The sequence below is a fragment of the Rana temporaria genome, chromosome 6, assembly GCF_905171775.1.
Source record: "Rana temporaria chromosome 6, aRanTem1.1, whole genome shotgun sequence".
Lineage (NCBI taxonomy): Eukaryota > Metazoa > Chordata > Amphibia > Anura > Ranidae > Rana > Rana temporaria.
Genome location: NC_053494.1, coordinates 223007729 through 223079817, shown reverse-complemented (window position 1 = coordinate 223079817; position 72089 = coordinate 223007729). Strand labels below are relative to the sequence as shown.

The 72089-nt window shown below is 47.7% G+C and overlaps 2 protein-coding genes across 2 annotated transcripts; one reads left to right on the top strand and one right to left on the bottom strand.

Moving 5' to 3' along the window:
• Positions 1-23340: 23340 nt before the first annotated feature.
• Positions 23341-38675, bottom strand: LOC120944314. The gene is made up of 3 exons (XM_040358349.1): positions 38180-38675; positions 28903-29087; positions 23341-24066 (listed from the first exon to the last, which is right to left on the bottom strand). The coding sequence occupies exons 1-3, from the start codon at positions 38427-38429 to the stop codon at positions 23491-23493; spliced, it is 1011 nt and encodes a 336-aa protein (XP_040214283.1). The 5' UTR covers positions 38430-38675; the 3' UTR covers positions 23341-23490.
• An 829-nt stretch (positions 38676-39504) lies between these two features.
• On the top strand, positions 39505-71221 carry LOC120944313 (protein mono-ADP-ribosyltransferase PARP9-like). Its single transcript, XM_040358348.1, has 7 exons — positions 39505-39555; positions 41807-42761; positions 51614-51680; positions 56545-57102; positions 60530-60666; positions 61705-61864; positions 70721-71221. The coding sequence occupies exons 2-7, from the start codon at positions 41808-41810 to the stop codon at positions 71047-71049; spliced, it is 2205 nt and encodes a 734-aa protein (XP_040214282.1). The 5' UTR covers positions 39505-39555; position 41807; the 3' UTR covers positions 71050-71221.
• The last annotated feature ends 868 nt before the right edge of the window (positions 71222-72089 follow it).

The window sequence follows — 72089 nt, the reverse complement described above, 5'->3', positions numbered from 1 at the left end:
CGCCTACTTTACACCTTCCCTCCTCGGAAGCTTCTTCCTCGCCTGCTGCGCAGAGTAGAAGCTGTAGGGATTCTATCGGTCCTGATTGCCCCAGATTGGCCGCGTCGCTTCTGGTACACGGACCAGGTGCGTCTGCTGGCAGACGCCCCCTAGCGTCTTCCCCTGGGAATTGATTTTCTGTTACAGGGTCCAATCTTCCACCCTGTTTCACAGCCACCGGCCTTAGCGGCGTGGCTGTTGAGAGCCAGGGGCTTAAGGACCGAGGCCTATTGGGCTCGGTGGTCTCTACCGTGCTGCCTGCACGGAGGTCTACCTCACGTAGGTTTTTTCCTCATACATGGAAGGCCTACTTCTCTGTGTGTGGGGAGATGAAATGGCACTCTCGTACATGCGTTGTGTACAGGATTCTGCTGTCTTTGCAGCAGGGAGTGGTTCAGGCTCTCGCCTTACGTACGGTTAGGAGCCAGATTTCTGCTCTGGCTGTTTTTTACTTGCAGCGACCCTTGGCATAGCACTCCTGGGTGCGTGCGTTGGGTCAGGGGGTCTGGCAGGTGGCCCCTCCGGTGCGCCCTCCATTACCCCCATGGGACTTGATTTTAGTCCTTTCAGTGCTTCGGGATGCTCCCTTTGAGGACATTCGGGAGGTTTTTTGTTTTATTGTCACAAAAGGTGATTTTATTTCTGGTAGCAATTACCTCGATCAGACGGGTGTCTGTCTGTTCTGGTGGCCTTGTCTTGCAAGGCTCCCTGCTTGGTCATCCGTAAGGATGAGGTGGTGCTGCGGCCGCAGCCGTTTTTCTCCCTAAGGTCGTTTCGGCTTTTCACTTGGATGTGGACATTGTTCTTCCATCCTTATGTCCTCAGCCGAAGAACCCGAAGGAGGCCACTTTACATTCTTTGGATGTGGTTCGGGCCCTTCGAGTTTACTTGTCGGCGACAGCTCCGTTCCGGATGTCGGACTCGCTGTTCGTGTCTGTGTCCGGTCCCAGTAAGGGCCTGGCAGTTTCGTCGGCCACCATTTCCAGGTGGATCCGATGGATTGTGCTTCAGGCCTATGCCCTGAAGGGCGGGCGCCCCCCTTTCGGGTCATGGCGCATTCGACCAGGGCGATCGGGGCCTCTTGGGCTTTCCGACACCAAGCCTCTGTGTTACTGGTGTGTAAGGCTGCGACCTGGTCGTCGGTCCACGCTTTTTCAAAGTTTTATAAGGTGGATGTGAGTGCATCTTCGGATGCCTCCATTGGCCGCAGGGTGTTACAGGCGGCAGTTTAAGGTTGGAGTTCCTCCGTTGAGTAACTCCGGTTTTTGTTTGGGGTGTAACCTGTTTTTGCTGTGTTATTTTTCCCACCCCTCGAATTTTTTTGACACTGCTTGGGGACGTCCCTAAGGTCAATGAAGGCTGTGTCCGTCTATGAACGAAAGAGAAAAAAGGATTTTTGTACTCACCGTAAAATCCATTTCTCTGAGTTCATAGACGGACACAGCACCCACCCCTCCTTTGTTTGTACTGCTTGTTACGAACTGAGGCTGCTAAAGCAGGGTGTGGGTTATGCCTGGGGGAGCCACGCCCCCTGGGAGGAGCAGCATGAAGGAAAGTTTTTAACACCTTAAGTGCTGTAGAATTCTGCCTAAATCTCCTGGTAGGAAGAAGCATAACCCTAAGGTCAATGAAGGCTGTGTCCGTCTATGAACTCAGAGAAATGGATTTTACGGTGAGTACAAAAATCCTTTTTTTTATGTACTCGCCGATACCGAATACCGATACTTTTTTTTAAATGTGTCCCCCCACATATGCAGCCATGTCCCCCCACATATGCAGCCATGTCCCCCACATATGCAGCCATGTCCCCAAACATATCCAGCCATGTCCCTAAACATATTGCAGCCATGTCCCCCGTATATCCAACCATGTCCCCCGTATATCCAGCCATGTCCCCCGTATATCCAGCCATGTCCCCGTATATCCAGCCATGTCCCCCGTATATCCAGCCATGTCCCCCGTATATCCAGCCATGTCCCCCGTATATCCAGCCATGTCCCCCGTATATCCAGCCATGTCCCCCGTATATCCAGCCATGTCCCCCGTACCTACTGTTATGATAATGCTGCCGCGTTAATCACAGCGCGGGGAACATTACAGCCAGCGTTCGTTTGAATAGCTGGTTTCCCCGCCGCGCTGTGTATAGAGACACTCCCCCTTGCTCGCGATTGGACAGATCCGTCCAAGGGGGAGTGTCTATGCGCGGCAGGGAAAACGGCTATTCAAACGACCGCTGGCTGTAATGTTCCCCGCGCCGCGGTGATTAATACTCGGTATCGGTCCCGATACTGGTATCGGTATCGGGACAACCCTAGTTTTTCCCTTATCGTCTTTCAGGACAGCACCTTGAGAGCGTGGCTCCACCCACTTGACAGGAAACACACCTCCACCAAACTTCTTAAAAGGGAGGCTCCTTCCACTTATCAGTTTTTGTGTTTCCTCCGGCGGGAACACGTGTGGGGTTTTTGTCTCCCTACTCCACCTGTTTTGTTTCTTACCTCAGAGAGTCTGGTCCTCCCATTCACTGGTTAGAGAGTGCCTCGCGCATGGGCTCCTTCTCCCTCATCGGTGCTCAGTGAGCCAGGACTGCTCAGGGATACTGCTCCTTGGCAAGCTACAGGCACGGACATCTTTTTTTCCTGTCCAAGCAGCCGAACTCCGCCGCCATCTTGGGAAGGTCAGCCAGGCTATTTCCCCCGGAAGTGAGGTAACCGGACGGGGCGGTATCCTACGAGCAGGCGCAGAGCATAGACGTCATTTCCACAGGAAGCGCTGAGGGAGGAGGGAACAGGTCTGGTGCCTTATTAGCTGGTTCTGGTCCGGTGCAGCGGCACTAGTGGAGTCGGGAACCGGCATTTTGCCACCAGCATCGCGCTGCTGCCTCAGCATGGACGCAGGATCCGCAGTGAGTGGAACAGGCACTGGCACCAGCAAGGCCCAGGTAAGGGGTAGACTGAAGTTCTACCCTTATTTACTTTGGGGTCTCTCTCTAGCTCTCTTCTCCCTTAGGGGGGTGTGAGTGTTTTTTTTCCCCCCTGGTGGCGGGGGGCCTGTTTGTGCACATGAGTGTTTAAGGATCTCTCACTGTGCACCTGTGGTGAGCATCTTGATGGGTTTCAGGTAGATATGTGCATTGCCGTTCGTAGGAATGTTATTTTCGTACGAAAATGTTCATTTTCGTACCCGCAGAATAATGTGTACATACGAAAAAATTAAAGCACCAAAATACAAAAACAACGGGATTACGAATGAGCCGCATAACGAACAACCGCAAATACGAACGAACGATCCGACGAAAATACGACAAAACGAAAACGGCAAAAGAACGAAAATGACATCTATAACAAAAGATTTGTATCCTGTTTGAATCCCCTCTCTGCTCGTATCCTCAGCCGTATGTTCACACGACATCCACAACAAAAGACCCGCACCCTGTATTTTGAATTCCTTTTTTCTGTTCGTATTTTGGATTCAACAGAATGCAAATCTTTTGCCACAGATGTCACACGAACACACGACCGAAAACACCAAAAGAAAAAGGACCCAAAACACAGAATGCAAATCCCTTGCCACAGATGTAATTTTCGTTTTTTTGAATGGGCAGTGAGTGTAGTTAGTGAAGCAGCTTCTCTTTTGTGCTGAGTAGTACAGTAAAGCCAAATAAACTTTTCTGTGGATTTTCATCTGAAGGGAGATCAGTTGGCCAGACTTTTGAACCCTAAAATGGTTTTCTGATGGAGTTTAAAAACTAACGAATTTCCTGAGAACGAACGGAAAACGATCGTTTTTATGTTTGTTGTTAAAAAAGTCTGACCAAGTGTATGGGGCTTAACAATCGTTAATATGGATGAGCCGCGTGTTGAAAGTGCCGCGAATCCCGCCATATATTTACGAATCCTTTTTTCTGTTCGTATCTTCAGTCGCATGCCCACATGACATCCACAACAAATTGTCATAGATGTCATATGAACACACGACCGAAAACACGAACAGAAAAAGGAATCCAAAACACAGAATGCAAATCATTGACGAAAATTCACGAAAATTATTGTCTAACAAGTAACGAGCATGAATTAAACAGAATAACGAACCATCCCGCATGTACGAAAATAAAACGGTAACGAAAATAAGAAACGATCGGAATACGAAAAAATCTCGTCGTACGAAAAACGAACGGGAACGAACAGGAAAACGGGCGTCTTACGAAAAACGAACGGAAACGAACCAACGGAACGATACGAAACGGAACAAAAAAAAACGAAAAAAAATTCTGTGCATATCTCTAGTTTCAGGCTGACTCATATGGATGGTTTGTTTTTTCTTCTTTTTTCTTTTCTTTCTTATCAGGCCTAAGGCCCCTTTCAGACTGGGGCGGGAGCTGCGGTGGCGGTATAACGCCGATAAAAATAGCGGCGCTATACCGCCGGAATTGCCGCGGGTATCAGCCGCTAGCGGTGCGGTATTAACCCCCGCTAGCGGCCGATAAAGAGTTAATACCGCCCGCAATGCGCCTCTATAGAGGCGCATTGCGGGCGGTATTGCCGCGGTTTCCCATTGTTTTCAATGGGAAGGAGCGGTATACATGCCGCTCCTCTCACCGCTCCAAAGATGCTGCTGACAGGAGATTTTTTTGTCTCCCGCCAGCGCATCGCCTCAGTGTGAAAGCCCTCGGGCTTTCACATTGAGTCTGCAGTGAAGGAGTTTTTCAGGCGCGATAGCAGCGCTGTACCGCCTGAAAAACTCCTCAATGTGAAAGGGGCCAAAGGCTCTGAACCTGGAAATAAAAAGAAATGCCCTTCATGCAAGTCCAAACTTTCTGAAGGCTGGAGAAAAACTTTGTCAGTCATGTATTGACCCATTAGTGAAAGAGGAAGCGTCTACCGCTTGCAGCGACATAATCGCATCTGTTAAAAAAAGAGTTGGATGCTACAATTAAGTCCTTTAAATCCTCACTCACGAAACCATCCGTGACACTAGCCTCTACCTCACAAGACTCACTGTTAGTTCCTGCAGTAGAGACAGAAGAGAGTCCTCTGAACCAGGAAGGTCCTTCCTCCTCACATTCCCAGGAATCGGGAGAGGAGGAAGACGAGCTGGAAAATGGGTCTTCAAAATATAAATTGTCTTTGGAACAAGTTGATGCCCTCCTAAAAGCTGTCCATGCAACTTTGGGATTAGAGGAGGAGCGTAAGGAATTATCTTTACATGACAGGATGTATGCAGGACTCGGTGAGCCCAAGTTGCGTACCTTCCCAGTCCATTCAGTTATTTCTGAGGCAATCAGGAAGGAATGGACTGATCCTGAAAAGAAACCTTACTTTGCTAAAGCACACAAAAGAAGAAGGTTTCCTTTTGATGAAGACCCAGCAGCTCCATGGAATAAAGTTCCAAAACTTGATGCAGCCTTTTCTCAGGTCTCAAGATCTTCTGATCTAGCATTTGAGGACATGGGGATTCTGAAAGACCCCATGGATAAGAAGATGGATCCGCAGTTAAAAAGGGCTTGGCAATCCATCATGGGCAACCTTAAGCCAGCAATGGCGACTACTTGCGTCTCCAGAAACATGGAGTATTGGCTGACCCAGCTTAAGGCTCATATAATAGCTGATTCGCCAAAGCGAGAAATCCTAGACTCCTTTTCAACCCTGTCAGCTGCTGTAGCCTATTGGCTGGATTCAGGTACGGCGACGCATCGTTGCGACGGCGTATCGTATTTACACTACGCCGCCGTAAGTTTGCAAGGCAAGTACTGTATTCACAAAGTTCTTGCCTGCTAAGTTACGGCGGCGTAGCGTAAATGGGGCCGGCGTAAGCGCGCCTAATTCAAATGAGGATGTGGGGGGCGTTTTTTATGTATATGAAGTGTGACCTGACGTGATTGACGTTTTTCAAGAACGGCGCATGCGCCGTCCGTGTACATATCCCAGTGTGCATTGCGGCTAAGTATGCCGCACGGACGTATTGGTTTCGACGTGGACGAAAATTACGTCCAGCCCTATTCACGGACGACTTACGCAAACGACGTAAAATTTTCAAATTTCGACGCGGGAACGACGGCCATAATTAACATTACTAGTCCAGCTATTTGATGGAATAACTATACGCCTGAAAATGCCTTACGTAAACGGCGTATCTGTACTGCGTAGGCCGGCCGTACGTTCGTGAATCGGCGTATCTAGTGATTTACATATTCTACGCCGACCGCAATGGAAGCGCCACCTAGCGGCCAGCCTTAAAATTACACTTTAAGATACGACAGTGTAAGACACTTACGCCGCTCGTATCTTAGCCTAATTTAAGCGTATCTGGTTACCAGAATATGCTTAAATTTGCGTCGGCACAGATTCAGACTTAGGCTGGCGTATCTACTGATACTTTACTGATAATCTACTGATATGCCAGCCTAAGTCTTTCTGAATCTGCCTATATGTCTCAGATGCATCTGCAGAATCTATCAGAATGACAGCAAGGTCCGCGGCCCTTACTAATTCGGTTAGGAGGGCGCTGTGGTTAACCACTTAACGCCCGCCGCACGACTATTTATGTCCGCAAAATGGCACATACAGGCAGATGGGCGTATATATACGTCCTTGCCTTTCCGCGGGTTGGGGACCCCCCCCCACCCCCGCTGCTTACGGCTTACCTCGGGGAGCGATCCGGGACGACGGCGCTGCTATTCGTTTAGCCGCTCTGTCGCGATCGCTCCCCGGAGCTGAACAACGGGGAGAGCCGTATCCCTTATATAGGGATACACAGTCAATGACATCAGACCTACAGCCACACCCCCCTACTGTTGTAAACACACACTAGGTGAAGCCTAACACGTTCAGCGCCCCCTGTGGTTAACTCCCAAACTGCAACTGTCATTTTCACAATAAAGAATGCAATTTAAAGCGGGGGTTCACCCTTATAGGGCACTTTTCCCCCTTAGATTCCTGCTCGTTTTTACTAGGGGAATCGGCTAGTTGTTTTAAAATATGAGCAGTACTTACCCGTTTACGAGATGCATCCTCTCCGTCGCTTCCGGGTATGGGCTTCGGGAATGGGCGTTCCTTCTTGATTGACAGTCTTCCGAGAGGCTTCTGACGGTCGCATCCATCGCGTCACGATTTTCCGAAAGAAGCCGAACGTCGGTGCGCAGGCGCAGTATAGAGCCGCACCGACGTTCGGCTTCTTTCGGCTACGAGTGACGCGATGGATGCGACCGTCGGAAGCCTCTCGGAAGGCTGTCACTCAAGAAGGAACGCCCACTCCCGAAGACCCATACCCGGAAGCGACGGAGAGGATGCAGCTCGAAAACGGGTAAGTACTGCTCATATTTTACTACAAATAGCCGATTCCCCTAGACCGAACGAGCAGGAACCTTATGGGAGGAAAAAAAAAATGTCATAAATGGGTGAACTCCCGCTTTAAATGCATTTTTTGCTGTGAAAATGACAATGGTCCCAAAAATGTGTCAAAATTGTCCAAAATGTCCGCCATAATGTCGCAGTCACGAAAAAAATCGCTGATCGCCGCCATTAGTAGTAAAAAAAAAATAATTAATAAAAATGCAATAAAAATATCCCCTATTTTGTAAACGCTATAAATTTTGCGCAAACCAACCGATAAACGCTTATTGCGATTTTTTTTTTTTACCAAAAATAGGTAGAAGAATACGTATCGGCCTAAACTGAGGAAAAAAATAATTTTATATATGTTTTTGGGGGATATTTATTATAGCAAAAAGGAAAACATATTGCATTTTTTTCAAAATTGTCGCTCTATTTTTGTTTATAGCGCAAAAAATAAAAACCGCAGAGGTGATCAAATACCACCAAAAGAAAGCTCTATTTGTGGGGAAAAAAGGACGCCAATTTTGTTTGGGAGCCACGTCGTACGACCGCGCAATTGTCTGTTAAATCGACGCAGTGCCGAATCGCAAAACCTGGCCTGGGCATTTAGCTGCCTAAAGGTCCGGGGCTTAAGTGGTTAAAGACCTGGCCAGGGGACACAGCATCTAAAAACAAACTGTGTAGAGTACCTTTTCAGGGGGATTTATTGTTTGGGTCAGATTTAGATGCAGTGCTTGACAGGACTGCAGACAAGAAAAAATCTTTCCCTGTCAAAAAGAAAAATCAGTCTGGCAGAACGTTTTTTCGTCCTCAAAAGGCTCAACAACAAAGTAAGCCTCAAGAGGAAGAAAGGTTGGTCAGGAAAGGGAAAAGGCAAAAGTAATGTCCTTTTCCATCCTCCTGCGGCAACCAGCAAAACGCAATGACAACCAGTTGCAGGTAGGGGGAAGACTTCAGCGTTTTCTCCCTTTTTGGGCAAGCATTACAGAGAATCACTATATTCTCTCTATGCTGGCTCAAGGTTACAGAATAGAGTTCTCGGACCCTCCCCCAGAGAGGTATCTATTGACAAATCTACATATAAGAAAAAAGGGGATTTGAGCATGTGCCCGTCCACTACCTATGATGATATCACATATGTACTCAATTGGTCACTTCCCCCATTGGAGGAGTCACTGCCGTAGCCAATACAATGCATACAAAACGAGAGGGTGTTGTCCAACAGAGGGATGAAGGAGGTACCGCTGAGGACAACAAAAGAGGGCTACTATGGCATGAACGGACGCAGATATTATATAAAAATATAATTTTATTGAATAATTACTGATTGTACAAAATAGACTGGGATATCAAAAAAACATAAATACCAATAAAGCTAATACGCTTAGTAAAGCAACCTACCAAGAAGGCCGGTCAATGCCACACTTGAGAACAAAGTTCGTAGAGGTGTGACACAGGTACCACATGTAAACACAAACAATAGACAAACATAAAAACAAAAATAAAGGCGATCCGGACGCCAAATGGAGCGTTTCTGCTGAGGATTCTGGCTAAAAGCAGCCAAGTGAATTACCAAGAGATTAGGTTGTAATGAATGATCAGCAGAAATGGCCCTGCAGGGGGGAACTAGATGAACCTAATAATGGCTGCACCATGTGTAAGTCCTATCACACAAATGAGGACCCAATAGGGGTCAAATTGAAGGGAACCGTCCAGTGAGGATGACAGTTCCTATGGGTTTGACAGACTATGAGGAAAAGATTGGAATAAACAAAAAAGGGGAAAAAAACGGTATAGTCCCTTTGTGTTTCCCTATAATTTCCTGTATGAGGGAATAGGAGGAGGGAGCTTTGATAGGGCACTGTAGATCGTTCCTACGATAATACTTAAATCATCAAGATATTTTCCTTGCTCGAGTACAGGGCATGAATGTGCCCCCTAGTTCCTATTGGATATGCAAGTATAAATAGAAAAGGAACGATCTTACCAGCTGCTTGATGAATGTATGTTCAGGGCTACCCTGTGTTGGAAGGTCCTCCCGTTACTGCATAGTATGGTTGTAACTGCTGCTGGCGGTATCGGCGATCCTCCAGATACGTCTGCCGACTTAGATGCAGGAAAGATCAGCTGTTTGGGAAACCGCCTGTTGTTTTGAGGTAAGTTGCGGTTTAACTTCTTCCACAAGGGGTAGCAGGTCTGGATACTTTGCAGGGAGTACAGGTGCCTCGTAGCTTTGTAGCAGTGATGGTTAGGCCGGTGGACACAACCATGTGTGTTGGTCCGTGCGTGCCAGTTCCTCCTCCTATGATTCCTCAAGATTCTAAGGCGCATCGGTTCCCGCGATGCTAGGGGCGTTGCTATGGTGGCGTCCGTCGCCCAATGACGTCAACGCGTTTCGCAACGTGGGTGCGTAGCTTCGTCTGGACAGGAAGGGGAAGGCGTGCGCCGCTCCTTTTATGCTATCAGCGCGCGCCTGTCCCCTATCGGTGATAAAAAGAAAACAGATCGGAGTGTTTGGGAAATAGACTCATGGTGCTTACTGATATAAAACCTGAATACATTTCCTCCTATACACAAAAAAAAAGGGAAAAGAAACCCTGACATAACATTACACAGAAGACAAACGTATATATGGCTTGTTATGCTTGAGACAGCATCACAGTCAAAGCAGTATTGCATATATACGTGGGATTAGAACAACAGAATATATGCAAAAATGCATATCACAAGGCGCTTATGGCGGTAGGTAAGCCCAGATCTGTCCACCTGGTAACATGGGGAGACGAAAATATACGTGCATCCTGTCCCCACCTAAGGCAGCGTTTGAAAGTGGGCAGTATCCTAAAAACCGGCAAGGGGTCACTATAAGAGCATCTACAGTTTAATTATAATTTAAAACTTATACTACTATTTGAGTTATGTATAACAAATACTGAGGCTCATATTGATCTACACCACCAACAAAATATGGATAGTATACCGTGTGAAGGTACGTGCCCCAAAGATAGAGAAATGGGGGAAGACAGAGAATAGAAGGAAATAAAGGGAAGAAAAAGGGGAAGGACATGCACATGTAAACGAGGGAGAGAGGGAGGAGAGAGAATAGTATACATACCGTATATAGATAAAAGGATAATAGGTGAATATATATGGATGGTGGTAGGGCCACCTGGAAATAAAACAGGGAGCCCAAAATGGAAATGGAGCCCAAAACAGTGGTGTATAGCATAATGGCAATGATACACCGACAGATAAAAATGTGAAAATAAAAAAGTTTTTTTTTATAAACAAAAAATTGTATTTATAAATTAATTTATTATGAAAAAAGCTGATGGTGTGCCAGCTATTTCTCCAAAAAAGGTTGCATAGTGAGCTCCGTGTTCATTCCAAGCGGCACCAAAGACTTGAGAGTATAGATCCACCATTTCTCCTTCTGGAGGAGTATTTTGTCAAAATCGCCTCTTCTGGCAGACAAATGAAGAGCATATATGCCCTTGACTTTCATACCATCAGGTTTCCCTTGGTGGTATTGCGAGAAATGTAGTGCCACTGGGCTTTCCTGTTTTGCCTCTTTATCTCTGTCTCTCTCCTTCCTAATCTCTCTCAAGTGTTCCCCTATCCTGACCCTCAACTGCCTTTTGGTTTTACCTATGTATATTAAACGGCAGGGACAGGTGATCATGTAGATGACCCGTTTGGACGAGCAGTTAATAAGATCTTTAATCACGTATTCTTTAGTACCTGTGGCATCCATAAAGGTGCATGTTCTGTCTACAAATGGACATATTTGGCACCTGGTGCAAGGGAACATGCCCTTGCTGCGGGGGTACTCGGACAGCCATGATTTATTTGGTTGGCTGACGTATTCAGACTGGACCAAGAGATCGCCCAGATTCTTGGATCTACGGGCCAGCATTTTGGGTCCGTCGCCTACGATTGAAGCCAGTTTTCTATTGCTAGTAAGTATGCCCCAATGGTTTTCCAAGATTTTTCTAACCTGATCCCATTGGGAACCGTAGGTGGTGATAACTCTTACTGCATTTGAATCGCCGTCCTTTCTCCTATTCTTTCCAGACGGTCGTCCGAGAAGTAGGCTTGCCCTACTACGTTTAGCTACTTTCTTTTTTGCGGTTCTAATCTGAGTGTGGGAATAGCCTCTTTCTCGGAATCTGGCATAGAGGTCCTCGCTTTCTTTATGGTACATGGAGGGATCAGAGCAGTTACGCTTAATCCTGACAAATTCTCCCGTTGGAATACCATTTTTTTGCCATTGGGGGTGATGGCTGTCAGCCTGAAGAAGAGTGTTGGCGGCCGTTTCCTTCCTGAAGGTGCATGTAGAGATCCTGCCATCTTCTATACCGATTTTGAGATCCAGGAAGGAGATCTGAGACCTGTCAAAAGTATACGTAAGTTTGATGTTACGTTCGTTAATGTTAAGCTGCTCAATGAACAGATGAAGTTTCTCCAGATCTCCCCTCCAGATAACAAACACGTCATCTATGTATCGTAGCCACGTCTGGACGTGGGCACGATACATAGAGGACTCAAATACGTCCTCCTCTTCCCACAGGCCTAAGTGTAAACATGCATATGCAGGGGCCCATGCTGCCCCCATTGGTAAAATGAAGATGCAAATTGAAAGAAATTATGCGAGAGAGCAAACTCCAAAAGATCAAGAAGAAATTTGTTCTGGGGTCCCATGAGTGTTTTTATGTTTGTCTATTGTTTGTGTTTACATGTGGTACCTGTGTCACACCTCTACGAACTTTGTTCTCAAGTGTGGCATTGACCGGCCTTCTTGGTAGGTTGCTTTACTAAGCGTATTAGCTTTATTGGTATTTATGTTTTTTTGATATCCCAGTCTATTTTGTACAATCAGTAATTATTCAATAAAATTATATTTTTATATAATATCTGCGTCCGTTCATGCCATAGTAGCCCTCTTTTGTTGTCCTCAGCGGTACCTCCTTCATCCCTCTGTTGGACAACACCCTCTCGTTTTGTATCTATTGACAAATCTACCAAGAGATATACCGTATTTATCGGGGTATTGCGCGCTCCGGCGTATAGCGCGCACCCCTAAAGTGGACCCGCATTCCTGTGGAAAAAAGTTTTTTTGTACTTACAGTTTTGGTGTCTTGCGCGGCGGCCTCGTCGGGTCCGGCGTCCTTCTGCGGCTTCGGGTGTCCTCTTCGGCGGGTCCGGCGTCCTTCTGCGGCTTCGGGTGTCCTTCTGCGGCGGGTCCGGCGTCCTTCTGCGGCTTCGGGTGTCCTTCTGCGGCTTCGGGTGTCCTTCTGCGGCGGGTCCGGCGTCCTCTTCGGCGGGTCCGGCGTCCTTCTGCGGCATCCTCGCGTCCTCCCCCGCGCCGAGTTTGAATACTGCGCCGACATATACAGAGCGCAGTACACTCGTGTATTGTCGGCAATGCTCGGCTACCCGCGCTGACGTCCTGTACGTCCAGGACGTGAGCGCGGAAGGAGCCGAGACTGCCCGACTATACCCGAGTGTACTGCGCTCGGTATATGTCGGCGCAGTATTCAAAACTCGGCGAGGGAAAGCGGGTATCGGCGTATACCGCGCACCCACGATTTTGCCCTGATTTTCAGGGCAAAAAAGTGCGCGGTATACGCCGATAAATACGGTATCTATTGACAAATCTACCAAGAGATATAGTCAAATCCCTAGCAATGAAGAACCTTTTGAAGGATCTGATGAACCAGGGGGTTGTAACTCTAGTACCAGAGGGGGAGCTTTATCAAGGGTTTTATTCCCATGTATTCATGGTAAAAAAAACGTCCGGCAGTTTCAGATTCATTCTCAACCTGAAGCCATTGAACAGATCGGTCCGATACAAAAAATTCTGTATGGACTCAATCTTCACGGTGAAAAATCTTTTGACAAAGGATTGCTTTATGGCATCAATCGACCTGCGAGATGATTATCTGCATATCCCCATAGCCCCCAATCCCAAAAATGTCTAAGGTTGGCGGTAAACATGGGAAAAGAGGTCGTGCATCTCCAATTCAAAGCCCTCCCCTTTGGCCTTTCCTCGGCTCCGAGAATATTTACAAAGGTCATGGCAGAAGCCCTAGCTCCCCTTTGCTTATAGGGGGTAGCGGTAATTCCATACCTGGACGACCTGCTCTTCTTTGCCCCCTCCAGGGAGAAATTGTTGGAGGATCTCAAGAGACCTCGCAGTCATCTAGAAGCATTGGGCTTGGTCATAAATATGGAGAAATCAAATTTCAATCCAACCCAAGAAGCGCAATTTCTGGGGTATCGTATAAGCTCAGTGGAGCAAAAAGTTTTTCTCCCAGAAGACAAAAAACTAAAGATGCTAAGGGTTGTAGCCTCCTTACAGACAAACCAAGAGCTATCAATCAGACAAGTAATGTCGGCTCTGGGAACCCTTACCTCATCTATGCCAGCGGTGCAGTGGGCAAGGCTTCACTTCAGACCACTTCAGAGTTTCCTTCTGAAAATTTGGGATCACAGGACAGAATCTCTGGAGGAAAATGTGAAAATCCCCACCAGGGTAAAACGGTCGCTGTGGTGGTGGAGGATTCTGGCAAACCTTTCAGCAGACCTGTTATGGTCATTCCCAATAGAAAGAGTGGTAACAACAGACGCCAGCCTATGGGGATGGAGGGCACACCTGGGTCAAAACTATGCTCAGGGGGTATGGTCCCGGTCAGAAGCGGAAAAGTCCTCCAATTGGAGAGAACTAAGGGCAGTAGCCTTAGCTTTGGATGCCTTCTCCACAGACCTTCAAGGTGCCCATGTTCAAGTCTTCTCGGACAATGCCACTACCATAGCCTACTTAAACAGGCAAGGAGGCACAAGAAGCAGGTCACTTCAGCTTCTCGCCTTAACCATCCTAAAATGGGCAGAAAATCATTTGCTGTCCTTATCAGCGGTCCACCTCAAAGGCACTTTGAACATAGTGGCAGATTTTCTAAGCAGAAAACGGATTCAGGAAGCAGAATGCACGCTAAATCTGGAAGTCTTCACGTTGATCAACCATGCCTGGGGCCAACCACAAATAGACCTATTTGCGTCAGAAGAAAATATGCAACTTTCCATTTTTTTCTCCATTCACAGAGAAGACGGTTCCCAGGGAACAGATGCGTTGATACAGCCTTGGAACTTCCAGCTGGCTTACGCCTTCCCTCCGTTTCAAGAAATTCCGTTGGTACTGAGGAAGATTCAGAAGGAGAAGGTGGAAGTAATCCTAATTACTCCATTCTGGCCAAAAAGGGCCTGGTTTACCACCATTCTTCAAATGGTAGTCGGGCCGCCTTGGCGGCTGCCACTCCGGCAGGACTTCCATCCGGAGGTGGCCTCACGGCGTGGTATCTGAGAGGCAGTTATTGAGACAAAAAGGTCTGTCTCGACCACTTGTGACTACCTTACTTTCCAGTAGAAAACTGGTTACCAGAAAGATCTATGGTTAATACTGGAAGGTCTACAACTCCTGGTGTCACTTGCCAAATAGAGTGGTAAAAAATCTAATGTCAGTGTTGGAATTTCTTTAGAATGGAGCAGAAAAAGGTCTGTCAATCAGTACACTAAAAGTGCAGATAGCTGCATTAGGAGTCTTTCTGGAAAAGCCTATATCTTCAGAGCCTTTAGTGGCAAGATTTTTCAGGGCACTTTCTAGGTCTAGACCAGCTCCTGTGCGACACTTCCCCAGTTGGGATTTGTCAGTATTTCTTCAGTCATTATCGAAAGAACCCTTCGAATCATCCTACCCCTGGAGCTTGAGCCAGACCACCTCATTGATGATGGTTCATTATGGTAGTCGCTAATTTCTATCGTGTCCTGATTCTGTACTGCTACCTTGCGACCCCTGCGCGGGTCCTGACTGTGTTGTAAGCCAGATGTTGGCTGTGCTATTGTACGTTGTATTGTCTGTGTTTTAACAAATAAAATAAAGATTTTCAAAAAAAAAAAAGAACCCTTCGAACCGTTACAAGACGTTTCTCTGAAGTACCTTACTTTCAAGACGGTGTTCTTAGTGGCAATTACGACAGCCAGAAGAATCGGCGAACTACACGCCCTGTCCAATAAAGAAACCCTTCCTATCTGTCTATACGGACAGGGTGGTACTAAAGACTGACCCAGCTTTTCTACCAAAAGTGGCGTCAGCCCTCAATCGGGCGCAGGAAATTGTCATTCCAACCTTCTGCTCTAATCCATCAGGGGAGAAGGAACGCCAATGTTGGATGTAAGAAGAACCTTACTACATTACCTTGAAGTGACCAAGGATTTTCGATCTTCAGACTCCTTGTTCATACTGTTTTCAGGGAAAGGGGGCCACCAAGCGTCTAAGGGGGTCAATCGCTAGATGGCTAAAAACCGCTATTCTGGAAGCCTACTCCCAAGCAGGGCTATCTCCCCCATTGGGAATTAAAGCACACTCTACCAGAGCTCAGGCCACTACATGGGCAGAAATAGCTGGTGCCACCCCAGATCAGATCTGCAAGGCGGCTACGTGGTCAAGTTACCTTACGTTTGTCCGTCATTATAGACTGGATCGTCTGTCAGCAAGCGATCAGGCTTTTGGCAGAAAGGTCTTGCAGGCTGTGGTCCCTCCCTAAGTGGGTAAGTCTCTGTTATCCTCTCAAGGTGCTGTCCTGAAAGACGATAAGGGAAAAGTCAAGTCAGGCTTACCGGTAACTTGTTTTCCATGAGTCTTTCAGGACAGCAGCAACCCGCCCTTAATGTTTTGAATAATTATGCTGTGACTAACCATACTCTGATTATGTGTTCCAGCTTGGGCCGGAGGTTTCTCTACTACTACTGATGATAAGTGGAAGGAGCCTCCCAGGGGCGTTGCTAGGTGCCAAAAAGACCAGGGGCTTCAGCCCGAAGCCAGGCCGGCACCGGGGGGGTGCGGTCGGTGGAGTGGCGCAGGTGGACCTACCTGATACACATACCCTGACCTACGTGAGTGTGTGTGTGTGTGTTAGTACAGAGACACACACACTGACATAACCTACATACACTAACACTCACCTGCATACACTCACCTGCATACACTCACCTGTCCTGACTACAATGACCTGACCTGCATACACTGACCTGACCACCACATAATAAATACACTGTAAAAAATTACAACGTTGTATTCTAAAAGTGGGGGTATGATGAAATCCCACTTGACCAAAGTATAATAATTAACCCCTAGATATCTGGACATATAACATCAAAAGTAACAGTGATGACAATGACCCTGAGGGTGAGCACTGGAAATGCAGATCTTATACTGGGACTATGTATTAAATGCTTCCACTAGGGAGTATAAATAACCTGCAAACAATGTTCCAATGGGCCAATATAGCACCAGGCAGAATGAGAGCTCAGAGATCACTGTAAAGGTTAATCAATAGATCAGTCCATCAATTCCAGTGATAGTGGTAACGCTCTTATTCAAAAGATAAACCGCATAATTGCAAAGTCAATCCAGTGTATAGAACTCAAAGTAGGAATGAATGAAGGGTCTGGATTATCTTGTAGAAATGTAAATGGCTGTAGAACATTGCCATGTATATTAACTAGCTGAGAAGTATGGAAGCTGTCACTTGAACACTTAGGATTGTTGTGTCAAGCTTGCAGGGAAGGAGTGGAAGGATTTTATAGAATGAAGTAATACGTGAGGGGCGCTTAAATAGTGAAAATTAAATATACAATATAAATTCCAGTGTATTACAGTTATACTGCATACACAGAACTCAGTCTTACTGAGAAACGAGCGGCTAGCGATGGAACGCACGCTGGATTTCCAGGATATGACTGCATCTCTCTCCACACTTCCTTATCCCTCACAAGCATACAGCCTCAGTGCCGGGACACGGGCACCAGCAATAGTAAGCAGCCACTTGGCACTGTGCTTATTTTAATGATTTAATAAACGTTTTACACTATGGAGGCATTTCCTCTCTTTTTTTGGGATCTGGTCTGCTGCTGACATCGGAACCTGTATGAGATTTTGCTGACCCATATTTAACCACAAGCTAGCATTGACCATATTTTAAATAATTTGGTCAACAACGTTTGGTAAGGAGCCATCTATCTTTATACTTGGTGAACTTTGGTGAAGGTGGACCACTTTTTTCTGGCATATCATATTTGGAAGACACCAGAGCACTCTGCACTTTGATCATCTCCAATTTGTTTTGGGACTGTATCACTTGCATCCATTTGCACATGGATTATTCCAGTCACCAGATTGTGTATTAACACCTGTTAATAATTTATTTGTCACTCACATTGTATGGTATATATTTTACACATGGACACCATTTAAACATCCGTTGGTCATAATAGTTTATTATCACCCAGTTCTGTGTATGCAGTATAACTAATACACTGGAATTTATATTGTATATTTAATTTTCACTATTTAAGCGCCCCTCACGTATTACTTCATTCTATGAAATTCAGTACCCTGACATTTTTAGGGAGCAGCTTCACTTAAAAATTCACGCATATTTTTTAAGTGTTTATATAGTTTAATTGATTTGGCGCGAGACTTTCTTTTTCAGTGGAAGGATTTTGTTGGCTTTTTTTGTAATCCTTTATAGTATGTTGGTTATGTACACTGCTTAGTATTGTCCTCCCTGCAGTTTTTATATACCTATTAAAGTAAGTTACCTTGATTTTAGTTTTTGTTACCTGAGCACACTGGTTCTGTACTTCTGCATTAAAACATGTAACACTATTCATTTCCAAACAACTTTAAGTGTGTACTAACTCAGGGTATATCAAATGATCTTTTTGCTGGAGCAACAACGGAGAACCCTTCGTTCCAGGTGAACAATGTGTTAGTAAGGTGCTGGCTGCAGGGTAGTACTTGCTGTCAATCAAAAAGTAAATAGTACCTGTCCGGGTGTCCTCGCGGCTCCCCCCCTGGAGTCACTCACACTGGCTGTCTGCTCCAGCCGTCCTCCACCCGTCTCCAGCCGTCCTCCACCCGTCTCCAGCCGTCCTCCACCCGTCTCCAGCCGTCCTCCACGCCGGTGCCACTGTCCGCCGCCTCCTCACACAGACTCCAGTCTGTTTGCGCGCCTGACGTGAAGTCAAGCTTCGCGCGCTTTCTCACCCCTTTTGGCCGTGAATCGCGATAGGATTGGTCCACTGTGATGTCCATCATAACAGCACGCCTATGATGGACATCTCACTGGCCAATCCTGGGATCGCGGGCGGGGCTGTGTCTGTGATGTCGTTGGATGGACGCTCGCACGGCACAGACAGTGACACTGACATGACACAGCACCGCGGTCCGCACTCACACATTTTTTTCAGGGGATTCGGGGCTAATAATGTTAGGTTAAACAGCCGAGACTCGGGGCTTTTCGGGGTACCATTCGGGGCTCCAGCCCACCAAGCCCCGCCCTAACGACGCCCCTGGAGCCTCCCTTTTAAGAAGTTTGGTGGAGGTGTGTTTCCTGTCAAGTGGGTGGAGCCACGCTCTCAAGGTGCTGTCCTGAAAGACTCATGGAAAACAAGTTACCGGTAAGCCTAACTTGACTTTTTTTTGGGTGGGGGGGGGGGGAGTGGGGGCTTCAGGAGAAGGGGATTTCCTGTCCCACTTCCTCCTTCCGCAGAGGGGCTGCTAAGGCGATACGTCATAATGCCTTTTGGCAGCCCCTCCCTGTAGGCGATCGCCTGGGACACGTGACAGGTCCCAGGCGATGGCCTGTCCAATCAGGTAGCGCAGCGCCACTCGTGCATGCGCAGTGAGTGCCCGGCCGTGAAGCTGAAAGCTGTCTCATGGCTGGGTGTCCATAGTTAGGATGGAGGCGCCAGAAGAGAAGGGGGGGGGAGCGGAGCTCTGTGCGGCACATCGCTGGACAGTGGAGCAGGTAAGTGTCTGTTTATTAAAAGCCGGCAGATACACTTTTTGTAGCTGTTGACTTTTAATAAACATCAAAAAAGCCTGGAACTCCCCTTTAATGTGAGTTGTTATAACATTTATAACAAACTACTCACTAGATGGCGCTTCCTTTTCTATACACACACACAGGAGCCGTGGAGGAAATCGCATGAGATTCTTCTTCGCAGTGCGATTTGCGCCCATTTATTTTGTATTGACACAAAGTATCGGTATCGGCGAGTATTTGACTGAAAGTATCGGTACTTGTACTCACCGATAAAAAAAAATGGTATCGGTGTAACTCTAGTATTTCTACGCTTAAAGCGTCACCCTCCAGGGCCTGTCTCCTCCCCTCCTCCCCACAAACTGATTTTTTTTTTTTTTTTTGGCCATAATTTAGGTGTTTTTTTTTTTATTTATTCTTTTTTTTTTTACAGAAAAAAGTCATAATACCATCACATCATACATAACCCTAGACAATAAGTGTACGTAATAATAGGTGCAAAATTTACAGACGTACTTGTACTTCATAGGCTAACTCAGAGAGTACCTATTATTACTATTAGGGTTGTCCAGATACCGATACCAGTATCGGTATCAGGACCGATACCGAGTATTTGCGGGAGTACTCGTACTCGCGCAAATACCCCCGATACCTAAATAGAATACTTTTCCCCCCTTCCCCCCCCCCGCTGCCGCCGCATTGCGCCGCCGCATCAAGGGACATGGCTAGAGGGACATTGCTGCATATGTGAGGGACATGGCTAGAGGGACATGGCTGCATATGTGAGGGACATGGCTAGAGGGACATTGCTGCATATGTGAGGGACATGGCTGCATATGTGAGGGACATGGCTAGAGGGACATTGCTGCATATGTGAGGGACATGGCTAGAGGGACATTGCTGCATATGTGAGGGACATGGCTGCATATGTGAGGGACATGGCTAGAGGGACATGGCTGCATATGTGAGGGACATGGCTAGAGGGACATGGCTGCATATGTGGGGGACATGGCTGCATATGGGGGGGACATGGCTGCATTTGGGGACACATTTAAAAAAAGTATCGGTATTCGGTATCGGCGACTACTTGAAAAAAAGTATCGGTACTTGTACTCAGTCCTAAAAAAGTGGTATCGGGACAACCCTAATTACTATATAGATGTACCTCAAAAATTTCAGCTCTCCTGTTATTTTTATCATAAAAAAAGAAAAACACCAACCTTACAACAACAAAAAAACCCAACCCCCCCCCCCCCCCCAGGGCCAAAGAGGACGGACCGTCCGCCCACACTCCTCCAATGTATACCGGAAAGGATCTCACTCCCCCTCTCCACACCCCAGCAACCTCTTCCCATCTTCTGACTGTACAAATATCTCCCATGGGGCCCATATTTCATTATTTTTTTTTTATATAAAAAAAGCACTGGCCTGCCCCCCCCCCCCCCCCAAACACATTATTCACCTTAGCCGAGCAACGTGCACATTGCCTGCTCCGCAAAAGGACTGAAAAGCCCCGAGGACACTTCAGCTCGTTTCCTGCGCCCCCGTACCTCAGGTCAAATGAGGTACTGCAGGCCAATGTTCGGCTTTTCTCAGGTGGAATAGGTACATCTCCTATCCCAGGAGGCATAGTCCTTCTTTGAGAAAGGGGGGTGGTGCGGCCAGGTGGTGCACCAGCGGGAGACCGCCGGCTTAACCTGGGAGAGTTGGCAGCTTACAGATGACATCACAGAAGAAGATGGCGGTGCGGGACCAAGGGGGTGGGGGGCATTAAAGAAGTGGGTCTCAGCAGGACAATGCTGGATCCACTTGACAGGTAAGTACCTTAAATGTGTAGGACCTGCAACCAGGTAACTGGGGGTAAAAAAAAAAGAGAAGGGGGGGGGAGCTTAAAGATCTGCTTTAAAACAACTTTATTGCAAAGCATTCTTGGTACGCGGTGAGCTTATTCTATATATTTCAAATGATTGTACCAGCAGATTGACTATGGAGGGGTTTGGGCACCCTAAGAAAATAATCTGTTGTTGCTTAACAGTGTAGATCAGGGGTGTCCAAACTTCAGACCTTCCTGGGCCACAGTGAAAGAAGAGGACCTGTCTTGGGCAGCACATAAAGTACACCGGGGTGGATTCAGGTACGAATTGCGCCCTCTTACGGAGGCGCAGCGTACCGTTTTAACACTGCGCCTCCGTAAATTACCTGCGCTACGCTTCATTCATGAAGCAGTAGCTACGTAATTTGCGCGGGCGCTCCTTAAAACTGCCCGGCGTAAGGGCGCGTAATTTAAATGATCCCGTAGGGGGCGTGGATCATTTAAATTAGGCGCGTTCCCGCGCCGAACGTAGTGCGCATGCTCTGTCGGGAAACTTTCCCGACGTGCATTGCGGCAAATGACGTGGCAAGGACGTCATTTGCTTTAACGTGAACGTAAATGGCGTCCAGCGCCATTCACGATTCACTTACGCAAACGACGTAATTTTTTTAAATCGCGACGCGGGAACGACGGGTATACTTAGCATTGGCTGCCCCTGCTAATAGCAGGAGCAGCCTTACGCGGAACCCGACAAACGCAAACGACGTAAAATGCGTACCCAGGGCGCGCGTAGGGTTGTGAATCGGCGTTAGTATGCAATTTGCATACTCTACGCTGACCACTACGGGAACGCCACCTAGCGGCCATCGTAAGAATGCAGCCTACGATACGACGGCATAAGAGCCTTATGCCAGTCATATCTTAGGCTGCAGTCCGCGTATCGAGCTTCCTAAATCAGGAGCAGTCGATACGCCGGCGCAACTAAGCAATTGCGCTGCGTAACTATGGTTACGCAGACGCAATTGCTTACTGAATCTACCCCACCAACAATAAGGAGAACTGATGAGCAGAAAAAGTCAGGCAGATGACCAGTTCCTGATCACTAATATTGATAAGTGACCAATCAGAAGAACAAAACTTCATTTTTTTGTAATACAGTGTAGCCTCGGATTACGAGAATAATCCGTTCCAGGAGAATGCTTGTAATCCAAAGTACTTGCATATCAAAGCGAGTTTCCCCATTGAAGTCAATGGAAACGAAAATAATTTGTTCCGCATTGACTTCAATGGGATGCAGTACCGAATGCGGCCAGAGGTGGGGGGGGGGGGCGCCAAAGATCGCCGAAAAGGCCCGAGGACAGTTTGGCTTGTTTCCTGCACCCCCGTACCTCAGGCCAAATGAGGTACTGCAGGCCTATTTAGCTTGAATTCTCCTCGTCTCGCAAACCGAGTCAGAATTTAAAAAGAACAGTTGCTCGCAAATCAAAACGCTCTCAAACCAAGTTACTCTTAAACCGAGGTTCCACTGTATTTTTTATTGAGGGAACATAGAACAAGTGCGATATCTGACATTGTTGGTGATGAGCTAACGCATCAATATCTGGTTGGTTGGATGGAGGAGCGATTTTCGATGAACTCTCAGGGTGCTCATCAGATATTTGGGTTCTAATTTTCCCCTTCGCGTGCTTCATCCTTGAAAATAGTCGCTCATAAATCTCGGTGCTGCCGAAAACTGATGACATGACTAATGCCGCGTACACACAACCATTTTTCGGGTTGTAAAAAATGACGAATTTTTCACGTTGTTTTTAACGTCGTAAAAAATGGTCGTGTGTGGGCTTTAACGACGTGAAAAAAACCGCGAATGCTCAGAAGCAAGTTATGAGACGGGAGCGCTCGTTCTGGTAAAACTAGCGCTCGTAATGGAGATCGCACATTCATCACGCTGTAACAGACAGAAAACCGCGAATCGTCTTTTACTAACATGGAATCAGCTAAAGCAGCCTCAAGGGTGGCGCCATCCGCATGGAACTTCCCCTTTATAGTGCCGCCGTACGTGTTGTACGTCACCGCGCTTTGCTAGAGCATTTTTTTTTTCACGATCGTGTGTAGGCAACGTCGTTTTAATGATAGGGTTGAAAAAAACGTCATTTTCTAGACCGTTAAAAACGTCATTTTTTCCCAACAAAAAAAAAACGGTCGTGTGTACGCGGCATTAGGCGTGATTGTGAGAGTAGAAGAAGATAAAATGTAGAAAAGTCCAGAAAAGAGACCCTGTCACATTTTTCTTTGGCCACGTGTGTTCACTAAGTGTAAACGCATTTTTACAAACATTTAAAAAAAATAATCAATCAATAATCAATGGCCGCAGGTTGGACACCCCTGGTGTAGATTGTAGTAGTGTGAAGACATTTATTGCTGGTTACATGCCATTGAGTTTCTCCTCAGCAAAAGCGACATGGACGGGATCACCGATGAGGAGCAAAGTGCCTTTGGAATATTCCATCACAATGTCTATTCCCGCCATCATCAGCTGTTTCTGCACCAGACTCACTCTCTCCTCCGTGAATTCCGGCTTCACGCTGATTTCTTTTCTTTCGATATTAAAGAAAGTTTTCTGCAGAAGGGTGATGAAGCTGTGAGAGGCGTGGGGTGAAAGGTCAGGGGGGGCATTCAGGGATCTGAAGGTGACAAGGGAGCTGACATTTTTCTTGTTTTCTTCTATCATCACATTGTACTTCTTCTCAATGTCAGAGATCTCCCGGTGCTTTAATTTCTTCAGGATATCCATGTGTCTGGTGTCTACCTCGATCTCCGTCTTCATATTGCTGGTGGAGATAGTCACAGGCCTGGGAGGGCGAGCGGGTTTGTGGTCTGAAGGTTTATAGTCTGAAGGTTTATGGTCTGCGGGTTTGTGGTCTGAAGGTTTATGGTCTGCGGGTTTGTGGTCTGCGGGTTTATGGTCGGCCTTCTCTAAGAACGTCTTCACCTGGGACAACTTGAAAAAAAAACACTTTCATGAATAAAAAAAAAAAATGTAAAGTTAGCCTAATTTGTTTGTATAATATAAAAAATTGGGGTAACTTTACGCTCACCCTCTGACTCGATTCTACACTCTCTAACTCACATTTTCAACCTCTCCCTCTCTTGTGGCATTTTCCCAAACTCTCTAAAACATGCGCTAGTCACCCCCATACTTAAAAAGCCCTCACTGGACCCCCACCAATCTTAACAACCTATGCCCCATCTCCAGGGCCGATCCTGGGCGGGTGCACTGCGCCCAAGCGCCATGCGAGGTGGGCACACGTACATTCAGCAACACGCAGCCTCCCCGTCCCTGTGGCAGGTGCATTGCCACGAAATGAGATTTGCCATCGGATGAGATGGTCCGCCTCCATCACATCCTATTGGCTCACTCCTGTCACGTGACATATTTAAACGTCAAGTATCGACGCGAACATCAGTCTCAGCTAGGCTATCATAGCGAGAGGATCTCCTCTCCCTGTGATAGCTGAAGCTGCACGGAGCTGGTGCACGGAGCTCACATGGCCTCTGTGGCCCGATTCCGAGAGCGGAATCGGGCCACAGAAGCTCATACATTTACTAGGCTAATAAATGTTCTCCTTTATTACAATGTCACTTCGGGATCTACAGCGATATCGGGATCCCTCTGCCCGATAGCGCTGTCATGCCTCCCCGCGAGCGCGATAGATCCACAGCGCTATCAGGATCCCAATGCCCGATAGCGCTGTCAGCGTGCCTCCCGCCAGTGCTAACTACACCCCGCGCCTGCAGCTCTACTCCCCGTCCCCCGTTAAGGCTCAGGGAACGGGGAACAGAAAGTAGAGCATCGGGTGCAGGTAAAGTAGTAGTGCGCAGGCGCAGCACTACGCAAATAGCTCCGTGCACCAGCTCCGTGCAGCTTCAGCTATCACAGGGAGAGGAGATCCTCTCCCTATGATAGCCTAGCTGAGACTGATGTTTGCGTCGATACTTGACGTTTAAATATGTCACGTGACAGGAGTGAGCCAATAGGATGTGATGGAGGCGGACCATCTCATCCGATGGCAAATCTCATTTCGTGGCAATGCACCGGGAACATGAGATTTTGCTGGCGCGCGTGCGCTCTCCGCTCCTGAGCTCGGTAAGGCTTCAGGCGTATGACTGCAGCGAGTGGCGCCTGCGCACAATGGTCATATGGTCAGGTCGGCAGGAGCGGCTGGGGTTTTCCGGTGCGTGCGTAGTGAGCTATAGAGGCTAGGGCAAGTCTCGCAATACTTGTGCTGTAGCCAGCCGAGTATGCCATGTGTGAGCCCGCTGAGGGAAGCAGTGCTTGCTCCATTTTGTGTTGTCCTCACTTGTTTCATGTAAGTTACACATAAATGTTTAGTGCTGGTTTTGAGGAGGGGAGCTGTGCTGCGCATGAGTTTTTCGGGATGTTTGGACTGCTACATGAAGTTGTAACAGCAAAAAGCCTATCAATAATTCTATGATATTCTATGATTTCCTGATACAGAGAGGGAAGGGAGATGTGAATGATAACAGCTGGCATTGGCTTGAATTTGGCACCTTCGGCAAAATGTACATTTTTTAAATCCTAACACATATTGACAGAGCTTTTTTTCTCAGAAAATAGGTGCAGGAACTCAACCACGACCCCGTTCAGATTTCACAAACAGTAGGAGGGTCTTAAAGGGGCATTAAATACCAGGATTGCATTACATACAGAGTGCAGAGTTCAGGGGGGTCACACACAGAGTGCAGAGTTCAGGGGGGTTACATACAGAGTGCAGAGTTCAGGGGGGGTTGCACACAGAGTGCAGAGTTCAGGGGGGGTCGCACACAGAGTGCAGAGTTCAGGGGGGGTTGCACACAGAGTGCAGAGTTCAGGGGGGTCGCACACAGAGTGCAGAGTTCGGGGGGTCGCACACAGAGTGCAGAGTTCAGGGGGGGTCGCACACAGAGTGCAGAGTTCAGGGGGGGGGTCGCACACAGAGTGCAGAGTTCAGGGGGGTCGCACACAGAGTGCAGAGTTCAGGGGGGTCGCACACAGAGTGCAGAGTACAGGGGGGTCGCACACAGAGTGCAGAGCTCAGGGGGGGTCGCACACAGAGTGCAGAGTTCATGGGGTCGCGTGCAGAGTTCAGGGGGGTCGCACACAGAGTGCAGAGTTCAGGGGGGGTCGCACACAGAGTGCAGAGTTCATGGGGTCGCGTGCAGAGTTCAGGGGGCTCGCACACAGAGTGCAGAGTTCAGGGGGGTCACACACAGAGTGCAGAGTTCAGGGGGGTCGCACACAGAGTGCAGAGCTCAGGGGGGGTCGCACACAGAGTGCAGAGTTCATGGGGTCGCGTGCAGAGTTCAGGGGGGTCGCACACAGAGTGCAGAGTTCAGGGGGGTCACACACAGAGTGCAGAGTTCAGGGGGGGTCGCACACAGAGTGCAGAGTTCAGGGGGGGTCGCACACAGAGTGCAGAGTTCAGGGGGGGTCGCACACAGAGTGCAGAGCTCAGGGGGGGTCGCACACAGAGTGTAGAGTTCAGGGGGGTCGCACAAAGAGTGCAGAGCTGTCACTTGTAAACACAGAAACCGGACTTCTGTGTTTACAAGTGATTGTGGTGATCAGGCACCAAAGGGTCTGAGCCAGAGGTGGTGGAACTGAGTTTACCCAAGTTCCCCCTGAAAAAAAGCCCTGTATATTGATAAGATTATTTACATTATGCCGATCTGTCCTACTTGATTAAAGCGGTTGTACAGTATGTCCTAAATGAAAAAAAAAAACAACAACCCTGTAAGGCAAAGGCATAATGAGCTAGTATGCACGGCATACTAGCTCATTATGAAATACTCACCTTAGAACGAAGCTCCCACACCGCCTCCTGGTCACCGCTGAGGGGGCTGACATGTTCCCCTGGCGTTTGTTCCGGGTCTGGCGCTGTGAGTGGCCGGAACCGCAATGACGTCACTCCCGCGCACGTGCGTGGGAGTCTTTGTTCCAGCAAGAAGCTCTGAATTTCCGGCAGCATCCGCCAGACCTTCAGAGAGAATGCTCCGCTGATGTCAGGTGACTATCTCCTAAAACGTACAGGTAATCCCAATTATAGGACTTGTAGACTTACCTGTAGGTAAAAATGTGCAAGTGAGGTATACAACCGCTTTAAGTAAACATCGAGTATCATCTACATCCCTCTTACCCACTTGAGACCCGCGCTGTAGACGAAAGACGTCCACAGCGCAGCGCTCAACTGCCGGGTGAACGTCCTTTTATGTGCATTCCCCACGTGCGCCGCTGGGGGCGTGCAGCGATCGGCAGTGACAGCAGGAAAGTGGAGCTCTGAGTGTAATGATGGGTGTAAACACAGAGCTCCACGTCCTGTCAGGGAGAGAGGAGACCGATCTGTGTCCCTTGTACATAGGAACACAGATCTCTCACCTCCCCCAGTCAGTCCCCTCCCCCCACAGTAAGAATCACTCCCAGGGAACACATTTAACCCCTTCCTCACCCCCCTAGTGTTATCCCCTTCCCTGCCAGTCACATTTATACAGTAATCAGTGCAGTTTTATAGCACTAATCGCTGTATAAATGTGAATGGTCCCAAAATAGTGTCCAAAGTGTCCGATACGTCCGCCGCAATATCACCGGCCTGACAAAAAAAAAAAAACGCAGATCGCCGCCATTACTAGTAAAAATAAAACATTAAAAAAAAAATCACAAATCTATCCCCTATTTTGTAGGCGCTATAACTTTTGCGCAAACCAATCAATAAAAGCTTATTGTGATTTTTTTTTAACAAAAATATGTAGAAGAATACGTATTGGCCTAAACTGAGGAAAAAAAAAATTGGAATATTATTATAACAAAAAGTAAAAAATATTGGGCCAGATTCACAGAGGAGATACGCCGTCGTATCTCTGAGTCTGAGCCGGTCGTATCTATGCGCCTGATTCATAAAATCAGTTACGCATAGATTTATATTAGATCCGAACGGCGTAAGTCTCTTACGCCGTCGGATCTTAACTGCATATTTACGCTGGCCGCTAGGGGCGTGTACGCTGATTTACGCCTAGACTATGTAAATCAGCTAGATACGCGAATTCACGAACGTACGCCCGGCCGACGCAGTACATTTACGCTGTTTACGTTAGGCTTTTCCCGGCGTAAAGTTACCCCTGCTATATGGTTGCATACATGCGGCGCACCAATGTTAAGTATGGCCGTCGTTCCCGCAACGAAATTTGAAAAATTTACGTCGTTTGCGTAAGTCGTCCGTGAATGCGGCGTACTTTGGAGCAATGCACACTGGGTAATTCCATGAACGGCGCATGCGCCGTTCGGGAAAAACGTCAATCACGTCGGGTCAGGGTTAATTTACATAACACACGCCCACCTCTTCACAATTTCAATTAGGCGGGCTTACGCCGGCCTATTTACGCTACGCCGCCGCAACTTTCTTTTAAGAATACGGCACGTAACGTTCCCTCAGTTGCGGAATGAGGATTCCTCAGTCCCCCCCACAGTCTAAGGCACTACAAGTCCCAGCATAGGAGGCTGTCATATCTCAGCCCCCCAGAGGGCACTACAAGTCCCAGCATAGGAGGCTGTCATATCTCAGTCCCCTCAGTGCACTACAAGTCCCAGCATAGGAGGCTGTCATATCTCAGCCCCCCAGAGTGCACTACAAGTCCCAGCATAGGAGGCTGCCATATCTCAGCCCCCCAGAGGGCACTACAAGTCCCAGCATAGGAGGCTGCCATATCTCAGCCCCCACAGTGCACTACATGTCATATTATTCCTCTTTATATTTGATATTGGTAGTGAATCTTTGATGCTCACCTGATCTGGCAGACGAGAGGCCGAATTTTCAGCACTGACAGCCAATCGCTGCAACGCCTTCAGTCTCTCTTCATCGCCGGACAACTGCCGGATCCTGGCAAGATCTCCTCTTCCGATATCATGAACCGTCACCGGCACAGTGACCTCTATGACATGGTTCCCTCTTCCCAGAACTCTTCTCTGATCTGTGAGAAGGAAAGATAAATCGGTAAAACGCTAAACGTGTCCCACTGACAGGAGGCGGTCCAATCATTTCACAGCATCTTGGGGGTCATACTGACTCCTGCTGGCCGACATCTTTCAATCGCTGTGATTTCCCCAGATAAGCAAACTCCACCGCAACATTGTCTGATCCGAGTTCAAAAGAAAAATATTACAGAAGAACATTATTGTTACATTGTATTTACTCTGCCAGTCCTCTCATCTGCAAGAGATGCCAGTCAAAGCAACTCTACTGCCGCGTACAGACGATCGGAAATTCCCACAACAAATTCCGATGGAATGTCGGCTCAAACTTGTCTCGCATACAAACGGCCACACAAATGTTGTCGGAAATTCCGAACGCCAAGAACGCCGGTGACGTACGACGGCACTATTAACCACTTGCTTACTGGGCACATAAACCCCCTTCGTGCCCAGGTGAAATTTCAGCTTCCGGCACTGCGTCGCTTTAACTGACATTTGCGCGGTCGTGCGACGTGGCTCTCAAACAAAATTGACGTCCTTTTTTCCCCACAAATAGAGATTTCTTTTGGTGGTATTTGATCACCTCTGCGGTTTTTCTTTTTTGCGCTATAAACAAAAAAAGAGCGACAATTTTAAAAAAAATATTGTTTTTTTTACTTGTTGCTATAATAAATATCCCAATTTTTTTTAAAAAAAAATATTTTTTTTCTCAGTTAAGGCCGATACGTATTTTTCAACGTATTTTTGTAAAAAAAAAAAAAAATCGTAATAAGCAACTGGTTTGCGCAAAAGTTATAGCGCCTACAAAATGGGGAACAGAATTATGATTTTTTTATATTATTTTTTTTTAATTATTAATGGCAGCGATCTGCGATTTTTATTGGGACTGCGATATTGCGGCCGACGTATCGGACACTTTCGACACAAATTTGGGACCATTCACATTTATACAGCGATCAGTGCTATAAATATGCACTAATTACTGTATAAATGTGACTGGCAGTGAAGGGGTTAACACTAGGGGGGGTGAGGAAGGGGTTAAATGTGTAGACTGGGTGTGTTCTAACTGTGTGGGGGGGAGGGGGGTGACTGGGGGAGGTGACCGATGCTGTGTCTCTATGTACAAGGGACACAGATCGGTCTCCTCTCCTCTCACAGGATGTGGAGCTCTGTGTTTACACACCATCATTACACACAGAGCTCCACGTCCCTGCTGTGTAACCGCCGATCGCGTGTACCCGGCGGACATCGGGGCCGCCAGGCACGGGCATCGGCTCCCCAGCGATGCACCGGGACAGTGTTTACCCGCTGCGCGCCCCCCAGAGGCGCACGCAGGGTAATGCTTTTAAAAAGACGTCCAAAGACGTCCAGTTGGCACTTGAGAGCCGCGCTGTTGACGTCTTTTGTCAATAGCGCGGGTCTCAAGTGGTTAAAGGGAAGTTCAATACCAGTCAGTAAAAGTTTGGTGAGAGACGATTCGCGCTTTTCAGTCCGTTACAGCGTGATGAACGTGCGATCTCCATTACCAACGCTAGTTTTACCAGGCCGAGCTCTTCCGTCTCGTGCTTGATTCAGAGCATGCGTGGAATTTTGTACGTCGGAATTGTCCACGCAAGATCGGAATTTACGAGAACGTATTTTGTTGTCGGAAAATTTCAGAACCAGCTCTCCAATTTTTGTTGTCGGAAATTCCGACAGAAAATGTCCGATGGAGCCGACACACAGCCAAAATTTCCGACAACACGCTCCCATCGAACATTTGTTGTCGGAAATTCCGACCCGTGTGCACGCGGCATACCAGTCATTTTTGTTTTATAGACTTTGTTCCCAGTTACTAATACTTACCTTCCCCCAATCAGCCGTAATTATTGGCTTCCTCTCCTTCTTCTTTTAGCTATTATTTTTCTTTCTTATTTTTTTTAACTATTAGTGTAACAGAATGACCTGTGACACCCAGAGACCTTTGAAGGATGTGGGGTACTCCTGTGCCAGCGTCACTAATGACTCTTGGGTCTAGGGTCACCCTGTGCCCTTTTTGGGCATAGGGTGACTGAGAAATGATAATTATAAATGACATGAGATGGGACATTACTGATAATTCATGTATTGAAGGAGATCTGGACATATTACAGGTGATTTCATGCTGACCCACAACAGGTCAATAGACTGTTGAGATGTTAATTGATGTTACATCACCTCCAGCTACCTTACCTGGCTATAGTGATGGGGCTTGCGGTGATTACATTCTATTGTCCATTGTGTGATGCTAATACTGTTTGTGTCTATTGTACTAATTAAGTCTGTAAAGGTCAGATGTCTAGCTTTTAGGTGTTAATTCAGCCTAGCTTCTAAGACCTTTCATTATGAATGCTAATAACACTGTTTTGTGTGAAAAGTATAAGATGTGGAATGTGACTTGTCAAGCTGTATGCAGAGACAGGCTGTCTGGATACTGATTAGTAATTAATGTTAATTATGTTAGACCGGTGCCAAAACGTCAGACATAGGAATGTGTATTATGCAGGTGAATCACTTATTGTCGGAGACAGGACGTCTGGGGGATAATTAACTCCTCTGAATGTCATTATCTAAAAGAATGTGATTGAAGCCCCATTGTGTGATGTGTGGGTGGAGTGTGTCTTTGTTCTTTTGATTACTGTAAAATGTCTGTACTGTATATAAGAGAGCTAAGATACCATTATAGCATTCATTCGTTTGACTCAAAAAGAACAGAGCTTGTCTTGTCTTAATTCTGGGGGAATGGATCATGTCTGTTGGATGGTTGGAGTGTCGGATAAGCTGTCGTGGGGCGATGGAATGGATTATCGTAAACGGTGGTGACCGTTACAATTAATATTTAAAAAGGAACTGCAGTCCGCTCACATAATTTGTAATAAAAACATATTTTGCCATTCTGAAGCTTCCGTCCGACCACTTTGCATATTATTTCAGGTACTTCCAAAACACACCCACCACTGTAATTCAGATGGACGGCACTTTGACAAGGGGTCGGGCAACTGAATAGGGGGCGGCAGCGGCGTCAAAACATAGATTCATGCGAAGCATAAATCTATCGATTGTTGAGTGACGGGTGCATGAGAGAGGGGGCGGCGCTCCTGTGCCCACTATGGAAGCACCGCCACTGATGTAAACTCATCTGAACCTGGGGGTTCGCCCGGAAGATACCAGCCCTGGAGTATGCCTCTGAAGAACTATAGTTGCTTGTACTTCACCTTTATCTTCATATATTTCTTGAGGGATATTGTTCAGAAATATTACTGTTCAAAGTGAAAGAACCTCTTCATTCTTTCAACACAAACCACACATATAGGACCCTGGATAACAGGGGTAACACGAAATGCAGAGTTCCGCGTGGTTGTACGTTGAGGTGGGTTAGTGCTAGACCCGACTGGGATTCTTGGTCACCCTGTGCCCCTAATAGGCACAGGGTGACTTTTACATAGAAGGGACGGGGGAGCTGGACAAGGAGTTTCCAGAGCTCTCTAAGGTAAGCTGGATTCCACAAGCCCCCCACCCAAACTTACCCCCTGTCACACATCTCCCCTTTTGGCAGAAGACTAACACAGAAGGAGACCCCAAACTGGTTGACTTCGAAGTTAGTCCGTAGTTCCAGCCCCCCAATGCCCGTAAACACACAGTACCCCAAAAACATTGTCCCAAACAGAGTGTTACTCACCCAGCCAGCCTCTGCCTCTCTCGTAGGACATACCCACTGCTGGGAAGAAGTGCAGACTGATTTTTCCCACTGGAGTCCTTTCAGCTGCCGGAGAGAAGATAGGGTGGCTGGGCTCACTCCATCATATTTTGGGGATCTGGGCCAACTGCCCAGCATCCCTGGGGTATACAGGTGGAGACTGAAGTCCCATCCACTTTTGCTAGATGAAAATCCCCCAATGTTTGCAGTGCAAGGCTGACGTCCTCCTGTCCCAATGCCTGGCCTTTTTTCTGAGGTTGTGTCAGAGGAGACCGAAGCCCCATCCACTACCACAGGAACTCCCATCTTCTCTTAGTTGAGGGCAGAGGCCGACCTCTGCCCTGTTGCATGCCCTTTTGCTGGGTTGCTGTCAGTGGAGACCACAGTCCCATCCCCCGATATCAGCTCAAGCTGCAGTTGTGAGGTGCTGATTGCATTCTTTCCCTGGAGCTCCTGCAGAGTTGATTGTTGTGTGCAGAGGTCAACAGCGCCATGCTCTGATACCAGCTCTTCTGCTGAAGGCTCACAGGCTTGTTCCTCCTCAGCAGAAAACTCTATTAAATCCCCAGTCTCTGGAACTGGTGTCTGTGGATAGAGGTTCACTATCTCCTGTCCGTAGAACGAAGAAGATGTTACTGGTGCTGGGCAGAGCTCAGTGATGTTTGGCCCTGATGCCAGCTCTTCTGCTGGAGGCTCACTAAGTTGTTCCTCCTCAGCAGGAAAGTCCATTAAATCTCCAGTCTCTGGAACTGGTGTCTGGGGATAGAGGTTCATCATCTCCATGGAACCCAGAAGATGCTATCGGTGCTGGGCAGAGGTTAGCAGAGCTCTGCCCTGTTATCAGCACTTCATCTATGGAGTTTCCGCTGCTAATCCTCTGGCAAGCTGTGAGTTCTAGCAGTTCCTTGTATGCCCTTTTCAGTTTATACTCTGAGACCCCTGCAAGACCAAGTATAGCCTCTGTATTCTCGCAGGTCCTCAAGGGTAGGTTCCCCTTCATCGCCAAATACAAAACCATCTGTAAGGATCTCCCACAGCAATCCAGGGCCACCAAAGTCATATTCCTCCGAAGAACATTCTGTTGTCTCCCCTAAATATTCCCGCTCTGCGTGTCATTGCAGAGCCCGATATCGATTGTTCAGCTCTATCTTCTGCTGGATCAGCCTGTCCAACTCAGACACGCATTGCTCCTGGGGCCGCTCTCCCAGGAATGGCATCCGCAACTCCCCTTGGTCACTGGCCCATTGCCCTGGGGTTGCAAAGCACTTGCCCTGGTGTGTACCAGCGACCTGGAGGGCTCCAAGCCCGACCTGCACCCAAATCTGCTGCCTGATCTCCAGGTACTGATCCGCAGACACAGTCCTAGAGATTGCTGAAAGGGCTCTCCGCAGCAGCCCTTGCAACTCTGATGCCATATCTGCTCTGAGACGACCAAAGTCTACTATACCGACCTTGGATCCTGGTGGTGGTTTGGACGTGTTCATAGCCAGGAAGCACAATCCCACCGCTGCCACTAATGTCACGGACCCCAGTACTCAAGAAGAGTATATCTGCCGTAAAAGCTTCCTTTGTCCGGTACAGCACAAGCCAAGGTCCCTTAGCCCACCCAGTCACTTGTCGAGACATCAGTGTAGGGTGGAAACATAAGACTCTTTATTCAAACACAGGCATAAAGAGATATACACTCAGGGGACAATCCCCCCTTCTTTGCAGTAGACCATCTCATCAGCAGGGACTGCTGTTAGAGAAATCCCCCCCCCCTCCCTCGACCCTGCCCCCAGTCTACATGCTAGAAACACAAATTTCATCCCATAATAGGTTGCTCCCAAGGCAGATAGAAACAATAGAACAATGGGATACAGCCACACCTCAAACAATCTAGTAAAAAGTCTACAATAGTTTATGAGACCTCATACAATATTCCAGCAGTCAGAAAGGTGGAATTTATTTATCTTCATATATTTCTTGAGGGATATTGTTCAGGAAAATTACTGTCCCAAGTGAAAGAGCCCCTTCATTCTTTTATCACAAACCACACATATAAGACCCAGGATAACATGGGTCACATGAAATGCTGAGCCCGGTGTGGTTGTACAATAGGGTGACCAGACATCCCCAGTTTCAGGAGACAGTCCCCTGATTGAGGACACTGTCCCCGGACCAAGTCTGTCCCTGGTTTTGTCCCCAGATTGGATTTAATAGGGGGCAGGGGCAATTTCAAAGAAAATCAGTGCAGAATTAAAATATATATTTTTTTTAATTACAAAGCCCCCCCCCCCCGCTCCGCCGTGCCTACTAGCATAGGGGGGTTGTATTTTTCCCATTATCTGTGCCCCTTTCTGATGATCGTGTGCTGGTCGGAGTGGAGGGAATATTTCTTCAGTTTCAGGGCGCATGCCCATTCAGCTCCGCACGCATTGTGTTCTGCCTTGGCTCAAATCCCGGCCAGCCACCTGCCGATCTCCTCGCCTTCCCTGGTGGAGTGATCTTCCTCCGCTCCCCATCCAGTAGTAGCTGGGGCCCAAAGAGTAAGACTTGAGAGGCTGTGAGGGCAGAGAGTCGCTGATTGCCTCCATTACTAGTAAAGAAAAAATATGTCCCCGGATTTCATATTAAAAATCTGGTCACCTTATTGTACAGCGAGTCTGCTTAGTGTAGATCAGACTGGGGCTCTCGGTCACCCTGTGCCCCTAATAGACACAGGCTGACTTGCACATAGGAGGGGCCGGGGGAGCTAAACAAGGAGATTTCATAACTCTCCAAGGTAAGTTGGGTTCCACAAGCCCCCCACCCAAAGTGACTCCCGTCACAATAATATCGAACCATTGTCACTTCCTGGTCTGAAGTTACTAATGAGGTGTGTCACAAGTAACGCTATAGTTCACCGAGTGGGTCTTAAAGTGGAGGTCCGCAGCTGCTGACTTTTAATATTAGGAGACTTACCTGTCCAGCGCGCCAGCGATGTCCTCACCCAAAGCTGATATGTCCCTCGGCTCCAGGTGCAGGCGCTGGCATCTTCAGTAAGGGAATCAGAAAGTGAGGCCTTGCGGCTTCACAGCCTGGTCCCCTACTGCGTATGCGCAAGTTGTGTCCTCATTGGTCCCTGCCGTCTTCTGGGACCTGTGTGTCTCCCAGAAGACATGGGGGGGAGGAGCCAGACATGGCATAGATCGTCGCGGAATCTGCACCGATCTATCACCAGAAGTGGGACCAAATACCTGAATTAGACAGGTATTTGGTCCCCCCTTCCCCCTGAAAGGTGCCAAATGTAACACCGGAAGGGGGGGCAACCGGAAAAGCAGAAGTTTCATTTTTGGGGGTATGAAGGCAGCAATGTGGAATGGAGTAATGTGGAGCCATAAGTAGTTGCCAAGTGTAATGGAAGCGTAACAAGCAGCCTGACGGTAGTGTGAACCTCTAATGCCTCGTACACACGACCGGACTTTCAGAGAAAAAAAGTCAGACAGGCTTTTTTTCCTTGGAGAGTCCGGCCGTGTGCAGCCTCCATCGGACTTTTTTTCTCGGAAGTTCGACGGACCTTAGATTGAGAACCTGTTCTCTGTCTTTCCGTCGGACTTCCAACAAACTTTTGCACGGTCAAAAGTCCAGCCGTGTGTACGAGGCATTATAGGTGTAATGGCCTCTAGCAGCGAGGGAGATGTTGTCGGCCCTCCTTCTGCCATCAGAGGTTCCCATCCTGTACAGAGGGATGAAGGTTCAAGAGTTCGGAGTCCGAGCAGGGCACACAGCAGGACGCACTCCGCTGCTGGGGCATAGTAGTGCAAAACGCCAGACAGGGGGATGTAGACACGTCCCTCCTAAATGCAGATCACAGAGAAGGTCTACATTGTCACGAGGACCTGAGTGTTAACAGGAGAACAGTGTCAATGTTCTCTCTAAATTCAGAGGCCCACCTTAAGGTCGAGTATGCCACCACAGCAGCCTCAGCCTTGGGCATTGATGAAGATGGCACAAAGCAAAGATACCCCATGGGTAGTAAAGTGACCCTGTACAAGATTCCTAAGGTAGCCCAGAAGAACCCACCCCGGGGTCGGCCTCTCATGTGACCCTTTCTAGGCACCCAACAAGGAGGGAAACATGGAGGATGTGACAAACACCCACCCACCTACCTTTAGATATAGAGGGCTAGATTCAGATGGCCCGGCATAAAATTCTGCAGGCGTAACGTATCTCAGATACGTTACGCCGCCGTAACTTTTGGCGCAAGTTCCGTATTCATAATGAACTTGCGCCCTAAGTTACGGCGGCGTAGCGTATGTGGTCCGGCGTAAGCCCGCCTAATGCAAATGTGGATGATGTGGGCGTGTTTTATTGAAATTTAGTGTGACCCCACGTATTTGAAGTTTTTTACGAACGGCGCATGCGCCGTTCGTGAAAGAATCCCAGTGCGTCGGATAGAATGCCTAAGATACGTCGGCTCAATGCCTGTGACGTGAACGTAACTTATGCACAGCCCTATTCGCGTACGACTTGCGCAAACGACGTAAAAAGATAGGCTTGTTCCGACGTCCATACCTTGCATGTGCTGCGCCACCTAGGGAGCAGTTTTATCTTTACGCCGGCGTATCTCTTCCGTAAACGGCGTAACTAATTGCGACGGGCGTACGTACGTTCGTGAATCGGCGGATCTTGCTCATTTGCATATTCTACGCCGAACTCAACGGAAGCGCCACCTAGCGGCCAGCGTAAATATTGCACCCTAAGATACGACGGCGTAGGAGACTTACGCCGCTCGTATCTTAGCCTAATTTAAGCGTATCTGGTTTCCAGAATACGCTTAAATTTACGACGGCGTAGATTCAGAGTTACGACGGCGTATCTACTGATACGCCGGCGTAACTGTCTCTGAATCCAGCTAATAGAGTAGATTTCTTTACCCCCAGAGGGTGAGAGGGAGATGGGAACTGTAGAAAACTAGAGCCAGTATTGTTGGTGTAGCAACCATTAAAATATACCTGATGCTGTGCCCTGCATGATTGTTTTAATTAGTACATGCTCAGACAAGATTAGCCTTAAAGTGGTCTGTGTACACAGAATCTTGGGAGATGGCTCAATGCTTCCGAGCATGCGTTGAATTGTTTCCGAGCATGCGTGTTTTTTTCTCCGTCTGAATTCCATACAGACGAACAGAATTTCCGACAGAATTTTTTTCCGTCGGAAAAAAAGAGAACGTGTTCTCTTTCTAAGTCTGTTGGAATTTCCGAATGAAAAAGTCCGATGGGGCGTACACACGTTCGGAATATACCGATGAAAAAATTCCGTCTGACTTTTTTCCATCGAAAATTCCGATCCTTGATATGTGATGTCAGGAAGTTCATTTTGGTAACATCTATGGTGGCAGATAACGGGACTCACCATCCTGATTCTGGAAGACGGCGCAGTATGTCTGTCCATCCACTCGGGTCACTTCGCACTCTCCTCCGCCAGACTTCGAATTGGATCCAAAATATCTCATCAGTTTTAGTGATAAATTTTTCTCTGAAGGTAAAGTTCTCACCAGGATGGGGTGCCCCCTGTCCATGAATTTCTCCTCTTCCTCCTGATCAGGAAATCCCTCCTCCCCAATATCATATCCCGGTTTTCCCAGAACTCCTTTACTAGACATTAGATCTGCTTTAGAAGTTCCTCTCACTCTGTCTAAGACTGTCTCTGCTGCTCCACCTAATATCTGTGCCAGGCTATCCTCCTCTCTGTGCCAGGCTGCCCACTTCTCTCTCCTCTCTGTGCCAGGCTATCCTCTCTGTGCCAGGCTGTCCTTCTCCCTGTACCAGGCTATACTCCTCTCTCTCCTCCCTGTGCCAGGCTGTCCTCCTCTCTGTGCCAGGCTGTCCTCCTCCCTGTACCAGGCTATACTCCTCTCTCTCCTCCCTGTGCCAGGCTGTCCTCCTCTCTGTGCCAGGCTGTCCTCCTCTCTGTGCCAGGCTATCCTCCTCTCTATCCTCTCTGTGCCAGGCTGTCCTCCTCTCTATCCTCTCTGTGCCAGGCTGCCCTCCTCTCTATCCTCCCTGTGCCAGGCTGTCCTCCTCTCTATCCTCTCTGTGCCAGGCTGCCCTCCTCTCTATCCTCCCTGTGCCAGGCTGCCCTCCTCTCTCTCCTCTCTGTGCCAGGCTGTCCTCCTCTCTATCCTCTCTGTGCCAGGCTTCCCCCCTCTCTATCCTCTCTGTGCCAGGCTGCCCTACTCTCTATCCTCTTTGTACCAGGCTGCCCTCCTCTCTATCCCCTCTGTGCCAGGCTGCCCTCCTCTCTATCCCCTCTGTGCCAGGCTGTCCTCCTCTCTATCCCCTCTGTGCCAGGCTGTCCTCCTCTCTATCCTCTCTGTGCCAGGCTGTCCTCCTCTCTGTCCTCTCTGTGCCAGGCTGTCCTCCTCTCTCTCCTCTCTGTGCCAGGCTGCCCTCCTCTCTATCCTCTCTGTGCCAGGCTGCCCTCCTCTCTATCCTCTCTGTGCCAGGCTGTCCTCCTCTCTGTCCTCTCTGTGCCAGGCTGCCCTCCTCTCTATCCTCTCTGTGCCAGGCTGTCCTCCTCTCTGTGCCAGGCTGCCCTCCTCTCTATCCTCTCTGTGCCAGGCTGTCCTCCTCTCTATCCTCTGTGCCAGGCTGCCCTCCTCTCTATCGCGTGACTTTACTTTCTATTTCCAGTAAAGGGCGGGGTCGGGTTGGAGGAGGAGAACAGAAACAGAAAGTAAATTCCTCCTTTAAATCACCTGAACTTCCTGCACACCCGGCCTGAGCACGGTGAGTGACCCTTTACCCCCTCCCCCACCCTAAAATCTCCCTGACCCCCCCCCCCCCCTCAGAGTACAGACCCCCCTGAGCCCCTCCCCCTCCCCCGGGATCTCTGGGTGTCTCTCCGATACATTCTATTACTTTGTATATAATACAGGAAATGTGGGGATGTTTTTGTTTCTAAAGTTTTATAATATTTTTATATAAACATCCCAGAGAGGAACTTCTATTATTATTATTATTATTATTATTATTATTATTATTATTATTATTATAATGAAAGTGGAGTTCCACCCCAAAAAAAACAAAAAAAAAAAACACCAACATCCTGCAAAAAACATGAAAAAAAAAAATGGAAAAAAAAAAAAGGTTTTACTCACCAGAAAGGGCGGTTGCTATGCGGAGGTTCCTAATCTGCCTCTTCCCATACCGCGGCAGGTCTTCTTCCTTGTCCTCCTCGGATGAATACGGACAGGCGGTCCATTTTATCTGATCTCCCCATAGAGGCTCTGACAGGTCCGTCTCTGCACAGTGAGCGGAGACAGACACTCATCTTCCTGCTCAGCGGGGGATCAGTCGATCCATCCCATGCTAAGTTTTTACCCTGTTGGGTAATAAAAGCGCAGAAAAGACGCCAGTTGTGTGGACATTGACTTTATTACAACTCTCATCCAGTACCCTAGACGGCGAGAAGACAGAGGTAACGTGCCACCCAAATCAAACCAGCAGTTCCTTTGGGGGTAGTGCTTCATGTGGCCCTCGCACCTCTCCTGCAGCTCCAGCCCTCCCCTGGTCTTCCTCCAGACCCTAAGGGCTCTTTCACACGTCCGTTCCGTTCGTCCGTTTTTTGGACGGCAATGCTTCCCTACGGAACGGACGAAAAACGGACGTTAGCGAATGATCCGTTTACCATCCGATCCGCTAACATCCGTTTTTCATCAAAATATGTAAAAAGCCCCAAAAAAAAAAAAAAAAAAAAGGATGGAAAAACGGATGGAAAAACTGATGAAAAAACGGACGAAAAACGGACGAAAAACGGACGAAAAACGGACGAAAAACTGATGGAAAAACAGATCAACTGATGAAAAAAAAACTGATCTAAAAAACTGAGCTGACGTGTGAAAGAGCCCTTAGGGCTCTTTCACACGGAGCGGACCGTTTATGGGTCCGCTCCGTGTGTCTCCGTCAGCTCAGCGGGGGTCCCCGCTCAGCTGTCGGCGGATAGGGCGGTCCCCGCACACAGTGCAGGGACCGCCCTGTCTCTGCTCCGCTGTCCCCTATGGGGAACCTGATGCAGACGGACCATGTGTCCGTCTGCATCAGTTCCGCTCCGCCGAACGGAAGAAAAATAGGGTTTCTTCCGTTCGGAAAAGCGGATCCCGACTGACGCGGACGCTAGCGGATGCTCCATCCGCTAACGGACGCGTTCCCATAGGGATTCATTACAAGTCCGTTAACGGACTTGTAATGAGCGGACGAATGGTCCGCTAGTGTGAAAGGACCCTTACTTTCTGCTTTCAAGCAATGCATCCAGCTTCTTCCCAGCAGCAGCATAAGGAAAGGGGGGGTGCACTGTGATGTAAGGGAGAGTGGAGGGGACTCAACTTCTGATGGTGGGGGGCTCTTGACATCTAATGTAGGGGGAGGGGATGCTCTGAACATCTAATCTTACAGATACAAGCGGCCCTTTTGAGGGCAATCATAATGCTGATGCGGCCCACCATGAAATTGAGTTTGACCCCCCTGGTGTAGAGGTTAGGTTAGAACTATATGGAGCTCTATAACATTACGACCAGTATGTAAGGTCCGAGCGTCTAGTGGCTTCTCTCTTTGATCATGTGTCTCGGCTCAAATTATCTTACTAACACTCTCGGAATCTATCCGAACCACCTGAGGGGCCTATTCGTAGAAGCCCTGTATTGCCCAATTCTGACTTCTTGGGACGGCAACCTGGAGGTCAGGACCGACCCAAATAGTCGGCACCAAAATCCAGATCCCCGACCCTAAAGGGCTCAGACAAGAGAAGAGGTAAGAGGGGAAAGAAGGAGGAGTGGGGATCACCGATTCTTTATGTGTTTCACCCTTCAGTATTGTAAGGTCATCAAATGCAAACTCTTCCACCATCACTCCGTGTTATATATAAAACTCTCCGGACCGTTCTCGGGGGTTCTCAGGGTTCTCGGGGGTTCTCTGGGTTCTCGGGGGTTCTCGGCCCCCAGAGGTGGGAGACTCTAATGACTCTCTGTGTTTTTTCTTTCAGAATGATGGATTGTTCCCGGAGGATCAATCTTCCAGAATCCACTTACTTCCATCTTCTCGGGTGTAAGGAGGAGATCACTGACCTCTTCCTCAGGAAATTCCGTTGTGTGGTGGAGTTGAGCGGTCCTGAACCCAACAGATCTCACCCGGCATCAGTCAAGGCTGAAAAGGTTTATGAGAAGAGAACCTCGTTGGGCCCGGTGGTCAGTGTATGGAGGGGCGACCTCACCAAGCTGGACGCCGATGTTGTGGTGAATAGCGCTAATGAAGACCTGGATCATGCCGGGGGGTTGGCCCGTGCTTTGGTGGAAGCCGGAGGACCAATCATTGAAAAGGACAGCAAAGATTACATTAAGGCGAATGGAAGGATAAAAACCGGAGAGTACGCAGTCACACGTCCCGGAAATCTCCCCTGTAAGTGTCTCCTTCATGTTGTGGGTCCGGTGTGGTTCAAAGAAGCTGCCAAGAGATGTGATGATGAGCTTAGCGAAAGCATCAAGAATGTGCTGAGATATGTGAATCAGCACAAGGACATCAAATCTGTGGCCATCCCAGCCGTGAGCTCCGGGATCTTCGGGTTTCCTGTCCAACGCTGTGCAGATATTATCGTGAATATGATTCACTCATTCTGCTTCACTGTGAAAGAGACCCATGTAAAGGAAATCCGACTGGTGAACAACAATGACCCGGCTATCCAAGCCATGAAGTCGGCCTGTGAAAGCTCTTTTGGTCCAAGTGAGGACCTCAGTGGAGCCACATCAGGTCCACCTGACCAACAACGGCCAACGACCCGCAGCATGACCGCCAACTTACAACCCTCACCAACAACGTCCAGCTATAAGCAAGCTCTTATGCAACCCTCAGCACACAGACCCTCTACAGAGAAGTCACAGCCAATCACCATTGATAGTTTAACCCTTCACCTGAAACATGGGCGGCTGATACAGGACCAGAAGGTAAGTCCATCGTATGTCTCTTTCCATTCATCTCCGTAGATAAGGAATTCCGGCATACATACTACTACGTAGAAGAAACATTTCCGTGTTGTCTCAATTTTATTTAACTCAGAACATTTTTTCATCTGCAATTCTTTTCTGGAGTGCGATGATTGGCTCTGAGGTTTTCATCCTATGCATTAAGGTGAAAAAACACCTTGCACTCTCTGGCCCCCCCGAGCCCCCGGTTTCCTTACCTGAGCCCCGAATCTCCTTGGGCGCGATCCCGCGTCATTTCCCCCCCAGCTCTTGTGGGCTCTTCATTGGATGATTGATAGCAGCGCATCCATTGGCTCCCGCTGCTGTCAATCAAATCAATGACACGGCGCGCCGGGGGGCGGGGCCAAGTGATACAGTCGGCGGCTATGGCCCACAACCTAACCCCCTTGGGAGAGTGTTTCCCAGAGGGGGGTTAGCTCTTGCGGGAGGAGCCGAGACAGCCGCTGTTGGACCCCAGAAGAGGAGGATCGGGGCCACTCTGTGCAAAACGAACTGCACAGTGGAGGTAAGTATCACATGTTTGTTATTTAAAAAAATAAAAATAATCCTTTACAGCCACTTTAAGTTTAAATCTGCTAAATACATTGCAGGTGCTTCCAAACCAAGGTGTGCAAAGTCTTCAGTTTATTTCCTTTAGAAAGCAGCTGGGACTCTTGTTTTCTGTGTGGAAGCAGTGGTCTCTCTGCAAAGGTCTCATGCATCCCTTGCTGTGTCATACCTACAGCCCTTTAACCCCTTCCCGACCGCCGCATGTATATATACGTCGGCAGAATGGCACGTACAGGCACATGGGCGTACCTGTACGTCCCTGCCTTCTAGCGGGTGGGGGGTCCGATCGGGAAGCCCCCCCCCCCCGCTACATGCGGCGGTCGGATACCCGTGGGGAGCGATCCGGGACGACGGCGCGGCTATTCGTTTATAGCCGATCCGTCGCGATCGCTCCCCGGAGCTGAAGAACGGGGAGAGTCGTATGTAAACACGGCTTCCCCGTGCTTCACTATGGCGGCACATCGATCGAGTCATCCCTTTTATAGGGAGACTCGATCGATGATGTCACACCTACAGCCACACCCCCCCTACAGTTGTAAACACACACACATTGATCCCTAAATGTTACAGCGCCCCCTGTGGTTAACTCCCAAACTGCAACTGTCATTTTCACAGTAAACAGTGCAATTTAAATGCATTTTTTGCTGTGAAAATGACAATGGTCCCAAAAATGTGTCAAAATTGTCCGAAGTGTCCGCCATAATGTCGCAGTCACGAAAAAAATCGCTGATCGCCGCCATTAGTAGTAAAAAAAAAAAAATTTATAAAAATGCAATAAAACTATCCCCTATTTTGTAAACGCTATAAATTTTGCGCAAACCAATCGATAAACGCTTATTGCGATTTTTTTTTTACCAAAAATATGTAGAAGAATACGTATCGGCCTAAACTGAGAAAAAAAAACGTTTTTTTATATATTTTTGGGGAATATTTATTATAGCAAAAAGTAAAAAATATTGCATTTTTTTCAAAATTGTCGCTCTATTTTTGTTTATAGCGCAACAACTAAAAACCGCAGAGGTGATCAAATACCACCAAAAGAAAGCTCTATTTGTGGGGAAAAAAAGGACGTCAATTTTGTTTGGGAGCCATGTCGCACGACCGCGCAATTGTCTGTTAAAGCGACGCAGTGCCGAATTGTAAAAACCCCTTGGGTCATGTAGCAGCATATTGGTCCGGTCCTTAAGTGGTTAATTATTAGGTTTTGTTGATTGGATATCACTGGCTCTGACTCAGCGGGGCTCATGTCAGACCTCTGCAAAAAGACTACTGCTTCCACAAAGACTGCAAGGGTCCTTCTGATTCTAAATGGCGCTTAAAATGCACCTTACCAATGGACGTGCGTGGCAGAGCAGTGCAACGCATGACAGCTCACTAATGTGCATTGTGGTGTGCTGCCTGAAGTAGTACATGCAACTTTTCTGGTGTTTTAACCACTTCAGCCCCGGAGGATTTGGCTGCCCAATGACCGGGGCCACTTTTTGCGATTCGGCACTGCGTCGCTTTAACAGACAATTGCGCGGTCGTGCGACGTGGCTCCCAAACAAAACTGGCGTCCTTTTTTCCCACAAATAGAGATTTCTTTTGGTGGTATTTGATCACCTCTGCGGTTTTTATTTTTGCGCTATAAACAAAAATAGAGCGACAATTTAGAAAATAAATAAATATCCACAATTTAAAAAAAAAAAAAACATTTTTTTCCTCAGTTTAGTCCGATACGTATTCTTCTACCTATTTTAGGTAAAAAAAAAAAATCGCAATTAGCGTTTATTGATTGGTTTGCGTAAAAGTTATAGCGTCTACAAAATAGGGGATTAAATTCATGGCATTTTTATAGTTTTTTTTACTAGTAATGGCGGCGATCAGTGATTTTTTTCGTGACCTCGACATTATGGACACTTTTGATGTTATTTTGGGACCATTGTCATTTATACAGCGATCAGAGCTATAAATATGCACTGATTACTGTATAAATGTGACTGGCAGTGAAGGGGTTAACCACTAGGGGATGGGGAAGGGGTTAAGTGTGTCCTAGGGAGTGATTGTAACTGTGTGGGGGTGTGGCTTACTGTGACACAACACTGATCGCTGCTCTCGATGACAGGGCACAAACGATCAGTGTCCTGTCACTAGGCAGAACAGGGAGAGGCCTTGGCCCGGATTCACAGACAATGGCGCACATTTATGCTGCCGTAGCGCATCTCCTGTACGCTACGCCGACGCAGCGCAAAGAGGCAAGCATGGAATTCACAAAGCACTTCCTCCCAAACCTGCGCTGGGTTTCCAAGGCGCAAGTCGGCGTAAGTGGAAGTGGGCGGGAGCCATGCTAATGAGGCGTGACCCCATGCAAACGATGGGCCGAGCGCCAGACAGATACGTATCACCAATTGCGCATGCGCGTGGATGTGGACGCATCCTTCTGCGCATGCTCAGAACCACGTCGAAACAACTACCTAAGATACGCCGGATCACTGCCTACGGCGTTAACGTAATCTACGCCTAGTCATATTCACGTCCAATGTAAAATACGCCGGCTTGTGTTCCCTGGTGCAGCCCTTTGCATGGATGCTGCTGGGTTGCACCACCTTTATGGGGCTTAACTTTACGCCGGACGTACGACTTACACGCACATCGCGTAGCCTGCGTCGGACGATTGTACGATCGTGAATCGCCGTATCTCCCTCATTTGCATATTTGAATAGAAAATCAATGGGAGTGCCACATGCGTCCAGCGTAAATATGCGCCCACGCTACGCCAGCGTAGGCAAGTTATGTCGGCCGGAGGAAGCCTATTTTTAGGTGTATCTTAGTTCTGTGGGCACGGCGCAGAGATACGACGGTGCATATTTGCACTTACGCGGCGTATCTCGAGATACGCCGGTGCAAGTGCTTTGTGAATCTGGGCCCTTGTTTTTCAAAGGCATCCGTGACACGATCCCGGGATTTTCGGATTTCGGAATTTCGGAATTTCCGAAAAAAATAAAATGAAACAAAAACAAACAACTTTTTTTGTCAGTGCGCATGTCTAATTGATATTAATATCCCAACTAAAGAATTAGACAATTTATATCACAAACATTTCCAATCCCCATCTCCATATTTATATAATTAAAGTGGAGGTTCCATCAAAAAAACAATTTTGCTTTAAACTGTAGCTTACGACTAAAAAAGAAAAAAAAATTTTTTTTTTTTTTTTTTACTCATCTGGAAATGCCTGTTGCTATGCGGTTCCATGAAATCTGCCTTTGAAACCACCTAGGATTCTGACATCATCTCCCTCTAATGCTCCTGGGAAATGTGTGTCATAATTTCCCAGGATGCAGTGCGCTGTCCAATTATCACTCCCCATCCAAGACTTCCAGTAAGTTAGGGCCAGATTCACAGTGGAGATACGCCGTCGTATCTCTGTTTCTATCTATGCGGCGGATTCATAGAATCAGTTCCGCATAGATATCCAGAAGATCCGACAGGTGTAATAGTTTTACACTGTCGGATCTTAGGATGCAATACCGCGGCCGCCGCTGGGGGGAGTTTGCGTCGTAAACCAGCGTCGGGTATGCAAATTAGGAGTTACGGCGGATCCACAACGGTTTTTCGCGTTCGCTACGTCGCCGCTAGTCTAGTTTCCCGTTGCAAAGTTACACTTTTTTTTTGGTGCCCTAACTTTAGTCAGCAATCGTATTGCTGTCTAAAGTATGGCCGTCGTTCCCGCGTCGAAATTTAAAAATCAACGTCGTTTGTGTAAGCCGTCCGGGAATACGGAAGTACGCTACGCGCGTCGCCGTTCAAAAAAATGACGTCAACGCGCGCAAAGCACGGCGGGAGTTCGGAAACGGAGCATGCGCGGTAGGTCCGGTAGGAGCCCGCCGGCGTAGGTTTTCATCGCAAGTGCTTGGTGAATCAGGCACTTGCGATGAAAAATTGCGGCGGTGTAACGTATCTAGGATACGTTACGCCGCCGCGATTCTACGTGAATCTGGCCCTAAGTGCCTGTAGGCTTCACAATGCCCACAAGCAAAATGACAACGGTGTAGACATAGTTTTATAAACGATCTTTTTTGAATATCTATGCGGATCGGCGGCGGATTATAAAATAGTAAGTGACCAGATTTATATTATTAAAACGTAGGATGAAAGGACATACATTTAAAAAATGCTAATTGTGGTTGGAACCCCGCTTTAAATCCAAGATAAAAGAAGAGCCCTTGACACATTGCTGTCTACTGACACAGAAAAGTCCTTGAGATGGTCCAAAGCAAAATTCCTATTATATAGCAACAATGAGAGAAATAATTTAAGGGTCATAATTAATAATTAGGTCTACACCAGGGGTGCCCAACCAGTGGCCGGGGGCCACATGTGGCCCGCGGAGCCCTTTGATGTGGCCCGCGGAGCCCTTTGATGTGGCCCGCGGATCCCTCTGATGTGGCCCACGGATCCCTTTGATGTGGCCCGCGGATCCCTCTGATGTGGCCCGCTGATCCCTCTGATGTGGCCCGCGGATCCCTCTGATGTGGCCCGCTGATCCCTCTGATGTGGCCCACGGATCCCTCTGATGTGGCCCGCTGATCCCTCTGATGTGGCCCACGGATCCCTCTGATGTGGCCCACGGATCCCTCTGATGTGGCCCGCGGATCCCTCTGATGTGGCCCGCGGATCCCTCTGATGTGGCCCGCGGAGCCCTCTGATGTGGCTCGCTGATCCCTCTGATGTGGCCCGCGGAGCCCTCTGATGTGGCTCGCTGATCCCTCTGATGTGGCCCGTGGATCCCTCTGATGTGGCCCGCTGATCCCTCTGATGTGGCCCGCTGATCCCTCTGATGTGGCCCACGGATCCCTCTGATGTGGCCCACGGATCCCTTTGATGTGGCCCGCGGATCCCTCTGATGTGGCCCGCGGATCCCTCTGATGTGGCCCGCTGATCCCTCTGATGTGGCCCACGGATCCCTCTGATGTGGCCCGCTGATCCCTCTGATGTGGCCCACGGATCCCTCTGATGTGGCCCGCGGATCCCTCTGATGTGGCCCGCGGATCCCTCTGATGTGGCCCGCGGAGCCCTCTGATGTGGCTCGCTGATCCCTCTGATGTGGCCCGTGGATCCCTCTGATGTGGCCCGCTGATCCCTCTGATGTGGCCCGCGGATCCCTCTGATGTGGCCCACGGATCCCTTTGATGTGGCCCACGGATCCCTTTGATGTGGCCCGCGGATCCCTCTGATGTGGCCCGCGGATCCCTCTGATGTGGCCCGCTGATCCCTCTGATGTGGCCCGCGGATCCCTCTGATGTGGCCCGCGGATCCCTCTGATGTGGCCCGCGGAGCCCTCTGATGTGGCTCGCTGATCCCTCTGATGTGGCCCGTGGATCCCTCTGATGTGGCCCGTGGATCCCTCTGATGTGGCCCGCTGATCCCTCTGATGTGGCCCACGGATCCCTCTGATGTGGCCCACGGATCCCTTTGATGTGGCCCGCGGATCCCTCTGATGTGGCCCGCTGATCCCTCTGATGTGGCCCGCGGATCCCTTTGATGTGGCCCGCGGATCCCTCTGATGTGGCCCGCGGATCCTTCTGATGTGGCCCGCTGATCCCTCTGATGTGGCCCGCGGATCCCTTTGATGTGGCCCGCGGATCCCTCTGATGTGGCCCGCGGATCCCTCTGATGTAGCCGGCGACCTCCCGCTCTGGGACGGAATACTGTTATTAAAGGTTAGTTTTATTACTAAAATCAAAGTGTATATACTCTACGGGCATATATCCCCCTCTGCAGGGGTTACTGGGCGGCTTTAAACTGACCCTGGGTTACCTGCACTGAGCCATAGACTTCTGTTATCTCGCTATCTGCGAGCAGGGCTTTTTTTTCTCAGACAATAGGTGCAGGAACTCCCCTTTTCCACGTCACCCCTTTTCTCCGCCCCTAACCACCTCCCAGTACCGCCCCTTTTAGACAATATCGAACCAAGTATCATTTTGTGGTGCTAAGTAATTTGTATGGAATTTGGTAATGATATCAAGAAAAACAGTAAAATAGAACCCCTGCCGCCAGCAACAATAGATCCCCCAAACAACAATGGACCACCCACAACAAAAACCTCCCCCCCCCCCAGCAACAATAGACTCCCGACAGCATCAACAGATCTCCGCACAGCCAGCATTAATAGACTCTCTGGCTGCCATCAACAATAGACCCCTCCCCCAACAGTAGATCTCTTTCAGAAACGACTGACCCCCAGCAACAACATAAGACCCCCCCAGCAACAATAGGTCCCCCACCAGCAACAATAGACCCCCCCTGCAAAAATAGATCCCCAGCTAGTGAGCATCAACACCCTGCAGCACACCCCAGCACCCCTTGCCATTACATACAATCAGTCCAGAAGGTGCCGGTGTCCTGTCGGGCTGGTTCCTCCATCGATATGGTTCCTGCCTCGACTGTGCAGGCGCAGTATGAGGCCACAGAAATCTCCGAGCCTCAACAGCTGATTGTCAGCTTGACGGGCTCGCTCCCGCTGCCTGATGCCTGCTTATACATGCCGCTCTTTACAGCAAGGGGCGGATGTGATATTGAGCAGTGCATTTTTGATTGGTTATCCACGCCGCTCTAAAAAAAAAAAAGGACTGCTCAGTATCACATCCGCCCCTTGCTGTAAAGAGCGGCGTGGATAACCGATCAAAGAAACACTGGTCAATACCACATTCCGCCCATTGCTGGCCCTTGCTGTGTAGAGCGGCGTGTGATGAACAGCTGTTCCCGCTCGGAGTTTTCCGTCGGCTCGGATTGCGCCTGTGCACTCTGGAGGGAACCATATCGATGGTAGGAACCAGCTCGCCAGAACACCGGAACTGCGTTCCCCCACGTTCCCGCTAAAAAAAAGCCCTGCCTGCGAGTTTGGTGAGCTTTCTGAAAGTGCACCAAACCTGCAGAATATAATAGAAGTCTATTGCAAAGTGCAGGAAAGCCGAACGTACACTGCGTTGCCCCTGCGGTGCGGGTAAACCGCAGCGCATCCATGTGAAAGCAGCCTCGGGCCCCTTTCACACGGTCAGTCTGACCCAATTGGACCCTCCATTCACCTCTAAGGAGTGGCAGATGAAAACCGACTTGTGTCCATTTACACCCGCCTACCTCCAATCCAATCCGCAGAGAAAATAAAAGAGTAGAGTGGGCTGTGTCCGTGCATATACAGAGCAGACACGGACCTGCCACCCGCCCGCTCCGCTCATTGTGGCCCGCGACCGCTTACCAAGTCGCTTAAGTGGCCCTCGCTCTTCTAAAGGTTGGGCACCCCTGGTTTACACTGATAACCTGAAAACACATTTCTAAATAATCTTTCTTCATAACTTTCAGCCAAAATGAATATTATTTAGTCTGTAGAAAAGTTATAGAGGGCCATATTCTTGTACATATCCGGCAGCGTAACGTATGTCCTTTACGTTACTCCGCCGCAAGTTTAACAAGCAAGTGCCTGATTCCCAAACCACTTACCTGTAAACTTGCGGCGGCGTCGCGTAAAGTCCACCCGCGCAAGCACTCCTAATTCAAATGATCGTGGTAGGGGGCGTGGATCATTTAAATTAGGCGCGCTCCCGCGCCGATCGTAATGCGCATGCTCCGTCGGGTAAATTACCCGACTTGCATTGCGCTAAATGACGTCTCACGGACGTCATTTGTTTTGACGGTAACGTAAATGGCGTCCAGCGCCATTCACGGACGACTTACGCAAACGACGTTAAATTTTCAAATTTTGACGCGGGAACGACGGCCATACTTAACATTGAGTACGCCACCTAGGGGGCATGTTTATCTTTACGCCGCGTATCGCTTACGGAAACGACGTAAAATCACTACGACGGGCAAGCGTACGTTCGAGAATCCGCGTGACTAGTCATTTGCATATTCTACGCTGACCGCAAAGGAAACGCCACCTAGCGGTCAACGTAGATATTGCACCCTAAGATACGACGGCGCTGGCCGTCGTATCTTAGGCATGTTTAAGTGTATCTCAGTTTGAGAATACACTTAAACATAGGACGGCCTTAGATTCGGAGTTACGTCGGAGTATCTACTGATACGCCGGCGTAATTCTACGAGAATATGGCCCAGAGTCCACAATCTATGGGGTATACAGTATATCATTTTATTTTGGAATGAGGGGGAACATACACTTTAATGATTAGAAAACTGCATTCATTTGTATCTTTTGTCAAACATTCACCTTTTACACAAATAAAGAAAACAGCTTATTTTTATTTTGTGACTTTAATTTGAAGGTTTTTCAAGATCGGTTGAACTTCAGTCGCGCCTCCATGAATACCGGCACCACAGTGGAGGGGAGAGGTGAGAGCTGATTAGAAGATTAATGTGATTTTTTAATAAAAGAGGGGGAACCAATGCGCAAAACCACAACTAACCAAGGGCAATAACGCTAATAATCAACAAATAAATAAAATTGTGGGCAATAATAAAAGCAGCAGCCACTACTAAAAAGTGCTCACGCACCAATCAGCATATGTAAAAGTGGGGCCATTACAACCCCACTTTTACAAATGTGATTTTTACTGCCCTGTAAACAGTTGAAATTTCTGCCGTGCACGGCCAGCTTAAGGAGGACCTGTGGGAGTGGGGAGTGTTCAGTGGTCCCATGCACCCTGCCCCTGGATCTACTCTTGGTCTCCACGGTCTGGGAGGTGTGCCCTAAAGGGCCAACGCAATAATGCATAGTGTTGGATTGGCAGTGTGAAACTGTGAGTGTAAGCTCCTTTGCCAAATGTACAAATTACGCTTATTCCAATACTAGCTCTATAACGGTCATTTACGATTTCCATTCCATCAACCACGACAGCTTATCCGACACTCCACAATCCAGCAGACAGGACCCATTCTATTCCCCAGCAAGACGAGACATACTGCTCTGTTTCTGGTTCCAAAATGAATGGATCTTTAATGGTAAAACTCAGGTTTTTATACAGTTCACAACCAAAAAGCATGTTACAGGAACAATGAAACTCTCCACCCCCAACATCACACAATGGGGCTTCAATACACATTCAGATGGGCTAATTACTAATCATTATCCAGATGGTCTGGCTCTGCAATAAGTGATCCCCATCTGTTACACAAAACACATTCCTTTACTAAACATAATTGACATGCTAATTCACTATACCTGAGAAGTCAGACAATGGGATGAGACAGGGGTGCCCCCCGTCTCCGTTCTTGTTCGTGTTGGCGCTAGAACCATTTCTGGCGATGGAGCGGGGAGATGCGGATATAGGAGGCTTTAAAGTTGGAGAAGAGGAACATAAATTAGCTGCATTCGCAGATGATATATTATTTTATACATCCAATCCCCGAATTACAATGTCTAACCTTTTGAGAGCATTAAATAAATATGGAGACCTTTCCAATTTTAAGATTAATCCGAGTAAATCCAAGATATTAAATATAAATATGAAAGTAAATAAGGAACAGTGTTTACAACAAGAGTTCTCATTTCCATGGAGGAGGACGGAAATAAAATACCTGGGGATTAAATTAACGGCCTCACTGAAGAAAACCTATCAAGCAAATTACATCCCACTATTAGAGGAAGTTAAAATAGAAATAAAGAGAATAGCAGCACGCCCTTTATCATGAATGGGCCGGATTAATGCCCTAAAAATGCTCCCGAAGATCATGTACAAGTATTAGATGCTCCCTATATATATACCCCCAGTGTATTTCACAGTATTAAAAACACTAATTACAAAATTAATATGGTACAATAGGAAACCTAGAATAGTACTGGCAACACTGAAGAAAGCAAAAAGCCAAGGGGGATTAAATGTGCCGGATTTCCAAAAATACTATGAGGCAGTCTTGCTAACATGTTGTCATGGATATGTAGTATGTCTGGCAGCTTACCTTTCTCTCCCTACGGAGCGTGACCTAGGGGACTCCGGGGGCCGTGACCTGGATCCAGTTGCAGCGAAGGCCATCCTCACCACTAGAGACTCTAGTGAATAGCAGCTGGATCTTAGATTCCGCGCCCTGGGGAATCTTGGGCTCAAGCTTCCTGTAGGGTCCCTGTTTGTGCCCCAGTGAACCTCTCCTCCATATCCTCTGTGGTCCATCCGCAGCAGTCAGCTATTGGGTTCACTACCTTGTGGTGCACCCCTGACTCCAACGGGGTGCACTTGTCATCTGGCCACAGGTGACCTGACACACGGGCGGTGGAATGGACGAAACTTAGAAATGAGAAAAGATGGGTTAAAGCAGAGTTCCACCCAAAAGTGGAACTTCCGCTTAATCCACTCCTCGCACCCTTACATGCCACATTTGGCATGTAATTTTTTTGGGGGGGGAGTGGGGGCTTCAGGAGGAGTGGGACTTCCTGTCCCACTTCCTCCTTCCGCCGAGGGGCTGCTAAGGCGTATAGCCTAATCGCCTTTTTGCAGCCCCTCCCTGTAGGCGATCGTCTGGGACACGTGACAGGTCCCAGGCGACCGCCTGTCCAATTGGACGCTCGCGCATGTGCAGTGGGTGCCCACCTGTGAAGCCGAAAGCTGTCACACTTGGAATGAAGACGCCAGCCGGAGAGGGGGGGAGAGGAGCGGACCCCCCGGCCGACGCATCGCTGAAACGTTGAGCAGCTGAGTGTATGTTAATTAAAAGCCAGCAGCTACACTTTTTGTAGCTGCTGACTTTTAATAAACATAAAAAATGACTGGAACACCCCTTTAATATAGAACACACAATGACAAATACACCATTAGGAAGGGAAATATGGACACCACCACAACCCTGGGAGAAAACACACATACACTGACACAGATCGGTGAAAACATGGGACAAGGTGTACAGGAAAAACAAATGGAAATATAACTCACCACAGATAGCACTGAAGGAAAATAATTATTTTGCACTGGGGAAAAATCCGATAGGAGGGAATTGGATTAAAAAAAGAAAATGCACAACTACGGGATATAATACAAGGGGGAAAAATCTACACTATACAAGAGCTAAAAACCAAAATGGATTTGATGGATATAAATGAATGGCGGCACTTCCAACTCAAGCACTTCATAGCAGCGCTTCCCCATCCGTTAAGAGAAGGGGACGACTTAACACCAATAGAGCGATTCTGCACCATTGAAAAAACTTGTGGGGATATATAAAATCCTGATGGAAGTAGAAGAGCTGGAGGTTCCGACATTCATAAAAAACTGGGAGAAGGAATTGGGGAAAAGAGGAAGGAACCAAGAAGTAGAATCTAGAAACTAGTACATGGATCATCAGTAAATAACAGGATGGTGGAAACGAAGTATAAATGTATAACCCGGTGGTATAGAACCCCAGATATTCTAGGGAAGTATCAAATAGGACAAACAACGGAGTGCTGGCGTGGGTGTAAACAAACGGGAACTATGGCCCATATATGATGGGGATGCCCCAAAATAAGGACCTAATGGAAGGAAATATTAAGTTATATTAAGGAGATTACGAATATAGACCTACCTGAGGAACCTTGGACATGTCTATTTCATGGAGTAGATATCCCGATAAAGGAATATAGAAACTCAATGATAATACACATGATGAATGCCGCAAAAAGCCTGATACCGAAGAATTGGAAAGGAGTAGAAAGCCCAAAAATTAGGGAGTGGTTTGGCAAGATAGAAGAGATACGGAATATGGAATACTTAAGACATACGAAGATACTAAAGAGGGTTTTTCTACGAGTGGAAAAAGTTTAAATTAACAAAGAAATATAGCGAAATCAACAGCATGTAGAGAGGAGGTAGAAGAAGGGCTAAGGGGAGAGAGGGTAGCTAGCGGGAAGGGAATAGGTTAGATGGGGGGTAAGAGGGGGTGGGAGGGAAAGGTTAGTAGAAATTAAATATGTCAATGTATATCCCACCTGTATGGGGGAATGTGTTTTTATCATGTTTGTATAAGATAACATTTGATACAATAAAGGGTAAAAAATAAATAAAGCAGGCTCATTAAGGCTCCTTTCACATTAGCGGACCGTTCGTCCGTTCATTACAAGTCCGTTTACGGACTTGTAATTCATCCCTATGGGATCGCGTCCGTTAGCAGAAGGAGCATCCGCTAACGTCCGCAACCATCCGCGTCCGTCAGGATCCGCTTTTGCGGACGGAAGAAACCCTATTTTTCTTCCGTCCAGTGGAACGGATCGGATGAATACGGACACACGGTCCGTCTTCATCCGATTCCCCATAGGGGAGAGCGGAAGAAAGACAGGGCGGTCTCTGCACTGTGTGCGGGGAGCGCCCTGTCCGCCGACAGCTCAGCGGGGATTACGGATGCTCCCCGCTGAGCCGACGGACACACACGGAGCGGACACAAAAACGGTCCGCTCCGTGTGAAAGAGGCCTAAAGGGGTTGTAAAGGAAAACATTGTCTTCCTTTTCCTCAGTCCAGTCCTCCTTCACTTACCTCATCCTTCCATTTTGCTTTTTAATGTCCTTATTTCTTCTGAGAAATCCTCACTTCCTGTTCTTCTGTCTGTAACTCCACACAGTAATGCAAGGCTTTCTCCCTGGTGTGGAGTGTCGTGCTCCCCCCTCCCTTGGACTACAGGAGAGTCAGGACGCTCACTAACACACAGCTCCTTTCTCTATCTGCCATGTAGAGAGCGTCCTGACCCTCCTGTAGTCCAAGGATCGTACTACTGGCTGGTACTGTAACTTTTCGGCAAAAAAAGTCCTACGGTGCAAAGTCCTGCTGTGTGTATAGAAATCCATCGGACTTTTGTCCGAAGTACAAACACGCATGCTCAGAACAAATGTTAAAATCAACCAACAATAGTAGCAGAAGTTGACCAAAAGAGCAGAAAAACCACGTAGTATGTCAATTACGTCACTCCATTCAAGTTTGTTGGCTACAAAAGTCCTGTCGTGTGTCTGCTAATGGGCGTTCCCGGCCAACTCCCTTTGGACAACAATCCACGGAAAAGTTTGTTTGAAGTCCGATCGCGTGTACGAGGCTTTACATTGACAGAACTAATCTGTGTACCACATGAGCGCCCCCTGTAGCCAGTCTGTGGGGGAAGAATTATTGTTGGTCGGGGATCAAATACTTATTTTCCTCCATTTATAACATTTGTATCATGTGATTTCTCTTGGTTTTTGGTTGATATTCTGTCTCTATCATATACTGTAGTCTGTCAGTTACATTGTTGCCGTTTTCCTTACAGATCCCAGAGCTGATATCAGTGACAAGTCTTCTAATTCCCGTGATTCAGAAACCCCGTGTTTGATAATTAATGCAATGAGTGATGAGGATGCTGAGGAGGCCGAGGTCTGGCTGACCAACATTCCCCACCCTCACCCCGTCTCCATACACAATAACCTCGTCCTTCTGTTTGGACAAGAAGAACACGATTTCCTCTCATCTCCCGATTTCCCAAATGTCACCATCAAGGAGAAGCTGAGTTATGGGATGTCGGGTCTAGAGATCGATGGTTTCCCCCAGGACAAGTTCAAAGGAGTCATACAGGCGGAGCGACTCCTCTTAGACGTTCAGGAGAAGCACGCTGTGACGCTGGAGGAGGAGCTGGTGGCGGCGACTGTGGTTTGGTTCTATAAAAATGAGAGTGGAGCCCGGAGATATCCAGCCAAAGCCAACCGAGAGATAGAGAAAGCCTTTGTGACCCAAAGTGACATCAAGCTGAGGTCCGAGCCCCATCATTCGATCTTTATTAAGAACATCACAGCGGAGGGGAAGGACGGAGCGTTTTGGCTGGAGAGGCGGAGTAAGTACAGCAATACGTTTTCCTAGATCACGGTGTCGGGAATTGGGTCTCGTACAGTGAGGATCGTAGTGTCATCTGCCAATCCCTCATCTAGATGTGTTCTCCAAGCTGATGGTGTCCATGGCTAGGCAGAGGACTCACCTAGAATGATGGGCAGAGGACTCACCTAGAATGATGGGCAGAGGACTCACCTAGAATGATGGGCAGAGGACTCACCTAGAATGATGGGCAGAGGACTCACCTAGAATGATGGGCAGAGGACTCACCTAGAATCATGGGCAGAGGACTCACCTAGAATGATGGACAGAGGACTCACCTAGAATGATGGGCAGAGGACTCACCTATAATGATGGGTAGAGGACTCACCTAGAATGATGGGCAGAGGACTCGCCTAGAATGATGGGCAGAGGACTCACCTAGAATGATGGGCAGAAGACTCACCTAGAATGATGGGCAGAGGACTCACCTAGAATGATGGGCAGAGGACTCACCTAGAATGATGGGCAGAGGACTCACCTAGAATGATGGGCAGAGGACTCACCTAGAATGATGGGCAGAGGACTCACCTAGAATGATGGGCAGAGGACTCACCTAGAATGATGGACAGTGAGGCTTCTAATAATCCTCAGGCCTGCTGGTGTTCCCAAAAGATGCATCAGAACAGCTTAGTGATTGGCCGAAACACCGCCCTGTTCGATTCGCACCAGAACTCCCAAACAGAGAAAAAGTTCAGATCCGGACGGCGAACCCTATTAAAGTCTATGGGACTCCCCATTTTGAAGGCTTATGCCTCGTACACACGAACGGATTTCCGCTTGTGTTCCGCGTCCAAATTTTTTTCCGACGGAATTCCGCTCAAGCTTGGCTTGCATACACACGGTCACACAAAACTTCTCTGAACTTTTGACCGCCAAGAACATGGTGACGTACAACACTACGACGAGGCGAGAAAAAGACGTTCAGTGCTTCCGAGCATGCGTAGAATTGTTTGAGCATGCATATTTTTTTTTTCCCGTCGGAATTGCATACAGACGAATGGATTTTCCAATCAGAATTTTTTAGATAGAGAACCTGCTCTCTATCTAATGCTGTCGGAATTTCCGCCAGAAAAGTCAGATGGAGCCTACACACGGTCAGAATATCCAACCAAAAGCTCCCATCTGACTTTTTCTGTCAGAAATCCTGACCGTGTGTACGTGGCGTAACGCAAGTTATTGGCCATAAAAAGGGCATAGGGGTCTGGGTACTGCCCTGGGGGACATGTATCAATGCAAATTTTTATTTTATTTTTTAAAGATCGTATTTTTTCTCAGGAGCAGTGATTTTAATAATGTTTGAATTGAAACAATGAAGATGAAAAATTCCTTTAAATATAGTGCCCGGGGGTCCCCTTAGTCTGCCTGTAAAGTGGCGCATCTGTACCATGTATGGAACCTGCTGCAGCAAAACTGACATTTATAAAGAAAATATTTAATGAATGAAATTATATATAAATTGCTTGCAATACAATACCATTGCCGGCAATAGAAAAGCATTAAAAAAAAAAAAAAATGGCATGGGAGTCGTCCCCCCCCCCCCCCCCCAATAAATTCCAGGCCCTTGGGGTCTGGTATGGATTCTCAGGGGAACCCCATGCCGAAATTAAAAAAAGAAAACAGCGTGGGGTCCCCCAAAATCTATACCAGACCCTTATCCGAGCAAACTCCCCCCTGAACCATACTAGGCCACATACCCTTAACATGGGGGGGGCTTTGGGGTGGGACAAGGGCTTCTTCAGCTTTGTGGGGGTCTGCGGGTGGGGGGCTTATTGGAATCTGGAAGCCCCCTTTAACAAGAGGGCCCCCAGATCCCGCCCCCCCCCATGTGAATGAGGTTATACCCTGCTCATTCACCACAAAAAAATGTAATTCAATAAATCGGGCTGACGGATCTGTATGTGAGAACACGCTCGCCGTATAGCCCCGCCTCCCAGAATTGTGGTAGACAGCGCAGAGCACACTGTTCTAATGTACAGGGAGGCGGGGCTATACGGCGAGCAGTGTTCTCACATACAGATCTGTCATCCCGATGATCTGTAACTCTCTCTGCACTGGAAACAGATGGTGGGCGGGTGGTGGCGGCGAGGAGGAGGGAGCAGATGAGGAGGACACAAGTTCTATGGGCGGCACAGACCGGGGGCTGCGAGACCCCCTCCACCCACTACAGTGAGCCAGGCGGAAGTACCCTGCTCGCTTTCAGAGGACTACAAGGGGGAGTGTCAGACCTCTGGCTGAGGATACGGGAGGGATAGCAGCGAGCGGTCTTACAAACAGGAAGTCACCGGGCAATAACGTTTTTTCAGCAAGTTCAGCAGCCTATAGCTGAGGAACTACAGAGCTCAGAAGAACATGGATGACATAGTGGGTGAAGGTAGGAGATCAACAACGAGAACATGGAAAAATTGTTTTTGCCCGGGGTTCTGCTTTAAATAAAATGTTTTAATGTATTTGACTTTCTGTAGTACATTTATTTATATATTTTTGTAAACACCTGAAGCTCCTATGATGTGTGATATTTATCATCATCATCAGTCTATGACAGGGGTCTCCAAACTGTGGCCCAAGGGCCAGATGGGGCCTTTTGCTTGCTTTTATCTGGTCCTTGGGGCACTATTTCATCCACTGATACTAACAGTTCAGCATAATTCCCAGCAGTGACACCAATGATGGGGCACACTCCCTCCCACTGGCACCAACAATGGGGTCCAATGACACCAATGTTGGGACCCAATTCTTCCCACTGGCACCAACAATGGGGTCCAATGACACCAATGATGGGACCCAATTCCTCCCACTGGCACCAACAATGGGGCCAAATGACACAAATGATGGGACCCAATTCTTCCCAATGGCACCAACAATGGGGTCCAATGACACAAATGATGGGACCCAATTCTTTCCACTGGCACCAACAATGGGGTCCAATGACACCAATGGTGGGACCCAATTCTTTCCACTGGCACCAACAATGGGGTCCAATGACACCAATGGTGGGACCCAATTCTTCCCAATGGCACCAACAATGGGGTCCAATGACACCAATGGTGGGACCAAATTATTCCCACTGGCACCAACAATGGGGTCCAATAACACCAATGATGGGGCCCAATTCTTCCCAATGGCACCAACAATGGGGCCCAATGACACCAATGATGGGACCCAATTATTCCCACTGGCACCCACAATGGGGTCCAATAACACCAATGATGGGGTCCAATTCTATCCACTGACACCAAAGATGGGGCATTGTTTTTTCCCACTGACACAGGACCTTTTCTATGCCCAATGGCCACAGTCTGTCGCCCCGAATGTCAGAAGGATTGTATACTGGCCCTTTGTTTTCGAAAGTTTGAAGACCCCTGCTGTATGACAATGTTTTCTTTCTGTAGCTTTATTTAACAGTTCCAAGGATGTCCAGACGAGGTGCCATCCTGACGATTGGCTCTCACAGGTCGTTAAAGTGAATCGTCAGGCTTTCCTGGACAGAGCTAAGGAATTTAGAGAAGACAAACTTACGCTGGTCAAGGTAATACAACGATTAGATTGCAGTTTGTTCTTGCACTGAGTATGGAGAACAATGGTGGGCAGTCGGTACTCGTGGAAGTCGGGTCACTAAGCTGTAGGGCATTTATCTCAGTAATGTCATCATCTAAATAATAAAAAATTATTTATTTTTCTCAATCAGTGAAATGTGTGAATTATAGCATAATAATAATAATAATAATAATAATAATAATAATAATAATAATAATAATAACATGTGTGTGCTTATATCAAGCCAGCAGGGGGAGCTGCAGTCTTATTTTCATGTTTTCTTCTGTTTACTAAACCATTACCGTATTAAAACATGTTGGTTACAGAACTGAATAGCTTAAGCTAAAATGTGCTCACAGAAGTTAATAAATCAGAGCAGAGACATCTCCCCTATTGGACGGCTCAGTCTGAAAGTGTCAGTCAGATAGAGTGAGGCTAAAAGGAGAACAAATACAGCTCCATAGATAACTCTTATGCCGCGTACACACCATCACTTTATGTGATGAAAAAAAACGACACTTTCTGTGAAGTAAAAAACGACGTTTTTGAAACTTCAATTTTCAAAGACGAAGTTGCCTACACACCATCGTTTTTCTCACAATGATCTTGCAAAGTGAGGTTACGTTCTCACCACTTTTTTCCATTGAAGCTCGCTTCATAACTAACTTCTGGGCATGCGTGGATGAAAAAACGTCTTAGAAAACGACGTTTTTTGCTACACACGGTCAATTTCTGTGAAGTAAAAAGTGCACTTTTGAAAAACGACATGCTTCAATTTTTTTTGGTCGTTTTTTACAAGACATAAAACAACGTTTTCCCCCACACACAGTCAATTAAAGTGACGTTTTTAAAAACGTCATTTTTTTTTCATCACATAAAGTGATGGTGTGTACGCGGCATTAGTGCTCTGGGAATCCTCCGTCATGTGTTGAATGTTTATTTGTAAAACAGAGATTGTGTATATTTATAGGAAAAGCATAAACCTTCACAATTCTATACCGTATATTACATCAGCTTCATCCTTTCCCAGATGGAGAAGATCCACAACAGATATCTGTCAAAAATCTTCCAGTACAAGAAAGGAGGAAGTCGGTTCATGGGAGCCCAACAGTTATATCAGGTGGTCCCCAAACAGTTCACACGGCTCGTCTGTGATGTCGGATTTCAGAGGGTTTTCAGCAATCCTACAGGTGAGTGTCAGAGATCATTATGTGTCTAGACTCTAGATCAGTGGTTCTCAACCTGGGGGCCGGGACCCCCTTGGGGGTCAAATTATGATTTGCCAGGGGTCACCAAATCCTGGGCCGTTCCTGAAGCCTGCACTGTTCTCCCAGGAAGGGGGATGATAAAAGGGGGAGGAACAAAGAAAAAGGGAGAGAAAAGAAAAAAAGAGAGAGCAAGAAAGACAGATGGAGGGATGGGGGGAAGAAACAAGGAATTAGGATAGAGAGAGATGAAAGGGAAAGAAAGAAGAACCAAGAGAAAGAGTCGTACACCCTAAAATGTACTATAAGGGGTTTTAATACTGTACGAGTGGAAGGCACTCAGGGAGCGCTAAATGTCCATGGGTTAGGGGTGCAAATTATTTGTTTTGGGTGCTGACAACCCACACTATGAAAATAATTTTACTATCAGGGGTCCCCACAACTTGGGAAATTTTATCAAGGGGTCACGGCACAAGAAGGTTGAGAACCACTGCTCTAGAGGGTGATCTGCTGAATAAAAACTTGTTCTCAAAAACTGCCAGGGGTGAGTAAAATTGGGTGTCAACCTCAGACATGAAATATGAACAAAGCACATCCCTCTATAGCAGCGGTTCTCAACCTGGGGGGTCGGGACCCCTTTAGGGGTCAAATGTTGATTTGCCAGGGGTCACCAAATCGTGGGCTGCTCTTGAGGTCCGCACTGCTCTCCCAGACTTTTCGCGGCCACCCAGCTGGGCCGTCCCTTGAGCCTGTAGCCTCCCAGCTGGGCTGTTCCTGGAGCCCACAGCCGCCCACTCAGCCTCTTTGCAGCCGCCCATTCAGTTCATGGCATGGCTGGCCCTATGTCCCGATTTCGGCATATGTGTCACTGCTACGAGACACCACAAAGTCGGAGACACAGTGAGTAACACTGCCTGTGATTAGAGTTGCCATTAAAAGTCTCCACTACATTTCTCAGATCAGCAGATGACCTTCATCAAGAGCACCTAAGTTGGGTGATCAGAACTCCCCGCCTGCATCGCCACTGATCCCAACTCCCCGCCAGCACTGCCACTCATCCTATTCCCTCCACCCCCCCCCCCCCCCAAGGAGTAAGAGAAGGAATTAAACATTTAGAATACATCAAAGGGAGAGAAAGAATAAGAGAAAGAACAAGAAAGGCGGCTATAGAGAGGGATGGGGGAGGAAAAGAAATTAGGATAGAGAAACATAAAAGGAAAAGAAAGGAGAAGAAAGAGTGGTGATGTACCCAAGGGCGTACCTAGAGCATTTGGCACCCGGGGTGGATCCTATAACTGGCACCCCCCCACATTAAAATGTAAAAACACCCCACTGTGCCCCCCGCATACCTCTGCATCCTTCAATATCTTTTTGTCAATTCTGTGTACCCCTCTCCACAACTGCACCTCTGGACCCCCTCACATTACACAGCCCTTGTACCTCTGGGCCCCTTTACATTACACAGCACCCTGCACCTCTGGGCCCCTTTACATTACACAGCACCCTGCACCTCTGCACCCCTTTACATTACACAGTACCCTGCGCCTCTGGACCCCTTTACATTACACAGCACCCTGCACCTATGGACCCCTTTACATTACACAGCACCCTGCACCTCTGGACCCCTTTACATTACACAGCACCCTGCACCTAAGGACCTCTTTACATTACACAGCACCCTGCACCTCTGCACCCCTTTACATTACACAGTACCCTGCGCCTCTGGACCCCTTTACATTACACAGCACCCTGCACCTCTGGACCCCTTTACATTACACAGCACCATGCACCACTGGACCCCTTTACATTACACAGCACCCTGCACCTCTGCACCCCTTTACATTACACAGCACCATGCACCACTGGACCCCTTTACATTACACAGCACCCTGCACCTCTGGACCCCTTTACATTACACGGCACCCTGCACCTCTGGACCCCTTTACATTACACTGCACCTCTGGGCCCCTTTACATTACACAGCACCCTGCACCTAAGGACCTCTTTACATTACACAGCACCCTGCACCTCTGCACCCCTTTACATTACACAGTACCCTGCGCCTCTGGACCCCTTTACATTACACAGCACCCTGCACCTCTGGACCCCTTTACATTACACAGCACCATGCACCACTGGACCCCTTTACATTACACAGCACCCTGCACCTCTGCACCCCTTTACATTAAACATCCCCCTGCACCTCTGCACCCCTTTACATTACACAACCCCATGCACCTCTGGACCTCTTTACATTACACAGCACCCTGCACCTCTGGACCCCTTTACATTACACGGCACCCTGCACCTCTGGACCCCTTTACATTACACAGCACCCTGCACCTCTGGACCCCTTTACATTACACGGCACCCTGCACCTCTGGACCCCTTTACATTACACTGCACCTCTGGGCCCCTTTACATTACACAGCACCCTGCACCCCTTTACATTACACAGCACCCTGCACCTATGGACCCCTTTACATTACACAGCACCCTGCACCTCTGTACCCCTTTACATTACACAGCACCATGCACCACTGGACCCCTTTACATTACACAGAACCCTGCACCTCTGGGCCCCCTTACATTACACAGCACCCTGCACCTCTGGACCCCTTTGCATTACACAGCACCCTGCACCTCTGCACCCCTTTACATTAAACATCCCCCTGCACCTCTGGACCCCTTTACATTACACAGCACTCTGGACCCCTTTACATTACACGGCACCCTGCACCTCTGGGCCTCTTTACATTACACAGCACCCTGCACCTCTGGACCCCTTTACATTACACAGCACCCTGCACCTCTGGACCCCTTTACATTACACAGCACCCTGCACCTAAGGACCTCTTTACATTACACAGCACCCTGCACCTCTGGACCCCTTTACATTACACAGCACCCCGCACCTCTGGACCCCTTTACATTACACAGCACCCTGCACCTCTGGACCCCTTTACATTACACAGAACCCTGCACCTCTGCACCCCTTTACATTAAACATCCCCCTGCACCTCTGGACCCCTTTACATTACACAGCACCTTGCACCTAAGGACCTCTTTACATTACACAGCACCCTGCACCTCTGGACCTCTTTACATTACACAGCATCCTGCACCTCTGGACCCCTTTACATTACACGGCACCCTGCACCTCTGGACCCCTTTACATTACACTGCACCCTGCACCTCTGGGCCCCTTTACATTACACAGCCCCCTGCACATCTGGACCCCTTTACATTACACAGCACCCTGCACCCCTTTACATTACACAGCACCCTGCACCTCTGCACCCCTTTACATTACACAGCACCCTGCACCTCTGCACCCCTTTACATTACACAGCACCCTGCACCTCTGCACCCCTTTACATTACACAGCACCCTGCACCTCTGCACCCCTTTACATTACACAGTACCCTGCACCACTGGACCCCTTTACATTACACAGAACCCTGCACCTCTGGGCCCCCTTACATTACACAGCACCCTGCACCACTGGACCCCTTTACATTACACAGAACCCTGCACCTCTGCACCCCTTTACATTAAACATCCCCCTGCACCTCTGGACCCCTTTACATTACACAGCACTCTGGACCCCTTTACATTACACGGCACCCTGCACCTCTGGGCCTCTTTACATTACACAGCACCCTGCACCTCTGGACCCCTTTACATTACACAGCACCCTGCACCTCTGGACCCCTTTACATTACACAGCACCCTGCACCTAAGGACCTCTTTACATTACACAGCCCCCTGCACCTCTGGACCCCTTTACATTACACAGAACCCTGCACCTCTGGGCCCCTTTACATTACACAGCACCCTGCACCTCTGCACCCCTTTACATTAAACATCCCCCTGCACCTCTGCACCCCTTTACATTAAACATCCCCCTGCACCTCTGGACCCCTTTACATTACACAGCACCTTGCACCTCTGGACCCCTTTACATTACACAGCCCCCACAGCTCTGGACCCCTTTACATTACACAGTACCAGTGCCGGCCCAAGACATTGTGCTGCCTGGGACCAAAAATGAAATGCTGCCCCTCCCCCCCAGAAAAAAAATCACGCCAACCAAAAGGCCCCCACATTCATTATTTTATATCATGATAACTAAAGAGGACCTGTCATGGCTCTATACATGTATATAGGAGTATAAAGAGGACCTGTCATGGTTCTATACATGTATATAGGAGTATAAAGAGGACCTGTCATGTCTCTATACATGTATAGGAGTATAAAGAGGACCTGTCATGGCTCCATACATGTATATAGGAGTATATAGAGGACCTGTCATGGCTCTATACATGTATATAGGAGTATAAAGAGGACCTGTCATGTCTCTATACATGTATAGGAGTATAAAGAGGACCTGTCATGGCTCTATACATGTATATAGGAGTATATAGAGGACCTGTCATGGCTCTATACATGTATATAGGAGTATAAAGAGGACCTGTCATGGCTCTATACATGTATATAGGAGTATAAAGAGGACCTGTCATGGCTCTATACATGTATATAGAAGTATAAAGAGGACCTGTCATGGCTCTATACATGTATAGGAGTATAAAGAGGACCTGTCAGGGCTCTATACATGTATATAGAAGTATAAAGAGGACCTGTCATGGCTCTATACATGTATATAGGAGTATAAAGAGGACCTGTCATGGCTCTATACATGTATATAGAAGTATAAAGAGGACCTGTCATGGCTCTATACATGTATATAGGAGTATAAAGAGGACCTGTCATGGCTCTATACATGTATATAGGAGTATAAAGAGGACCTGTCATGGCTCTATACATGTATATAGGAGTATAAAGAGGACCTGTCATGGCTCTATACATGTATATAGAAGTATAAAGAGGACCTGTCATGGCTCTATACATGTATATAGGAGTATAAAGAGGACCTGTCATGGCTCTATACATGTATATAGGAGTATAAAGAGGACCTGTCATGGCTCTATACATGTATATAGGAGTATAAAGAGGACCTGTCATGGCTCTATACATGTATATAGGAGTATAAAGAGGACCTGTCATGGCTCTATACATGTATATAGGAGTATAAAGAGGACCTGTCATGGCTCTATACTTGTATATAGGAGTATAAAGAGGACCTGTCATTACTCTATACATGTATATAGGAGTATAAAGAGGACCTGTCATGGCTCTGTACATGTATATAGGAGTATAAAGAGGACCTGTCATGTCTCTATACATGTATATAGGAGTATAAAGAGGACCTGTCATGGCTCTATACATGTATATAGGAGTATAAAGAGGACCTGTCATGGCTCTATACTTGTATATAGGAGTATAAAGAGGACCTGTCATTACTCTATACATGTATATAGGAGTATAAAGAGGACCTGTCATGGCTTTATACATGTATATAGGAGTATAAAGAGGACCTGTCATGGCTCTATACATGTATATAGGAGTATAAAGAGGACCTGTCATGGCTCTATACATGTATATAGGAGTATAAAGAGGACCTGTCATGGCTCTATACATGTATATAGGAGTATAAAGAGGACCTGTCATGGCTCTATACATGTATATAGGAGTATAAAGAGGACCTGTCATGTCTCTATACATGTATATAGGAGTATAAAGAGGACCTGTCATGGCTCTATACATGTATATAGGAGTATAAAGAGGACCTGTCATTGCTCTATACTTGTATATAGGAGTATAAAGAGGACCTGTCATTACTCTATACATGTATATAGGAGTATAAAGAGGACCTGTCATGGCTCTATACATGTATATAGGAGTATAAAGAGGACCTGTCATGGCTCTATACATGTATATAGGAGTATAAAGAGGACCTGTCATGGCTCTATACATGTATATAGGAGTATAAAGAGGACCTGTCATGGCTCTATACATGTATAGGAGTATAAAGAGGACCTGTCATGGCTCTATACATGTATATAGGAGTATAAAGAGGACCTGTCATGGCTCTATACATGTATAGGAGTATAAAGAGGACCTGTCATGGCTCTATACATGTATATAGGAGTATAAAGAGGACCTGTCATGGCTCTATACATGTATAGGAGTATATAGAGGACCTGTCATGGCTCTATTCATGTATATAGGAGTATAAAGAGGACCTGTCATGGCTCTATACATGTATATAGGAGTATAAAGAGGACCTGTCATGGCTCTATACATGTATAGGAGTATATAGAGGACCTGTCATGGCTCTATACATGTATATAGGAGTATAAAGAGGACCTGTCATGGCTCTATACATGTATCCAGGAGTATAAAGAGGACCTGTCATGGCTCTATACATGTATATAGGAGTATAAAGAGGACCTGTCATGGCTCTATACATGTATAAAGGAGTATAAAGAGGACCTGTCATGGATCTATACATGTATATTGGAGTATAAAGAGGACCTGTCATGGCTCTATACTTGTATATAGGAGTATAAAGAGGACCTGTCATGGCTCTATAGATGTATATAGGAGTATATAGAGGACCTGTCATGGCTCTATACATGTATATAGAGTATAAAGAGGACCTGTCATGGCTCTATACATGTATATTGGAGTATAAAGAGGACCTGTCATGGCTCTATACATGTATATTGGAGTATAAAGAGGACCTGTCATGGCTCTATACTTGTATATAGGAGTATAAAGAGGACCTGTCATGGCTCTATAGATGTATATAGGAGTATATAGAGGACCTGTCATGGCTCTATACATGTATATAGGAGTATAAAGAGGGCCTGTCATGGCTCTATACATGTATATAGGAGTATAAAGAGGACCTGTCATGGCTCTATACATGTATATAGGAGTATAAAGAGGACCTGTCATGGCTCTATACATGTATAGGAGTATAAAGAGGACCTGTCATGGCTCTATACATGTATATAGAAGTATAAAGAGGACCTGTCATGGCTCTATACATGTATATTGGAGTATAAAGAGGACCTGTCATGGCTCTATACATGTATATTGGAGTATAAAGAGGACCTGTCATGGCTCTATACATGTATATAGAAGTATAAAGAGGACCTGTCATGGCTCTATACATGTATATTGGAGTATAAAGAGGACCTGTCATAGCTCTATACATGTATATATGGTAGCAAAAATATGTAGAAGAATACATATTGGCCTAAACTGAAGAAAATTTTTTATTTTTCTAAATTTTGGGGATATTTATTATAGCAAAAAGTTAATATATATATATATTTATAGCACAAAAAATAAAAACCGCAGAGGTGATCAAATATCACCAAAAGAAAGCTCTATTTGTGGGAAAAAAAGGACATCAATTTTATTTGGGTGGTGGAATGGGCTGGCGGGCATCAGTATGCTGCCCCCCTAAAAGTGCTGCCTGGTACCCATGGTACCACCCGGTCCCATCATAGGGCCGGCCCTGCACATTACCCTGCACCTCTAGACGCCTGTATGTTACACAGACACCCCCCTTAACAGTTCTGGGCCCCCTACATGTTACTCAGACCCCTCTACAGTGAAGACCCCTCCTTACAGTGCAAGCCCACCTGCAATGAAAACCCCGCTACAATACAGACCCCCTACAGTACAGACCCCCTCTGCAGTGAAGACCCCCCTACAATACAGACCCCTCCTTCCTACAATACAGACCCCCCCTTCCTACAATACAGACCCCCCCATTTAGACCCATAATGTACCTGGCTCAGACAGACAGAGAGCCCGAGGTAGTGGCTTGGCGGGGGGGAGTGCGAGCTGCACCCGAGCCAGTCGGCACATCTGGGACCGGCGCAACGATCCCCTTCTCTCACGGCTCTGATCAGTCTTGGGCAGCTGCTGTCAGCTGAGCAAAGAAGCCGCCGCCCCCTTCTCCTGCATGTCTATACAGTGCTCTGCATGCAGGCAGGCTTCCGACGGTCGCATACATCGCGTCATGAGTAGCCGAAAGAAGCTGAACGTCGGTGCGGCTCTATACGGCGCCTGCGCACCGACGTTCGGCTACTTTCGACCGTCGGAAGCCTGTCAATCAAGAAGGAACGCCCAGTCCCGCAGCCCATACCCGGAAGCGGCGGAGAAGATCGCTCTCTAAAACGGTAAGTATGGCTTCGATTTTAAAACAAATAGCCGATTCCCCTTCACAAAATGGGCCTCAATCTAATGTTAAAAAAAAAGATTTTTGGGTGAACCTCCACTTTAAAGGGTAAAACAAATTAGTTTTTTTAGGAAAAATCTGTCTTTCATTTGGTGGTAAATGGTTATGGATAGCTTCTGATTTGTTTTTATTATGAAAAGAAACACTGGCCCAAAATAGTAATGCATTTTTTGGGGTGTGCTGGAGGGTCTATTGATGCTGAATGCTGGGGGATATATTATTGCTGGAGGGGGTCTATTTTTGCATGTTGGTCTATTGTTGCTGGGGAGGTCTGTTGTTGCTGGTAGGGGATCTAATGTTGCTGGAGGCGTCAATTGTTACTGGAAGGGATCTACTATTGAGGGAGGGGTTTGTTTGCGGCTCCTGGGAGATCTGTTGTTGCTGCTCAAGGGTCTATTTTTGCTGGCTGCAGGGATCTATTTTACTGCTTTTCTTGTTACCATTAACACATTCCATACAAATTACTTAACACCACAAAATGATACTTGGCTCAGTGCTCAGAAATGGTTAGGGGGCGGAGACAAGAATTAAAGGGGGGGGGGGGGTTCTGTACCTAATCTCTGAGAACAAAAAGCTCTGAACAGAACCATCCATAACCTTCCAGGAATCTTCTGTGATCTCTTGGATCTTTCCTGGATCTGATCCTTGTAATCTACATCGAATTCTTCTCTTTTCTTCAGATCCAAACTTAGGGAAGGGGATTTACTTCACAAACACGCCTAAGAGGGCTGTAGGTGTTTTCCAGACCCCGAAAGAGGAGAGCGGCCTCATCTACATCTTCCAGGCTGAAGTTCTGACCGGGAATTCTACTGAAGGCAGAAAATACCTCCCAGTTCTCGTTCCTAAGAAGTCCTCAGTTCACAAATCCGAACCTGCCAACATTCTGGATTTGTATGACACTTTGGTAAATACCGTAAATTCCATCGATCCCTGGAGTTCAACGTCCATTTACGTCATACCCGACAGTTTCCGAGCAAATCCGCAGTATCTGTTCACCGTCCGACGGTGAGGCTGAATCTCTTCCCGCCACTGACACACATAGGGAACTATTTATGAAGAAATTTCTGTGCAAAAGTTTCACCCATCAGAAATAATCCCTATAACGTCTCTAAGGCCCCTTTCACATTTGCCATCTAGGCCCCTTTCACACTGGGGCGGGAGGTGCGCTGGCGGTATAGCGGCGCTATTTTTAGTGGCGCTTTACCGCTGGAATTGCGGTGGTATTCGGCCACTAGCTGTGCGGTTTTGCCCCCCGCTAGCAGAGGCGCTATGCCGGCGGTATAGCCGCGGTTTCCCATTGCTTTGAATGGGCAGGAGCCGTGGAGGAGGGGTAAACACACCGCTCCTCACACCGCTCCAAAGATGCTGATAGCAGGACTTTTGGAGCGGTCCTGCTAGCGCACGGCTCCAGTGTGAAAGCCCTCGGGGCTTTCACACTGGAGGAACAGCAGCCGCTGTTTAGGGTCGGTTTGCAGGCGATATTTTTAGCACAATAGCGCCTGCAAACCACCCTCAGTGTAAAAGGGGTCTTAGGATTGTAGGCGGAATCACCGCAATTCCAAATCGCACTGCAATGCTGGCAAAACGCGTGCGGTTTTGCTGTGTCTGTTGCGCAGCAATCGAGCCAAAACCGCATCGCAAGAAGCTTGTCGCCCAGGAAGGAGGAGGGGCTTATTATGGGCTACAAGCTTCAGGTGATGCAGTTTGCCGCAACAATCGCAGTCGCAATTTGGTGCCATTAAGTAAGCACTTTGCATCCAGGCCAATTCTGGCACTTCTCTCCTACATGTAAAAATCATCATTTTTTGCTAGAAAATCACTCAGAACCCCCAAACACTATGGGCCAGATTCTCAAAGGGCTTACGACGGCGCAACGCCATTTGCGCCGTCGTAAGTCCTAATCTGGGCCGTCGTATCTATGCGCCTGATTCTTAGAATCAGTTACGCATAGATATCCATTAGATCCGACAGGCGTAAGGCTCTTACGCTGTCGGATCTTAAATGCATTTTTTTTTTGCCGCTAGGTGTCGCTTCCGTCGTTTTCCCCGT

Coding starts and splice junctions, on each gene's coding strand:
- LOC120944314 (XM_040358349.1), bottom strand. CDS start 38,429: ATGTCTAGTAAAGGAGTTCTGGGAAAACCGGGATATGATATTGGGGAG. Junction 29,088..38,179: donor CGTCTTCCAGAATCAGGATG/GTGAGTCCCGTT, acceptor TCCTTCTCACAG/ATCAGAGAAGAGTTCTGGGA. Junction 24,067..28,902: donor CCTCTCGTCTGCCAGATCAG/GTGAGCATCAAA, acceptor TTTTTTTTCAAG/TTGTCCCAGGTGAAGACGTT.
- LOC120944313 (XM_040358348.1), top strand. CDS start 41,808: ATGATGGATTGTTCCCGGAGGATCAATCTTCCAGAATCCACTTACTTC. Junction 57,103..60,529: donor GTTTTGGCTGGAGAGGCGGA/GTAAGTACAGCA, acceptor TTCTTTCTGTAG/CTTTATTTAACAGTTCCAAG. Junction 60,667..61,704: donor ACAAACTTACGCTGGTCAAG/GTAATACAACGA, acceptor ATCCTTTCCCAG/ATGGAGAAGATCCACAACAG.